The 72089-nt window shown below is 43.0% G+C and overlaps 3 protein-coding genes across 7 annotated transcripts; all 3 read right to left on the reverse strand.

Annotated features, from left to right (window-relative positions):
• Window positions 1-2649: 2649 nt before the first annotated feature.
• LOC306788380 (protocadherin alpha-C2-like) lies at window positions 2650-21872 on the reverse strand. Its single transcript, XM_079283893.1, has 4 exons — window positions 19148-21872; window positions 15436-15494; window positions 12676-12761; window positions 2650-6682 (listed from the first exon to the last, which is right to left on the reverse strand). Exons 1-4 carry the CDS (start codon window positions 21686-21688, stop codon window positions 6375-6377), a joined length of 2994 nt encoding a protein of 997 aa, XP_079140019.1. The 5' UTR covers window positions 21689-21872; the 3' UTR covers window positions 2650-6374.
• Window positions 21873-34238: 12366 nt separating this feature from the next.
• On the reverse strand, window positions 34239-40119 carry LOC306788382 (protocadherin alpha-C2-like). Of its 5 annotated transcripts, XR_013772599.1 has the most exons (4): window positions 37593-40119; window positions 35842-35878; window positions 34941-34968; window positions 34239-34824 (listed from the first exon to the last, which is right to left on the reverse strand). XR_013772599.1 is itself a non-coding variant. In XM_079283898.1 (3 exons), exons 1-2 carry the CDS (start codon window positions 40023-40025, stop codon window positions 35867-35869), a joined length of 2445 nt encoding a protein of 814 aa, XP_079140024.1. In that variant the 5' UTR covers window positions 40026-40119; the 3' UTR covers window positions 34239-34965; window positions 35842-35866. The 5 variants fall into 5 exon arrangements, 4 of the variants coding, with proteins under 4 accessions (XP_079140024.1, XP_079140023.1, XP_079140022.1 ...); XM_079283898.1 differs by having other exon boundaries at window positions 34239-34965; XM_079283897.1 differs by having other exon boundaries at window positions 34239-34968.
• A 4822-nt stretch (window positions 40120-44941) lies between these two features.
• On the reverse strand, window positions 44942-52059 carry LOC306788381 (protocadherin-10-like; the record flags this gene model as incomplete). Its single annotated transcript, XM_079283894.1, has 5 exons — window positions 44942-45216; window positions 45552-45664; window positions 45779-45840; window positions 46563-48374; window positions 51331-52059. The coding sequence occupies 5 exons, from the start codon at window positions 52057-52059 to the stop codon at window positions 44942-44944; spliced, it is 2991 nt and encodes a 996-aa protein (XP_079140020.1).
• Window positions 52060-72089: the final 20030 nt, after the last annotated feature.

Consider the following 72089-nt stretch of genomic DNA (forward strand, 5'->3'; position numbering starts at 1 on the left):
AGGGATCTGCAGTGAAAGTGCAGCCGACCAAACTGTCCCACGGTGAGCTCTGTCACATTGGATTCTTCTTCTGTGCGTTAACAGCAAATACAAGTGGAGTTTGTTTGAGAACTTTTGTAAATATCACATTCAGAACTGAATAACGCAACATCAGTGATGACCAAAATGATCAAAAGCCCTATTTTTTACTCAGTTATGTTTTGAAATCCCCCACAACGCCACGTATAGAGCCACCTTTATGAATGAATGTTTGCCTCAAACTACAGGGACTAGAAAACACTTTTTTTTGCCAGTGATTACTTCATTGTGAAATTATTTTATACATTTTTTTTACCAAGACCTCTATTGACTTAGCTGCAGACCGTATACAGACGAGAAAGATATGTGTATGTTCTTGTGGTTTACTGTAATAGACAATATCAATGTTTATGACCTTTTCACATCATTCGTCACAAGATGGAATCTTCTGGAACACAATTTGACAACAGTAATTAACAAAAGGTATTGTTCATACTTTCGGATGCCTGAGTGTGCAGAGTTCAGTGGATTGCACTGATATTCCATCACTGCAGCCCTGGGGAACATGAGGCTTAGAAAATTGTTCCACAGCCTCAGGGGGATTACACAATATTGTATCAGTGAAAGTGTCTACTGTGCTTTAATAACATGGCACAACAGTTTCACTGTCACTGTGAGAGTCTTGTGTATTTTGCATTTATTCATCCTAATAGTCTTTTCTTATTTATAGGAGTTTATAAATGTTAATCATTTTTCCTTTATTTCTCACTTTTTCACCAGACCCCAGTCAAGGAGGATTGGTGATATGTACCAAGGAAATACATTTTCATTACATTTTTGGAGTAACCGTCTTGATTTCCGGAAAGAAACATTAATGTTGACTTTTTCACATGTATTTTCTTGTCGCTTTGAGCACCACATGCTGCGTGCAATATTGTTCCATTATTTTGGAGAGAAGGAACTCTACGGCTGATATCTAACTCCCAAAACAAAATCGAGATTGATGTGTAGCACCTTAGATGAAAGATATGCATTTTTAATTTCGGGGGTGAACTTTCTCTTAAGTGAAGCCACGTTTCAAATGTGCTCTTTATTGAGTCCATGTTGAAACACTTCAAATGTTCTTTTTGCAATGGCAGGACATATATTTCAGTCAAAGCTAGTATATGCTTGCAAGATAACATCAGGTTTAATAAATGTAAGTAGTAGTAAATAGGGAACTAAGCAGTGCGTTTTCACATAGTGGCTAACATTTTCATTGTTCAGTTGAATACATGTTTTCAATGTTGCTGAGATGTAAGAGCTGAATTAAGGAACAGGATTTACATTTATTTAAAGCTGCATTTGAAAAAGTTAAAGGCCACAAAGGCCACAGATAAAGTTAACAAAGCTTTTTAATACGTTTGGAGTTTGAATTATTTTTGGCAAATACAATCTAGTGAAAAGTGGATAACAGCTTTTTAATTAAAAAAAGGTTCATTTGTTACTAATTACTAATGTATTCAGTTTTCAACAATGCATGAACAATATAGGATGTGAAATTATAAAAGGTTGTTTTGCCCCAACTAACACAAAAGCAAATAAAAGGTCTGCTCATTATTCTGTGTGTCATCGTTGCCCTTTATTCTTTATTCTCGCACACACACAAAATAATGAGTCCTGCTACTTTCATGTTGTAGAATATGAACGATGTGGGTCAGCTGCCAGTCTCGTCTTTCATCAGTAGGTGTCAGTGCTGCTCGAGAGATGGACTCCTGGAGGAGGAAGGGAGGTTGCGCTCCAGTCCACAGACAGATGGAGCTCGTGGCACAGACACCAGCAGAGCCCTTCTTCCAAGACAATAAATACATGAGAACACTGTTGGAGACAAAGATTGAGTTATGCACGTTACCCAGTACCTTTTGAATCCCTGCCAGCTTTAAATGTGCTGATATGTTGCTGACCCCTTCACCTTGAGCTCGATGGAGAATTCAAGTCAGATTGTTGTATTCGCTGTTTGTTCCATGGATTTTTCTCAGTCACGTCAGCGGGTCGGATGACCATCCCTTTCCATCAAGTTGATCTCACGCTGTTTTTCATCTGGTAATTGGTTTTAAATGTGCTCCGACTGTGTTCGCTCCTGCCAATAAACACAGATGTTTAGGACTTGGCTGAGTTGAAGTTGTTAGGGGTTTGATCGAGTAGCATTGTCAGTGATTGAGCAACATTCTCAACAGTCCAAGGACAAGATGTTTCAGTTTATGGCCCAAGATTTCCAGGAACAATATAATTGAATGGGAAAGATTAAAAAAAATTCAACAGTCGCTGTAGGGTTACTCATGTGTTATATTCTAAAATATTTAATCCTACAATGTGGTGAGAATAAATGTAACATTCTGTCATCCACATATGTTTCATTAGTAGTCTGTAGCCGCGAAAGGCTGTTTTCCAAATTCTGCCTTTCATTTATTGCAATTAATTGTTCCAAATAACTGTCCAATAAAATCTAAAGAGTGAAACACATGGAATTATAGAAAGCTGCAAGCAGGAAGCCGAAAACAAAGAAGAAGAAGAAGAAGAAGCTCCTCTCTCGTCAGTATTAACACCACTGTTCATTGAAATCAAGTCCAAACACAGCTCGGATATGAAGATATTTAAGAAAAACTTTATTTGTGACATATTAACAAAGCACATTACCAGATTGAGGAAATCATAAGAATCACTATTATCACCTTTACAATGATGAGCAGGTGTACAAAAAAAGTTATTAACAGATCTGCACTGTCACAGTCGACTGGTGTGTGTGTGCCACTGGCTGCCACGCCCAGCCACTGAGGAACATTCACTATACACAAGCAGAGAATACATCAACTTCATTTTTTTCATATATCGTTTTATCTATTCAGAATTTTTTTCCACTTTTTTATTTTTTTTCCCCCACGGGATAGATATGGAGGGTGAGTAAATTATTTGATTTCACAATAGTGTTTGTTTGATCATCATTTCAAAGATTAACACAAGTTTAAGGATCGATGTTCTTATCTATGAAAATCACAAGGGTCAAAACTGAAAAAAGCATCTCATCGCATAACACAATAGCATTATGTATATATAGATTACATTTATTTTCAATGGGATAGAAAATGTGATTCTTTTGGGTTTTTCCACAAATTACTGTTCGCAATATAGCGTATATGTGTGTATGTATGAGTGTGGAACTTTCAATGTGTGTGTATCGTCTTTGACAGCGTGCATCAGATGTATATGTAATCCGATACGCATTTCTCAGTGGAAAAACATATCTACGTACATATAGTATCCGTTTCCTTTGCTTTCAACATGCAAACAGCCACTTGGTGATCTGACAGCACAGAAGTACACCTGAAGGACGGGCCAGGGGGAAAGACACGTGTGCATTGGATGGATTGAGCCTGATAGCAGTACCTACATAACCCTACTGTGGCTGGTAAGACAATGTTCTGACAAAGAAAACGAAAAAAGGAACACTGAGGTGACAGTTTATGACACTTTTCATCATGTTGATGCCGTTCCAATGTCTGCTGCTCCAGATACTCTTTCTCTATCCGTGCTATGCCTGGGCTTCACAATGCCAAGGCCAAATACAGCCAATCATTTCACAGAGTTCACGCTTGGGTCGCTGCGACATGTAAAATTCTCCCGTACAGTGCACCCCATGTATTTCTGATGTTCGTGTGCAGCAATTAGGCCCAAAAAAAAGTCAAATTTTAAGCTGTTGCAAGCTGTGATTGTTGACTTGTGTTGATCTTTGCTAGTTGCTATCATCACCTTCATTAATCCCCCCCCCCACCCCCACCCAAGTCGACCTCCTTTCGCTGCTGCTTAATGACCCTGCACTTATTTTGTAAGTGGTTTGAGCCGACCCAAGTTGATCAGTTGCCACTAATGGCTGACACAGGACGAACTGCAATGCCTCCGCTCAGGCAAAAAGACTGATGACCCGCTCAACTCTGTTCTTCATCTTCTACGTTGGAGCTGCACAATACACTACGACTCTTCTTTTGCCTCTCCATCTTGTCTCGTTTTCTCCACTACAGCATGATCTCAGATTTTGCTAACCTGTCAGAGGTCCTTACAATACAACACACGAGAGACGGGAGAGCTGTCGACAATGACCAATCAGAGGAGACACGCTCGGCCGAAGCGCCTCGGCTCGGCTGAAGTTGAACACGAACAAAAGATGCGTGTGTGTGTGTAGGATGTGCGTGTTGGTGCCTGTGTGTATTCTCCGTGTCAATATGCAAACGCACAAATGTCACCGTGTTAGCACGGCGAAGCTCATTGCAGGAGAGTGACTCGAAAGATGTTGTCCGACCATGTTGATCTGAAGAAACGGGAGGAAAACAGGCAGCGGGCAAGCAAATTTTACAAGCACTGAAGCAGTGGAGGCGGTGGTGCGGGGCTTGAAGAACAACTATACTTAACATTCAAAGACAGAGGGATCAGGCTTGAACAGAAATGAAGCAACAAGCAACGTTCCTGCTTCCCAGCCATATAATACACTCATTAAGGACGGCACTGGCCTACAGTTTCCAGAAAGGGGCGTGTATTTGTTTCGTATATCTTTGTGTGTTGGTATGTTCTGTACGTCTGTGTGTGTGTGTGTGTGTGGGAATAAGAGGCAGAGAGAGAGTCAGTGTGTGTGTGTACAATAATGCGTGTGTCAGACTGGGTGTGCTGATACACAGTGGGATTAAGACCCGTTGACCTGTGCCATATTCCAAGAGAAGAGGCAAGGCCAGAGGCCGGTTGTATCAGCTGCATGTAGGTTCCCTAGTTACTGATCCCTTTTCACGCATTGCTAAAACACAAGCGGTAGCACCACAAACATCTGTTACAACGTAACCTTAAGTAACAACTAAATACTTAAGCAAGCGATAAAGCAGGTGCAAATGATACAAAGTCACACAGTTGCACTCACTAACAGTAAAGCAGGAATGTTTTTTTTTTCTTCTTTCTTTTTTAACACATTAGAGTGTTTTTTTTCTTTTCTTTAGTAATTCCATTCCATTTTGCAACTTAAAGGACTATATCGCTCTTTTGGGATGTTTCTGCCCATTTTCTACAAATTACACATTTTCCAGTTTGTGTCTTCCTTCAATCAGAGTCTGGTTCATATTCAATACAACGTTGAAATCCACATTCTGAGACTTGGTTGGCCGACATAATTTATCACGTCTGCGTCTTTTTGCGCGAACAACAGCTGCTTCCCAAGACACAATGATCGGCTTTGGAAAATATTAGCAGTGACGTAAAGCGGCCTTTGTAGATTTGTAGAGAATGAATTTAAACATGCAAAAAACAGTTTTGTCCTTTAAGAGTGAAATATGGATTCTATTTACCAATCGCAATTTTTATGCCTATCTGGTCAACTACCAATCCATGTGGTAGATACCCATCAGCGAGATAATGCTTTTACTAACTGGCTACTCATCTGAAACCTTAATGTTATAACTAGTTACAGCCGTAGAACTCCCCCCTTGGCACCCATGGCACGGTCAAATTTAGTAACTTGCTAATTGCAAATTAACCAGCAGTTATGAAGCCACTACTTTGTACACTAACCTGGGAACAAACTTGCGCATAGTTGGTGCAACCCAGTCCAGGTCCTCCGCCTGAGCAATGTGCTATGTTACACTGAAACGGAGCTCTTTATTTGTGTGTGGTCCTGTCTCAGCCACCTCTTTCTCAGTGTTAATTTCATGGTACATATACTGTATGCTGTTACTTTTTCATTTTTTATAAATTTCTTTTCTTACAAAAGACCACATTTTCTGAATTTCTACAAGGCCTCCTCAATACTAAAGACAAAAGCCTCTGTTTCATTTGACCGAGTTTGGCTTCCACTTCACCTGCGACTAGGTGAGTCAAAAAGGACGGGTGGGCTGCATGAAGACAGAGATACCAACACAGGCAGCCGCAGCTGACAATGGTCAGATACAAATATGACACCCTCTCAGGTGCTTTTGTTTGTTATAATACAAACTGGGGGGGGAGGGGTGTCAGCAAATCACAGAAAGGCTAATCATATCCAATAAAACCCTTTCTGTTTTAAGTTGGACCAATGTTTAGATGAAGTCTGTCTACTAGGAACATTTGTTTACCTTTCATGGGCTGGGAAGTTATGGGCCAAATGAGCCAAGAAAGAGAGAAACATTTGTTCAGCAAGCTCGCCGGCCTCGTCTAACGAGGGTTTGGCCACTGTACAATGTCGATGTAAATATGGTGAAAGGAGGCGCCCTCGGTTCTACAATATGCATTTGGCTTTTGTTTTTTCTGGCTCTGTAATTGGGATGGTAGTTTGTTGGTAGCTCTGTTTGCAAGGCACCCATTCTCTTCTAATCATCCTCATCCTTTCCTTTATCCTTCTTGTCCTTCTTGTCCTTCTTCTTCTTTTTCTTCTTCTTGGCGTCCTCCTTCTTGCCAAAGCTTATGAAGTCACCTTTGTCGTCCACGGGGCCGGCGTCATGGCGAATAGAAATGATGGCTGGGGATCCGGGGATGATGAAGGCTTCGGGGGGAATCTCTCCGGGCTTCAGTTGCTGAGGAGGGCAGTAGCCCTGTCCGGAGGCGCCGTACCTGAAGTGCCAGCTGTTGCTGTCGACTCCAGCGCCCACCGGGGGTGAAAGTTCACCACCATCTCCGTCTACACAGGTATGATGAAAAAAAATCATGTCAAATGCCTTCATTCAATCTGCTTTGATAGACGTCGAGGGGAGTAGGCTTATTCACTTTCTTGAGGAATTGATCAATGCTTTTTGGACAAATCAAACAAACACGATATATAACATGTTATTTGTTCCGCTAGTTTGTTTTTTTTAGCTCATCAGCTGCTTACATATTTACCATCCACATACGAGAGCGGTACTGATCTTCTCTGCAAGAAAGCAAATAAGCGTATTTCCCAAAATAATGAACAATCCCTATAAGTATCGATTCCATCGTAGGTATTGACACAATCTTGATTGATGGCAAGTGGTAGAAGCAGCACAGTCCATTCTGACATGGATTTCCCAGAGTTAAACCCCCCTTTGCTATTACCCAACTCGTCGTGAATCATTTTCAGGAACAGAATCGGCTAGAATGGCTTACTTTAACACTAAGTGTGTACACACCCAAGGAATTTGACCCCAGTATCATTTTTTAAATTGTTTTGACAGCGTTCGCTCCTGCCAATAAACACACATGTTTATGTGAGAAGTGCTTTGGGGATTGATTCATTAGCGTTACGTAAGTTGTTTTCCAAATTTCTCAACAGTGCAAGGACAAAATGTGCAAAATTGAACAGTATTTAAACTCTGTATTTCGTTGCTCTTAATATAAATGCACAGGAATAGACATACGACTAAAAACAGGGACAACAAAGCTGAACAAAGCATTTTACTCCTACAAATATTTACCTTTTTTTTTCAACAACTGTCACGCATTGTACCCTATCTAGACTTTATTATTTGGTCTTTGAGACGTTCATAAAATCTGACATGTAAGGAATAATCACAATCAAGCAATAGCGTGCAGAGCAATAGCCTGACGATGAAGCGATGGCCACAGGGAGAGGATATTTACAGGACGGCAACTCAGCCGAGACCACTGGAGGGGGCCAACCTTTAAAGCGGGAGATGTTTAACTTGGCAGTGTGATTTGTATTTGTGTTTGGATGATGGCAGTTGCTTAATCCTTCTCTCATAGGAGGCCAGAGACAGGGATTCAACCTTTACTGATCAAGCATGGATGTGACAGAAAAATGAAAGAGAGCAAGTCGGACAAAATATGTTGGAATAAAACCCTGTCTGTATGTAGAACAATTATTATGTAAATTAAAAATAAGACATAGCTGTTAAGGTCAAAAGGGTAACGAGAAGGAAAGAGGATGAGATAAGAGGAGAGAGAGAGAGTGAGAGAGAGAGAGTGAGATACAGAGAGAGAGAGAGAGAGAGAGAGAGTGTGAGAGACAGAGAGAGAGAGAGAGAGAGAGTGAGAGGCAGAGAGAGTGAGAGAGAGAGAGAGAGAGTGAGAGAGAGAGTGAGAGAGAGAGAGAGGCAGAGAGGCAGTTAGAAAGATGGGGGTGGGCGTGTTTTGCACACACGGGGCTCTCAGGCCCACACCAGTTCCCTCTGCACTGACCTACTTTCCATCTGGATTTTATTTAGATCAAACACAGGCCCTTACAAAAATATTCGGTGCGATTTTTTCTTTGTAGGCTATTTATGACTTTGCTGGAGCACTGAAATGGTTTCAAACCACTGTCCCATTGGGAAGTACACTATGCTGAAAACGCACGCTGTCCATGCACACAGTGTGTACCACTGGGTCCCTACAAATGAGCTCATCGAGCATGAGAATAAATTATGAGTGCAGACTGTAATAAGAGCAGATGTAACGGACACTACCACACTGCTCAATAGTCAGCTCGGCTGCTCAACGAAGAGCATACAAAGAGCGCCGGACACCTTTTTACAGCGAGCCACTACATGTTATTGAGCTGCGACTCATTTAAATGTTATTGTACACTAACTCTGTAAATCATTGAGGTTTGGCATATTGCAGGCGAGGTCAGATATTGTGTCTTTTGGTGACGAAGCAGCAGCGTACCATTGCGACTGGAACACAGACACACATGAATAATTTGTTTTCTATACTTATAAATAGAAGTATCCATTTTTAAATTACATCAAATAACTAGCATGTGAAGGACCTGGATGACTGTTTCAACTCATGTCTGCTGAGGAAAATCCAGATTTAGCTTCGCGGTGTTGTTTTTTGTTCTCTTTTTTACAATTTTGTCTCACGTTACACACTTTTTAAAAACAAAGCCAATTGCTACTAATTGACCGACGTAACTTAGCTTATTTAATGATTAATCAGTGTCAGATGTTATGAGTTTATCTTACCATTAGTGGAGTTAATGCTGTAATACCAGTCTGTTTCTGAGGATTATGACATTTGATGGTACGGTCTGTCGGTCTGTATTTTAATCTGGGTATTAAAACCCAGGAAGAGGATCAAGCATTTTAAATAATTCCCATTCAATGGCTATCAATGGTTAGGTAACGGAAGATGGCTTCCCGTGTGGAGGAGGACAAACGTGCTTGAAATAAACTGAAGAGACAGCCGGTGAGTTCAAAGAAATGTGCAGAATACTGTGAGGCAGAATATGGATGATCTTATTGAGCCAGTAATGCAGTGCATAGCATTGCTGTAAACAATGCACCTCCAATTTATGTAACTGACACACCATTTCCTGTTGCCTGATGCTACTATTTACAGGAAGTTGAGTTTGGGAACACTTCATTTTCTTGTCCTGTAATGATGGATGACAAAACAAACGCTTCCTTATTTTACAGTTCATGATTACAGGTTATTGAATGCAATCCTTTATTTTAAAACCACAGCATTGAGCCTAATCCAGAGCAGGCATTAGTACCTGCAGACTCCTTTTCACCGTAACTCAGATAACTTTAAAATGAAAAAAAAGTCAAAAAAAAGTCAGATATAATTAAACCTGTACTGATTACTGTACTGGTAGCAAAGCTGCAAGCCTGCACTATAATTACGGTGGGGAAAATTGTACAGTGTTTGGCTTATGGACGTACACCTGGTCGGGCTAGAGCAGTGCATGTCCCCACACATGACCAACTGAGCTACAATGTCAAGTGGCTGTGTCGCGTCTAATCAAGTGAATATTGTCCCTGCGTCTTGGGACATCCCAGGGCTCTCTGCACTGGCTGTGACAAATCCAAAACCCTGGCATTGTTAATTAGAATTTAATCTCATACATTCCTGTGTGTGTGTGTGCGTGCGGAAAAAAAATAAAAGCGCAACGAGCAGGTCACGTCACAGCTCGGAGGAGTCGGTGCAACTATGAAGGGCTTTGCTCCCCCCCCCCCCTGTGCTGCTGTTTCTCTAACATGGAGGATTATTTGTAACTTTGCCATTGCTTCATATTAGCCGATATTTCACAAACGGATTATGGTGTAACTGCTGGTAAGCAGGCCAGTATACAGCTCCTCAAGAGGAGGCTGCCGTGACACCTGGTGTAGATATGTGGGTGTTTGAAGCCTCGTCTCACCTGATGTCCTACATTTTAAAATAGGCTGTTATATCCTGTCTGCTTCCATCTAAAATAAATCCCTAATGCGGTTTGTGGCACATGCGCAACATCTGACAGTCGTGTAGTGCTCGTGTAATTTCATGCGGTGCATCGCGTGTATTCTGCACGAGACAACCGAAACCGAAACCATTCTTTCCGACTATTATTTCCTCTAAATTACTGCGTGCCCTCTTTTTCTCCTTCTTAATACCTGCCCTTGCAGAGTCCCTGTCCCTTTTTCCGCTCCCTACTCCTTCCTTCCTATTCTTTTTTTCCCTTGGTCTCCAAATCCTCCATTCAGAGATATGACCGGTTGCCATGGGAACTGCCCTCGCCCACTCCCTGCTGATGGAGGGTGCGGCTGCTGCAGCAATCTCTCAGTTAGACAGTGTTGCCAGGCAACAGGTCACATGGCGTTCCCTAGCAACAACACTACTGCAGGAACCTGCCAATCCTCTTAACCTTTCTCTTTCTCCATCCCCCCACACACACCGCTTTTTTTTTTTTCTTCAATCCCCCTGTACGTGTCCTCTGCTCTTCCTCTCCAAAATTGCTTTTAATGTCACTGGATCTCTCTTTTTTTCCATCTTTTAGTCCTGATAATAGCCTCTCTCCCCCTCTGGCATTAGACAAATATCTCCTCATCTGTGCCACGGGTCACTTATGTAAACACCGTTTTGAGGGTGTGCCGCATTTAGATGCAGCGCAGCATATCAGACAACTTCATCGGGGTGACAATAACTGCAGACATGAAAATGTGTCACAAAAATGGGCTCCACCTCTTGATGCACACTAAAGAGGATCAACCTGCGAACCGTCACATGTCTATGCCTGACAAATGATTTCCTTTTGGAACAATGCACCCCTGAAAGGTCTGCAGTACGCGGTGCATTCTGCTTAAAGACAATACGATATTTCATCCTTTACTTAGAGACAGCTTCTCATCTGCTCTGCAAACAACACACATTTCTCTGCAGCAAACAGAGATACTGGGAACCGCTGCAGCTTGTATCTCGAAACATTCCCCAGCTCTCTTTTCCACTGAGAAAAAAAACCTCACAGACAGTGAAGACATACTCTGTAACTGACTCTCGGAGTGATTGGCAATGATGCTACCCTTCACCCTCTAGTCTCTACCTGTGTTCTAATTCCTGCAGCAAGACGGGAAATCAATGAATGGAAGCTTGGCTGAAGGAAGGAAGGAGGGAACAGCTCACAATGTTCCAGAGACTTTTCGAAATCGGAGTTTCAAAGGTTTCCCAATAAAACCGACAAAAGCCGTTAGTCATGCGCTCCGAGCCAGTGTTTCTGTGAAGCGCAGTTCCTTTCTGAGGCCAGTTCTATTTACACTTATGTTGTGCTAGATGCCACACATTTTCAATGTTGCCACCCACTCAGGACAACTCATTTCTTATTAAAAAACAGTTTCCCTTTTCAGTCTGTAGCTCTCCGTGCTGCCAGCCGCTTTCATGGGATATACATATATATATATATACATATATATATATATATACATATATATATACATATACATATACATATACATGTATATATATATATATATATATATATATATATATATATATATATATATATATATATATATATATATATATATCGGCCTACTAGCACCTAGGAGGCAGATCATCTTTTTTTTTTTTAAATCTCTGCACAGAACAAGGCTAGCTGTTTCCCCCGTTTCCAGTCTTTATGCTAAGCTAAGCTAACTGTCTCCTGTCTATAGCTTCATATTTGGCATATGGACACGAGAGCTGAATCGATCTTCTCATCCGACTCATTGGCAAGAAAACTTACAAGCGCATTCCCAAATTGTCAAACTATTCTGTAGTTACCAGAATGGCTGAGAGACAAATCCATGAAAATGATGTTCTGTTCTGAAAACTCTGAGTTTCGATTTACCTGAATTACTGTCGTCATATTCGTTTTCTTCAAGGCAAGACAATTTGTCAAATTATCTCTCTACCTTAATTATAATTAGTATAGTAGGGTAGTACAGAGTACACATCATCTAAAAAACATTGGTCAACTCATTCACTTTTGCCATATATGCTGATGTAGCGAACAAGGTAGTCCTTAATATGCCCTGGGAAGTGATAGGTTATGCCCATCTGTCTAATAATGTAATTATTAGTTTTTTTCGATATGCAAATAGCTTCCAGATTCTACTTTTTAATGAACCCAGGGTTGATTGTCTTCACCTGCCAGCGGTTAGCTTCATTGAATGGGAGTAACACGAGTCACAAGTGCAGCGACAAGGACGAAAACACTTCCCACCGATTATGTTTTTGGCACACACAACCAGGGTACAAATCCCAGGTGCCTACTTTAACAAGCCTTTCAACAAATAGCCTGGAGTTAAAGCCTACATATTACATGAAGACATTTCACATCCTCTCCTTTTTTATACATTTTAAAGCAAGATCAATGAAAACTTGCCCAGTCTCCCTCCGATCGCATGCCGTCAGTGTTCGACAGTGACAGTGCTCAGTGCTTTTTCACTCTATCCTGACTGATAGACTTCGACTCACCTGCGGCGCTGGACACAGTGGGCCAGTTCTGGACCAACATCCCCTGGGCTCCTTGCATCACAGAGGACTCCTCCATGTGGACCGAACTAAGAGGCAGAACACATCCAGCAAACTCAGTGAGACACAGCCCATCTAATATTAATTCAGCCTTTGAAGCAAACATCGAGTCTTTATTCAGGGACATGACGTCTAGCTGTTAATCAGTAGTGTCGATATTTCCGAAACCCTCAACTGAAACGGTAATCCAACAGAAAAAAAATGCTTAAAATGTCAAAAATGTATCGATACATATTGTTGTAAAGAGACTAGGTCTGGACATTTGACTGCGGAGAGGAAGACATTTTTATAAGTGTTTCAAGATGACATCTGTTTACATATTCAATTGGGATACACAGCATATTTAATGTATTTAAGTATTTCCAGCTGATCTTGTTACATATTTATATTTTAATAATTATGTGTATAAAAAGTAGGACACAACTAACACCCAAATGAAAAATATTAAAATGTCACACCACAACCACAACACAGACTCTCAGGATGGCACAAAAATGAAGTTTGAGATGTTTTCTTTTTTTATCTAAAGTTTTTTCACGAGATGTGGAAACCCTGAGGGTGTACTTTTTATTTTATTCGACTTAGCAGGGGGTCCTGCAGCACACTGCGCGATGGCAACATCGAAAATATTCCTTCTACTTTTACTGTTAAGGTCAACTGACTATGTTTACAGGCAATGTCATGTTCCACTTTCATTCTGAATATGACAATATTCAGCATAACTTGTATGCTTTGGAGGCTGTTCTCGTGCATAGCATTGAAAAGAATAAAACACAGTTTTGCCTCATGGGGACCTTTTAGGTTAATCAGAGTAATGTAATGGGAAATATTAGTGCAAGATACATTTTCAGTAGCTATGTCATCAGCTTAGTAGGAATATTGGAACTCATGCAAGAAGCATTAACAAGATGAATGCCACCTGTGCATAAATGAGCGCATGTTCATGATAATTGTAAATTAGTCAAATTAACGCCCCAATAATATCTCATAAGGCTATGCGTCTTTCCCCATATCATTTAGCTAAGCTAAGACAACTGGCTTCATATTTAAAAAAATAGGAGAATAAATTAGCCGATTATTCCTTTAAAAACAATGCTGTAATAAACACACAAAGCCAAGTGCATGGGTGCAGTTTTCCTACGAGATATTTCCCCCCCCATACATTTATAATGAAGATAGAGCTCATACTGTACAGGAGGACCTACCCTGACTGGGGCCTCTGCAATGCAGCACAGCCAGCATCTAACCTCAAACTGCAAAACACTGATGCGTTATGTTGAATAGGGATTTGCCATGAATATAAAACAGCCGAGTACAGACTCAGCAGCGTGGGTTTCAAGCTTCTCCAGAAGCAAAAGGTGCTGCTCTAATGTGTGAGAACACGACACAGATACTGGAGTTTTCTACACTGATTGACTTCAGTAGGAATGTGGGTCCGTGAAGTTGTTGCTAGACGGCGTGTATGGTGTGATAGATTGCAACACGCGTGTGTCGGGGGTTACATGTTGATACGAGCCTCTCGGTGTCTGCGCGTGTTACAGGCACTGCCTGTTTGGAGATGGCAGCGGCAAATTGCGATGATGATTTATGTTAATCCATGTCATGTTACAGTGACTTGATGACATGATGCACATTATGATACCGTCCACGCCATAGAAATTAACACCAATATCCAATTAAATCAAACTTGCACAGAGCGGAAGAGTGCACAACTGAGCGCTGAGCATTGTTGGCATAAAATTATGAAAATTCAGACACGTGGAGGTAAAAGTCATTAGTCCCTGACGTTCCAGCTGTCCCCATGTCAAATTGGCAAAACACTTCATTCATTCATGTATTTCAAGAGAACTTTTGTGTCCTCATCACAAGATGTAAGTGACAGACGTAGAAACAAAAAGCTACTAGTTTATTCCAATCATCAGATCCTCTTCATTTCAGTATTCTCTGATGTGCAGCAGGTAGCTAATGAGAATGCGATCTTTAAATCATTCTATAATTAGGATTTGGTCAAGCAATAAGGCGTATGAATCCATATCTGGAAAATCAGAGCGCATGCTGCTGAATTAACAAGTAGGACTGGAGTCCAAAATGTCCTCTGCTGTCTGGACTCATGGACAAAAATATAGAGATACACACAGGAAGGCACACATGTGTGGGGCAGTTGCACATGCAGACACTGATGCATGTGTGCATCTGATAATCTGAGAAAGGTCATAGTCAGCTCATTTGTCCTTCACGCTTCCTGCTTAAAGACTGTCACTGGGGGGAAGCGACGCTCAGAATGTAGATGACCTCCATTATATTACACTGCAGAGGAGGAGAGCTAGGCATCCACTGATGGGAGCTGTAGATGGCCTCTTGCAAAGGAAGAGGGTGGAGGTTGAGGTCCAAACTGATGCTGAGGGGCGACTAATCGTCCATTTCTGATCATAGCACACACTGAGCTGCAGTATTTGGTCTTTGTTGTCATTTTTTAATAGGGTTATTAATAAGGTCTTTTTGAGGTGCAGGTATCTGTAAGAAATCTGATGCGTCATTACTTAGAGCTCCCATACATAGCAGCGGTGGGAAAGGGCATAATGAAGGGGTCACTGTAGCGGCAGCAGAGACTGGGTGTAGACAGTGTGAGTCGGAGTGAAAAAAGGTGTAACTTTGTCTAGATGATCACAAGTTGCAAAAGAGTTCAAGATGGAAAGTGCTTACCTCTGCATCCCTGCCCTCAAAGATGCAGAATATCGCCAGTCAGCATTCGGGGCTTTCGGCTGAGCGAGCAAGAGGTAGAGAGAGAGACGGAGAGACAGGATGGGGTGGGGGGAGAGAAGAGGGAGAGAGAGAGACAGCAGGGAAGAGGGAGAGAGAGAGAGAGAATTTAGTTTGATCTCATACAGTGCAGAGCACAGGCTGGGCCATGGCCTCATCAATTAATCATCATACACATCCCAGCTCCGGACGTGATAGGAACACTGCAGTCGTGTCCCCCATTGCAAGCACACACTCACACACACACGCACACACACACCTACTCACACACGCATACATATTGATATCCACACAGCCACAGAAGGACTTTAAAAAGGCCAGTGACTGAGAATCATATTGACCAGTTTTGGACACTCTCACTCTATGGCTCTATGAATGTGAGAGCTGGGGGAGTTATGCTCTCTCCCTGAGTGCCGGGGTGTTTGAACAGACCGATGTGTCCATGTTTGTGTGTGGAACTGTCAGCATCTGTGTGCTCCAGATGAACCCGGGCTGAGTGCTTGCAACTCCCAGCAGTCCTCTTGTGAATTATTGCCTTTGAAAACCAATAAGCCATCATCGCCAGAGCAACTGCATCCTACAGGTCTGGTCCATATTAGGGCAGCTGTATACAAATGTGGTAACGCAAATGTGTAGGATTTAGTACAAGCCAATGGAGCAAAATTGTCACCACTATCTTGGACAAACTGGTTTGATCTTATTCCATCTTTCTTGTTTTGGAGATTTACTTGAGTCTAATGAATATTTTTTGGACAATTGGAATGGACTCCCATTCATTCGCTTTGATGATGGCCTAATTCTGCTGATGATTCTGCCTTTAAATTCAAAGAACTACATAAGTCTGGTTGGGGGGGAAACATATTTTAATGAGCTCATCTTTCATGGCCTTTTATTATGCCCGATTATGCCTACTCGATACTTTCCTCATGACTAGGTGCTGCGCACACTGACTGTATGAAATGATTAGGAACATCTGCATGAGCGCTAAAGTCTGTCAGCATCACATGGGTTTGTAGCCTTGGACCTCAAGAACACTGAATAAGAAAAGCTGTGTTTAAGACAGAGACCTGCTCAGGCAGTAACAAGTGTCCGAGATAAAGATGGCACATTATGTTGCAGTTCGATTCAGAGAGAAGTGTTTTCTGCTGGTAGACCCAGCCTCTTTGAGTAAATATAATTTGCAGGGCTGAGGAACACAGGCTGGAGGTTCATATCATTTACACCGCTACACTTGTCTTGGTCAGAGATTTCCGTAGAACTGATGTACTGGTGGCTGTTACTTGATAATTTAGATGCTGCACCCAGAGATGAACTCTTAACCTAAGGAGCATTTAAATTAAATTAAAATTATATTATTACAATATTTAAACCACTAATCTCTTTAACCTAAGCGGCATGAAAGCATAACATATCTACCCAAAATCTGGAGTCAAACCTGTGCTCATTAAATATACAACTGATAGACTTTACACTTTAGAGTTACACGATTGATGAACGATAGGAATGCAGGTACGCAGGACCTTTTGGCTGGTATGTCAATCAAGCAGCAAACAGTAATGTTTTTTCAATGTTACCTCGATGTAAATAGTATTTTAGGTGTGATGCTAGGTATGGCCTAGCAGGTAGAGGCATTCACTGTTTCACTCATTTTAAATAGAGAACATTGCATTGAAGTAGGGCTGGGCGATAAATCGATTTAATCGATTAATTCGAATGTGTGCTTTAAGGCGATGTGTTTTATTGAAAATCGAGAAAATCGCCCCCACCCCTCCCCCCCGTTGGGTTCCCGTAGTAGAGTGCGCGCGCATTGTTTACAAACTAAAACAATGGCGGCCAGCAGCTTCACTGCTGGCCGCCGCCGCCGCCACCTCACAACAACAACCCAGCATTTTGGAGACATTCACCAACTGTACTCCGCATGAGAAGAAGAGTGCCCGGTGGAAAGCCATCACGGATGCAGTCGCGATGTATATCGCAAAAGATATGGTGCCCATATACACCGTGGAAAAGCCGGGGTTTATTCACCGTCTCAAAGCTTTGGACCCCAGGTACGTGCTACCAAGCCGTAAACATTTTTCTGACGTTGCCTTGCCTCGGCTGTACAATAGTACACGCCAAAGGATCTCTGCGGAGCTGGAGGGGATGTCATTCTACTCCGCAACAACTGACCTGTGGTCCAGCAGGTTGACCCAGACACCGATCCACTTGACTGGTGGAAGCGTCACCAACTTAACTTTCCAAGGCTAAGTACTTTAGCAAAGAAATACCTCTCTGTGCCAGCTACAAGTGCCCCCTCTGAGAGGCTTTTCAGTGTGTGGGGGGGGCATTGTTACATGCCACCGTGCATGCCTGAAGCCAGAGGTAGTAGACAGGCTTGTCTTCCTGGCAAAAAATATTTAGAAAAAACATGCACTACTGTTTAATACTGTTGGTTATGTTGTGAATGCACTTGATTTTGTTTACATGCACTTATTTACTGTGCAAAATATGTTATGTTGATGTTAGATCAGATGTTGCACTTTTGAAAATGTGAATGTTAAAGGGTCATATACATTTTATTTCATGCTGTGTTTGTATCAGTGTATTCAGTTAGAAAAGCTTACTGTAAAAAGTTACATTTGCACAGTTGTTTACAATGGAAGGCTACTATTTAATGCCATTTAATGTTATGTTTAATTTAATTTTATATTTAAATGATTCAGGCAAACAAAAGAGTGACCAAATACTTTTTGTATACTACAGGCACCTTTCTACAATGTTCAGGTTTTGTTTGCACTTTATTTTTATCAACCTACTTGGGAAAATCATCACAAAATAAAAGAAAAAATTGTTTTCAACAGCTTCTGTCATCTGCAAAAAATTTTGGGGGAAAAAAATCGATTTAAATCGTGAATCGGATTTTTTGTAAAAAAATCGGAGATTTTTTTTTTAGGCCATATCGCCCAGCCCTACATTGAAGTAACGCAGCCTTTAAGATCAAGAATATAAAATGGCAGAAGGTAAATGCATATCGCTCCCGTAATCAGAGCCAACAACAACTCGTCCGACAGGGCCTGTGATTGAGTCAATTAACCCCAGCGGACCCAGTGTAACAGTTTTACTCACACATACATACCCAACCACACACACACAGACACACACACACAGACACACACACACACACAGGAGTCAAACCCTCTTGCACAGAGAATGAGCCAGTAGCGAAGACTACATGACCTGTTCTTAGAGTAGATGTGATGTCAACCTCGAACTGAAACACAAATCTCTGAATCATCAGAAAATAGCACAGGACCCTGAAAAGCATCAGGCCTGACACTAATGCAGTGTGAGTGCTGGGCCGGGCTGAGCGACAGCACAGTACGAGTGGGACCTGAACAAAGAGAATGAGGCTTGCAAGGATTCGATTCATTTGCAGGAGGGGATCAAACTTGACATGCAGGAATATCGTCACCCTGCAGCAACACAGTAACACTGACACAAATGACGACGATGCACGCTATTCTGTAACCTTAATGAAAAGTCATGTTTAAACAGGGTCTTACATTGTTTGAAGCTAAATCAAATGTAATTAAAGCCTCTAATTTGTAAACATCATGATTCATGACCTTCCAGTTATGTGGCCATAAGGTAGGCGTAAATAAAATGAATGACACACCTCTGGGCAGAGTTGCATGGAGGCATCGGGCATGCTCAGTCTGCGTACAAATCCACTCCCACTCGTGAAGAAGCGGTCGGCACCGCTGCCCCAGGTGCCACTGATGGGACGTCCTGTGTTGTAGAACATGAACGTGTCACTGCCAGAGGTGGCTGTCAGGCAGGTCTTGTAGCAGTACGTCTTCGTTAGGGAGCCGTTCCCACGCACTTCGATGTAGTGAGGCTCCACTTTAAGGTCCCTCCGAAGCATCACGTTGTTATTAGGCTGTGCCCCGGGTGGGCCGCCGCCTCCCCCGCCGGCGCTCACGCTGCTGCTCCCACCATCTAGAGGGGGCTTCTGTGACACGCAGCACGGGGAGCAGGACCCAGGTTGGGTGCAGTAGGCATGGCAGCGGACGATGGCCAGCACCACCACAGTGACCAGGAAAACAAAGGTGGTGGCACTCAAAGCCACGATCAAGTACAGGGTCACGTTGGAGAAAAGCAGCGCGCTGTGAGGTCGGATGATCCGCTTGGGGTCAGGAGCCACTTTGGGGGGCACCTCCATGACAGCCACGTTGATGGTGGCGGTGGAGGAGAGACTAGGCTGCCCATGGTCCTTCACTAAAACGGTGAGAGCAAAAGAGGTGGAGTTGTCCTCCAGGATCCTCCGAGTGGTCCTGATCTCACCGGTGTGCTCGTGCACCTTGAACAAGTCCAGGTCAGTGGCCGTCTCCAGCACGTACACCAGCCAGGCATTCGGACCAGCGTCTGCGTCGTAAGCCACCACTTTGGTCACCATGGTGCCAGGCTCTGCGTTCTTCTGTACCGTTTCCAAGGAGCGCGTGCCGTTGCCAGGAGGTTTGACGATCAGTGGCGCGTGGTCATTCTGATCCATGATGTAGATGTAGACAGTGGCAACGCGGCTGAGTGGAGGAATGCCCCCATCTTGGGCTTTGACCTGGAAGTGGAACTCTCTCAGTGACTCATAGTCGAAGGCTCGCAGGGCATAAGCCTCGCCTGTGTCGGCCTTCACAGACACATACGAGGTGACAGGGATGCCATGGTTGTTGTCGTTGAGCACTGTGTAGCTGATGCGTGCGTTCTCTTTGATATCGGCATCTTGAGCTTTCACAGTACACAAAGAGGCCCCGGGGGCATTGTTCTCAGCCACGTAGACGGTATAGGAAGTCTGTTCAAATCGCGGCGGGTTGTCATTAACATCAGCCACGTCCACCTGTATGGTCTTCTGGGAGGAGAGGGGAGGGTTTCCTCCGTCGGTGGCACTCAGAGTGACGTTGTAGGCATTGGTGGTCTCGCGGTCCAGGAAGGCTGAGGTAACCAGAGTGTAGTAATTTCTAAATGACTTGATCCTGAAAGGAAGGCCTGCTGGGATCTCCAAGCTCACCTGCTTGTTCGCGCCCGAGTCTCGATCAGTGACACTAATGAGGGCCACTACTGTGTCTGCGCGGGCGTCCTCCCTCACGGGGCTGGACAGAGATGAGAGCACTATCTGAGGGACGTTGTCGTTCACATCCACCACCTCCACCACTACCTTGCAGTGTGCCGCCACGGCCCCGGGGCCCTTGTCCATCGCCTGGATGTACATCTCGTAGGAGTTGGTCTCTTCATAGTCAACATTGCTCTTCACTCTTATTTCTCCGGTGTTAGTGTCCATGCTGAACATCTGCCTCACTCTCTCGGGAGTGTAGCTGCTGAAAGAGTAATAAACCTCTCCATTTGTGCCCTCATCCAGATCAGTCGCATTCAGTTTTATCACCAGGGTGTTTTGGGGCGAGTTCTCTAACAGTTTCACCTTGTACACTGAACTGTCGAACATGGGGACATTGTCATTCGAGTCCAGGACCCGGATATTGATTTTGGCCATGCCTGTTTTCTCTGGCATCCCACCATCCACAGCACTTAGAATTAATTGGTGGTAAGGCGTCTGTTCACGATCAACGGGCTTTTTGAGCACGAGCTCGATGTGCTTTGTGTTGAGGGAGGGTTTGTTAGATACCAGCGCAAAATGGTCGTTTGTGCTAAGCTGATACATACGAACTGAATTGGACCCAATGTCCGGATCTTGCGCGTTTTCAATTGGGTACCGAGACCCCGGTAAAGCAGATTCCGTGATTTCCACTTGATACTCTTCACTGGGGAACTGCGGCGCATTGTCATTAGCGTCCACGATCTCCACCTCGACATGGTGCACCTCACTGGGGTTTTCCACCATCAACTCCAGGTTGATGAGGCAGGTGTTGGATACATCGCACAGTGCCTCCCTGTCGATCCTTTCATTGACAAGTAGTTTCCCGGTTTTGGGGTTGACAATCACGTAGCGTTTACCGCTGTTGGACGTTACCTTAATTTTCCGAGCGGCGAGCCTTCGAATATCCAGCCCCAAGTCATGCGCCAGATCGCCGACCAGTGCCCCATTTTCTAGTTCTTCCGTAATCGAATATCGCAATTGTCCAAACGAAAGGCCACAAAATAAGGAAAATATCACAAAATAAAAAGGCACATTATTTCCTATCCACTTGCATGTCCCCGCCACAGCCATTGCAAGCTCATAGGATCCGCGGACGGATTACACGCAGCCTTCCGCCTTTTTAGCTTGCAGTATCTTGCATCCCAACACCTCATTAAGGTGGACTAATTCGTCTCCCGGTAAAAGAAACACACGCGGCTCATCCATTGTGTTAACCGGCTGAAGTGAATCCTCTCCAGCGCACCCATATTTCCTTTGTCCGTCATGCGCTTTTTTGTCTCCAATGCGCGCTGCTGACGGGTGTGTTTCCCTGTCGCCGGAGCTGTGAGATCCGTCAAGACTGTTGAAATTTGCCCCATTAAAACCGGAAAATATGTGTGTTTCTTTCAAAGTAAAATTATTAAAACTATTATCATTATTTTCTTCTTTCTCAATCGGCTCTATTAGAGTGAAGAAAATGAGAATCGCCTCCAGGAAGCATGAACAAGCTCTTCCATTTGTTTTAGTTAGATGCTGTAATAAAGGGCTGGGTGACAGCTTGTCAAGTGTTTCATCAACTCATAGATTCTTGAAATGTTTAGGCATACCGACCAAACACTTACTTTTACCGCATTTAGTTGCGTTTATATTGGCCATGCACCACGTGCCACAGCTCCATGTGTGTGAAAGATCAGCAGCATGGTATGACTGTTTATTTATATGGGATTTATTCTGAAAACGCTAACCGGAAGTATGTAATTGAATGTCGCTGGCTTGACCTTAGAGGGGCGGTTTCCCACCCTAGCGCGCTCCCAGGCTCCTGCTCTTCCCTCTCCACTGTGGCGCAGCTCCCCTCCTCCATCCACACCATTTTCCTCCTCTCATCCCTCCATTGCGATGTCGGTGTCGGGTCTGGGAGCTGATAGATGACCAGCACATTAGCACCTCCAGAATTAAGAATGGCGGCCACACATAACGCATAACTGCATATAGGCTGTGTATACACCGGCACCAGTCATTCATTCCATATATCTGAGTCGCTGTTCAGCACATGGTTGAAAAAAAACTATGGTGAAAATGGACACTATAACCGTGAGATGTAGCTAAATTGTTTAATTTACCGGTTTTAAATTAGTCTGGACTCACTGTTGATCATAAAGGCAAGGTCAGGGGCAGGCTAATCTGCAGAATGTTCAACACCACCACCCTCCCCAAAATGGAAGATATACATCGCAAAATCATGGTCGCGTGCATGGACACATGCGCGGGGACCGGCTTATGTTTGTCTTCCATTGTCTGTCCTCGGAGTGATGGTTAATTTTGCCGGTAGCGATTCTGCAGCCCAGCCTTATACCGCATGGCGAGCATTTGGGCACTGCGCAGAGGAAAGAAAGCATTGCACTGACAATCACAACCTTCCCTCCACATGGATCACTGTCAGCAGACCTCAGACTGTCAGGTCACATAATCGTATTTCGTATTTGATGCCCGTGGAGGTCCCCATAAAGCTGGGGGGATATGATAGTGTGTGGAATATAATAAATACTGAGGCTGTATTAATCAGCATGCATGATGCAGGACTGCAGGATATGTCACAAGACCCAGGCTGCAATGACAAGAGTTCTCTGTTTGCACTTGTTGTATATCTTCACTTTTCAACAAATACAACAATTCCCCTTTTTTTCCTTTATTCTGTGAACTGAATTTCTAGGAATTCACTTCACAACCCAGTTGGTGGTCAAACCTCAAGGAAACACATGACAAAATAATGGTATACACAAGCAAGTGTCTGCATTGATGTTGTACCAGAGATTCTCCCAGGTGAATGTTTTTCCCCCCCTCAAGGTTTCACGAGTGTATATTTACAATCTTTTTAATGTGTCTTCTCTCTTTGTAGACCGGAGTTTAAACCAGCGAGTTGATATTGTGTCTGCTCTAGCCGGGGTCTTCATTTTTTTTGTAATTTCACAATTTTTTTCCTTGGCATTGAGGGGGTCGTCCCCTAAATGTATCCCGGTCCAGTAGTACATTTTCTCTTTATTTTACCATTAGCACTGCCAGTTTTTTTTGACATACTTATTGTTACCTATAAATAGATTGTTTTAGATCTTTCTTTAAGCAACTTTTGTCGTTTAGTCTTAGCGGTCTAGTAGAGGTGTATTGACGGAAAAGTGGGTTTACTTGTTGAATACAAACATATATTGGTGTTAACTAAACATCAATGGGAAAAGTTTAGATACAGCTCACATGCAACAATCTGCTCTGTTGTTGTCCAGGGTACCATTTTAAACATTTGTAAATGTCCAGTTAGCCCTGTGTAGAGAGAAGGTAGACACCATTCAATACAAAGCAGTTCTGAGGCATATCTTCATGCGGCAATATATAGCTTCATGCTTCGTCGGAGTGAACTTCTCAAAGACGGTGTCATCCACACGCTCTAAGTGGACAACAACCAGGAATGATCAGCCACAGAATCACTTCAGCACCATGGACAGCTCCCCAGGCTCCGGCTGGGTGAGCTGACAGAATGAAAGCATTATGTAGCCACATCAATCCACTTTGCATCTGGATAAATCTAACCACAGTTGTATGATCACTGGCTATATGTGCATTTGACCTGGTTTGGATATTTTTGATGTAAAATAGTAATCCAATTAAACATACTCTAATTAATATGGATCTCGTGAATTTGTAGCCTTGGCCAACTCCAAAGTGAATATAATTTGTTATTTACTTATGTCAAAGCCAGAGGTTGTTGCTATTTGGAGCACAATCCCTATTTACTTAGATTAAAATATAATCTATATCTGGTTGTATTAGTGAGATGACGATAATCTCATGTTAATGCAGTTATACATACACACAACAAGCAAGTGACAGAAGCTCCCACAAAGAGGTGGGAAATCCGCGGTAACACTGTCTGTGACACCCATGTCTATAATGCATTATAAACATAACTAGAAAATGCATTTCCTGATTGGCCGAGCTGCAACACGTAACAGCTGCAACAAATCATGTGTGTGCGGCTTTTATTTTAAAATGGGGTGGGTGTGTGTGTCTGGGGGGGTCCTCTAAAAGTCTCCAAGACCTGAAATGACTGTGTGTGTGTGTGTGTGTGTGTGTAGGTGTGTGTGTGTGTGTGTGTGTGTGTGTGAGTGAGTGAGTGAGTGAGAGAGAGGAGTGCATGTGTGTCTGTGTGTTTAGCAACATCACTAATTGGTGCACTCTAAGCTGCGCAATACAAACACATTATAAAGTCAGAAAAGGGCTGAAAAATCATAAAAGTTAAATTGCTGCAGTTCAAAAAGTTTAAAAGATATCAGAAATGATGAATTATGCGGCAATAGTTCAGGGTTTTCTCAACATTTGAAAGTTGAAATGGTGTATGTAGCTGAAAGTATGAGGAAGTTGAAGGATTTGAAAGTTGAAGAAGTTTAAGAGGATTTGAAAATCTTCTCCATAGAAACCCATTCAAAAACAAGTTGCTAAAAGCTTAATTCAAAAAGTTTAAAGGTTAGAAATATGAAGAGATATAGCACCCCTCTGCTGAAAGAGCTGAACATGTTGATAGTTGAATAGTTTCTGTAGCTTAAAATATGAAGGAGAAGAAGAGTTTCAAAAAAAGGGGGACGGAAGAAATAGTGGAACTAGAAAATGCATTTCCTGCTGAAAATGCGTTGGAATGCTGGAAGCTGAAATTAATTGTGAAAAAATTGCTGAAAATTAAGAAATGGGAGACTATCTGTCTGAAAAATGTTGAAGCCCGAAAGCATTTAAACTGCACTGCTGAAAAACCTTCTAGTTGAAATGTCTAACTATGGTGTCTGTAGCTGAAATTATGAGGAAGAAGAAGGCTTTGAAAGTTGAAGGAGTATAACAGGATTTGAAGATTTTCTCCATAGAGATCCCATTCAAAAGAAAATTGAAAAAAGCTTAATTCAAAAAGTTTAAAGATTACAAATATGAAAAGTCAAAGCACCCCTCTCTTGAAAGAGCTGAACATTTTGATATTTGAACAATTTCTGTAGCTTAAACAAATTTTGGAAGTAGTGATATTTGTAGTTATAGTGGTAGAAGTTGTAGTTGAAGTAGAAGTATCATTAGTAGTAGAAGTATTAGTAGCATTAGAATAAGTAGTAGTAGTAGCAGTAGTAATATTTGTAATAGTAGTAGTAGAAATCGTAGTTGTAGTAGAAGTATCATTAGTAGTAGAAGTATTAGTATTTAGAAGAAGTAGTAGCCTAGTATCAGTAGTAGTAGTAATAACTGTAGTAGTGGTCGTAGTATTTAATATAACAGTAGTAGTAGTAGTAGTCGTAAAAGTAATGGCAGTATTTGAAGTAGCAGTAGTAGTAGTACTAGTAGCAGTCATACTAATAGCTGTAGTAGTATTAGTACTGGTAGTAGCATGAAAAGCAGTAGTAGCAGTTGTAGTATAAGTAATAGTAGTACTAGTAGTGGTAGTAATAGCAGTAGTGGTAGTCATAATATTGATGGTAGCAGTAATAGCACTAGTAATAGTAGCAACAGCAAAAGTTGTAGTAGAAGTAGTAGCAGCAGTAGTCGTAGTAATACTAGAAATATTAGCATCAGTAGTAGTTGTCGCAGTATTAGTAGTCGTAGTATTAGTAGGCTTTTTTGTTGAAATAATGAATGCTCTAGACTCTAGAGCATTCATTATTTCAACCAAAAAGCCTAATTTTGAGCTTAATGTTTACATACAGTTAATCCATGGGGCTTTTATTTTGAAAGGGTGGGGCTGGGTGGGGGAGGGAGGGGGAGAGGAGACATAATCATAATGTTTGACACACATAAACAGAGGTTATTAAATGACAGGCTTTATCACAAGCAGTTCAGTTAGAATTCACTCTCTGGGGCTTTTATTTTGAAATGGGGTGTGGGGTGTGGGGGAGAAGGGGAGAGGAGACAGAATCATAATGTTAGATAAACACAAACCGGTTATTAAATGACATGCTCATCACAAGCATTTCAGTTAGGATTCATTCTGTGGGGCTTTTATTTAAAAATGGCGTTTGAGTCTGTGTGTTTATCAACATCACTAATTGGCTCAAACACCTGTGTGCCTGAAGCCATTTGAAAATATTCTCCATAGAGATCCCATTGAAAATAAAAAGCTTAATAATTCAAAAAGTTTAAAGGTTAGAAATATGAAAAGTCATAGCACCCCTCTGGTGAAAGAGCTGAACATTTTAATAGTTGAACGGTTTCTGTAGCTTAAAATATGAAGGAGAAGAAGAGGTGCGACGGAAGAAATAGAAGTTGAATAAAGATTCGAAGAACAATAGTTGGAATGCTTAACAGCATTCCAACAATTATAATGATAAATATAATATAATGGACTCGTACTTGTATGACGCTTTTCTAGTCTTCACTCAAAGCGCTTTTACACAACATGTCATTCACCCATTCACCATGCAAGGTGTCACCTGCCCATCAGAAGTAACTAACATTCATATTACATTACATTACATTACAGTCATTTAGCAGACGCTTTTATCCAAAGCGACTTACAATAAGTGTATTCAACATCGGTTTTCGAGAGAACAACTAGTCACCAGAAGTCATAAGTGCATCTCCTTTCCTTTCATACACATCCGTACACCGCAGGTACGGCCTTGAAGAGCAATTAGGGGTTCAGGACACATCGACATGGAGCTGGGGATCGACCCGCCGATTCTCTGATTGAAGGACGACTCCGCTCGACCACTAAGCCACAGTCGCTTGTTTATTTCTTTGTATAGATGTACTTTTAAGCATTCACACATATCCATAATGCTTTATAACAACAATCACAACATATTATAAAGCATTTTATAATGACTTATAAGTCAATTATCATAATACTTCATAATTGCTTGTCACTCACTGACACATTTATTTTGCAAGGATCCTAGTGTATTATAATTCCCATTGTTGTAACACATCTAATCTTTTGAATGCATTATAGTCACGGTAATAATACATTATAATGTGTTTATAATTGGTGATTCATTGCTCTAAATAAAGTTTAAAAAAAAATCATTCATTCTATGGAAGAACAACACACAACACTGTTAACATCATAAATGTATTTTTAATATTTATTTTGTCTTAAGGTAAAGCAAACAGTAACAGCCTTTCAAGGGTGATGTACAACACTGAACAATACATAAAGATGAGTCATTGCCAGTTCTATTTCATTCTTTACCATTCAATACCCAGGTTGCTTCATACGATTTTTTGGGAAAATATCTGTTTGTGTATTCTATTTATCTCCAAAACAGGGATTGTTATGGAAACATTGAAGGAGCAAGTGAGTCGTACAAAATGAGACTAAACATGGATTACTAGGTCAGTCACCCCGTGTGTCAAATTTGGGATGGAGATAGAGATAATGACGATCAGGCAGTGGCTTAATTAGCAGCTATTGCTTCATGTACCAAAAAAAGGAAACTGGAAGGATACCACTGAATACGGGAGTCATAGCTTTTTAGCTGAGTGACAAGGAACAGTAGCCGTAAACTGTGTCTTGGTATGAGCAACAAAACCACTGAAGATTAAGGATCATTACCACCATTTCACTGTGAGAGTGGAGCCACAGTATGTTTGGCTGAAGCAAAGGGAGTCTGGGAAATCTGTCCAAAACAGACGAGCAAAGTCGGTCACAACAGCTGGCAGGGCAAGGCTGTCCTGATAGCCCTGAGCAGGATAGATCACCGGGTGAATAACTCGAATGGAGGAGGGCCATGATGGCTGCTTTGACAAATCTATGCAGAGTCAGCTGGACCACTGTTAGATGTTATAATTAAACAATTGGTTTTATAAAATATTTGAACCAAAAAACATTTATTAATACATGCAAATAAATTAAAAAAATAAAACATCTATTATATCTATAAACAGGATTTGCATTGGCACAATGTGCATTCCCATTCAAATAAGTATTTCTGATTGTTCACCTGCCTGGTTGTAGGAACCATTTTGGATCTGTTGCATAAGATGAAATTCTGTTTCCATAGCAACAACAATTTAATGTTTCTGTGCCAGCGGTGATCAACATTTTAAATTTGATGTACAAAACAGAAAACGATGCTTTATTTAGACAGCGACATGACGTAAAGTCAATGGAAGCCACGTTAGGCATGCCAAAGAAGAAAACACTGTGATATTCCTTCTTAATTCAAATTTGAAATTGGATAAGAGTTAAGTTATTGGGCGACAGGACGGCGTTGTGATTCTGGAGGCAGCTGTGGTGTCCTTGAGCAAGTCTGTGTCTGCCTGCCTGTCTGTCCATCTGTCCATCGCACGTGATAGTGATTGTCTAAAAGATTCAAGCTCACAAATATGGCTCTTGCAGTGTGGATGTTAAGCAAGTTTTTGTTGGGGCATTTCGACAAAACATACAGCATCTGTGCTGGATTCCAGCTTTCATGCAGTCATCTGAAACAACAAACACAGAATGGCCAACGCAAACTCGTGCAGCAGTGACCCTTTTGGCAAGGGCAGCCACACATAAAATAAACCTGCCACCGGCATCACTCAAGATGGAGCCTAAATCGCACTGCACTTAACTCCATCAGCAGGCTACTCCATCAGACGGGGCCACCGGATCAGCATGGACTGTTTTTCCCCAGTGAATATGAAGCCAGTTTCTTATTCATGTACACACTTCCATATATAAATATTACAATTATGTAAGACATAAATTCCCTCTAATCTACAGCAGCCTTTGCCTCATCAGAACAAAATGTAACTGGTGTAAGATGAAGGCGACAAGACAGACGTTGTCTGTGGAGATCTGGTGCATAAAATCTGACTTTACAGATGCAGTAATAGATTTGCATTCCTGTCTTGTCTTCGGCGCCCGTTTCCAAATCAGAACGACAACCTGTTCATGTCCATTTCTGCTGCGATGCGATAACTGCTTTATCTTTTCACGCAGCCCAGTCACAATAATTATAAAAATCACACATCAGTTGTCCCTCTGGCTTCTGCTCATGCAGCGCAGCGCTGGACACTTGCTTAAGACCTCTTCATCTTTATCCTTCCAGCTGTGGTGGGAACCGAGGCTCTCTGTGTTAAAACTCATGACCCCATTGTGCGTGGGCCCCAGTCAGGGTAACTTCTCCGTTGATCTGACTCACTCATACACAAATGGGTCAGGCATCCACAGCCTGTCTCACGCTGACTGGTATTGTTGCATGTTGTACTTGCAACACCGTTTCAACAAACAAAATAGCACATGTGATTAGCAAAAGTGAAGATTTATGGATTTACCCCAAAAATCATCAAGGCATCTAGAAGAAGCTTGTGATGTAATAGCGGCTGCTCTTTGTTTTATTCTGTAACTGCAGCGGTTTCGAGTGTAAAAGGACTTCTGCATTTGCAGACAGTTGCACTGATGCACTTGTCTAGTTGGCAAAGTTGCGCTGACATGGCCTAATTATGTCAGTGCTTTGGAATCTGTTCCTAAAAATCCAAATGACATGTGCAATAATAGCTGGTCGGCACTTATTATGATCGTCCCCAAGGCCTAAAAGCACAGAGGGCACTAGAGAACACTGCTGCATGCCAAAGCTTGAACTGACTGTTGCCATCTACAGCTTTAAGCAAGGAATGGGCCTCCAAATACTGCTATTTGGGACTAAACCAACAGTACATTGTTGAATCAATATAAAAGGAGAGAAGTTTTAAGTTCAAGATCAATGTTGGAAAGTGCGTTAGTGCAAATGCATACATTGAAACTGAGTTGAAACAAAATTGACTTTTATATCTAGACAGGATTCAACAAATCCACATAATCTGGTTGAAATATGCTTAAACAGCTTTAACTCCTTTCTGAAAACTGTTTTTAATATTCTAATCCCGTACCCAATCGTGAAGCACACTTACCGGATCAATACGCTGCTCTCTGCGAGTACGGCTCTATGCAAACAAAAGCAGCTCTCTAATTGTGAAGGACGGCAATTTTTAGAGTGATTTATGATGAGGCCCAAAGACTAGAAATGAAAGCAGTGCAGCACTGCATTAAGAAGTCCCGATGATGTATAATGGTTTGTCTGTTTGCATGTGTTGAAGAAAATCATCATATAACTGTGAATTGAACTCGAATTGAACTGAACACAAGTTACATAACGTGTTATTCTGGTTCTCAGCAGCGTTTTTGGGAAATGATTCGCAGGGCCAGATAGAGCGTGATTAATCTCTCAAGAGCACCAAAACAACCCCTTACATGGAGTTGTGTTTTGTGTGCCCAGAACAGAATAGGAACCTGGCCAGATTAGGAGTCCAGATGTGTCCTGTTTTGATTGAACAGACAGGTTTGATTGATGCAACACAGCAGAAGGGGCGTGAATTTTGACTATAAGAGTGATCTGTGAAGAGCAGTACATTGGGAGTCGTTTTCAATATACTGAACTTGTTGATGTTGGCTTGTTCTTATTAAAACACTTCCCGCTGGTTTGCAACTCCAGTTCGTCGCCTCTCCTCATCATTTTCGCTACGACACTTCCCTTTTCCAGACCACAAATCATCATCTGATAAAGCTGGTACTTCTTTCCAGTGCAGAGGAGAAGGTTATCTAGCTCTTCTGTGATTGATGCACATTGCATTGATTCGCCAGCCCATCATAGGGCCGGCACATGGAGGTTTTCAGTACACCTGACCTGCATACCTCCGGACTGTGAAAGGACACCTTAGCCCGCGTTGCCGTTTAATGTCACACCATTTATACGATTAGACGTGCTGAACAAATCAGAGATGTGGGTAGTTATTCTCAGCAGACAAAACAAAAATGACAGGGCACCCTGTAAACACACACTCTTCTACCCCAGTGTCCTGGTTTTCTTTTTTGCAGCTGGGTTGCACAATACTTTCAGCGCCATGGACAGCACTAGTTCTGAAAACGTAGCCCCCTGGGGAGGTACAATTGATGGAAAGCACACATGAATGTAGCCACGGGTGCACTGCTTTATTTCCTCCTAACCTACTTCCAATTCTTTCAAAGCACAAGTAACCAGCAGACCTGAAGGCCTTTAATATAACCGCGCCAGCGTTGCAAAGTGCTGGCAAAGTGGCATCCATTGGGTCACCACCCATCCAACACACCGTATGATACAACTGTCTTGAATTTCAAGCTCCAAATTTAGCTAATGATCGATTAATCTATAGATTTCTCATTTAACTTGTTATTTTATTGCATTTCTCGCAATAACTGGTAATAATACCCAAAATCCTTTTCAAACAAACAGAGATATTACTAAAGTAGACAGACTTGGTGCTATTGATTGTAGTGAGATTTGCCTCAAATCATACAAATTGATATGGCCCTCACTCACCAGTCTCCTGCAGGACTGCAGACTGACAGCCCTGTGTGGTCAGAGCAGGCTCTACAGTTTGGCTCTAGGCTTTCACTAATCCTGACAAAGCTATTATGTGTCTGCTTCTGCGATTTGAACTGGAGGCACATCGCCTTTATTTAGTTTTCAATTTCCAAGAATTAGTACAGCGCGTTATACAGAGAAACTGGGTCAAAATGTGTGTATGCAAGGGAAATTTTAGAGAGGGAGAGAGAGAGAGAGAGAGAGAGCGAGAGAGAGCGAGAGTGTGTCACATTCCAGAAGTCACTTTTGATAACTCCTTTTCATATTTCATCACAGACAGAACAGAAAGAGATTAAAAAGCTTTATTCAAACTAGCATGATCAGGCAGAACATTTAAGCCAAATAAGCAACATCAAAAGTTTTGACAATTAACTGGACTTGAAAATAAAGCAAGACCATTCTCTCCCATACTGTCTTTGATCCACTCAGTGGGATGGAACTGGATTGGGTTTGATGCAATTCCCGAAGCGTACTGTACAATCTGACAAATTAGCAGAGGAAAAAAAACAAAAAACTGAGCGGTGTTACACAAATGAGAAGTAACGCAGTTTTACTCTACCAAGCACAAGCACCCCCTGTGCCATTTGATCACAGTGAATACAGATACTGTAGATATCAAAAACGTCTACTGTATAAAAAACACAAAGTATAAAGCAGTTCAATTTACAGTTAAATGCATTTACCGGTTCTCAGTAGAGCATGAAACCAAAAGGCTGAGCCCCTAACCAGCGACGTCTTAGCAATTCAAGGTATTTCATCACTGGGGTACTGTCATTTTTGTAATTTCTAATATTGTATGACATGCCTTCATTTCATTCATCAACAGTGACATATATATATATAGATATATATATATATCTATATATATATATATCTTTTACAATGCAGAAGGCACGCAAGGAGCTCATCATATGTGCAATTGGTTAATTCTATAAACACTGTTGGATTCAACCGGCTCAGGCGTTGATTGCACACATAACATGTACTCCACAGCACGAGATCCCTCATTACGTGACATCTTTAGCCTGACAGACAGCTGTGTTTATGTCTGGGAAGCCTGGTGCACCACCAGCGCCAGGCAACAGTGGGAGAGGATGAGAGAGAGAGAGAGGTTAGATTTCACTGACTCAGAATATGTAGCTCGATACATCTCGAAATATTCTCTCTCCGCTGCATTACCGAGTGAGTGCTGCGATCACATTTAGATCTGGTGCATATTTCAAAGTGCTGTCATCTTTTTTTTTACTTGCAGAGTCAGCTCTAAAATACTGCGACTATAATTAGCACTTTGCTTCCCCTTCTCACTTCCCCTTCTCCCAATCCCATCTCCCTACCTCACCCAATTAGGCTCGATCATTTAGCACCCTAATAAGTGGTCCTAACGAGCTCCTTGTTTCTGAGAAATGAAAGTCCTGGGCTTCACAGTAGTGCAACAGCGCTACCTTTGAGGTCAAGAAAAGTACTCTAGTTTCAATTTATAACTTATGTACGCTATTAAAACAACATCATATGCACTAAACTACGGATATGCAACACAAAAATGCCCTTGAAGAAGCTCACAGAAGCAGCATTAAAAGTTAAATACATAAAATATCTATAAAAACATGAATATTCATAACACAATACCTTGCTTGGACCTTATAACCCCCTTGTACCATGGCAAAGATCAATACATTGCAATATTCTTAGTCTTTTCAATAAACAGAGTATTTAGCATTAGAAAATATTTTTTTGTTAAATTTCCGCTGTCGTGTTTTCTTTTCAATTGAATATGATTTTCACCGTGTGCAATAAATGACTGCAGTTCATATTTGTATGGCCAGATTTATCGGTTGGAATTAGACTGGGACGATAACAGCTTATAATTGTGAAGAGAAAAATCTTGTGTACAGAAAAAGTGGATTTGACATTTGACCCTGTTTTTGAAAAATACTGTTGGTCATGTTTGAACGTTTTACATGCTGCCCGCTCTGGCCCCATTGTGATGTCATAGAGCCTCTGAATGAATATTTGATGAGGACACACCTCCCCCCCATTCAACCTCGCACACTGTAATTCGTGACTCCCCATTACAGCTATAACGTGTCCAATCAGATATAACAGCACAGATGTCGATAAGGTATGAACTGTACACCTGATGTTGGTGAGGCCGTCAAAAGTCCTTTTGCTTCTCTGACCTCATTATAATTGCAATAGAACTACAGCATCTACAATCAAATAAAATGAGAAACAATGGATCTCCTATGGGGTTAGGGTTAGGGTTCTTTCATTCTTTTTTTTGTCATTTTCACACATTCATCACTGTTGAGTAGAACAAACATTGTAGAAAAAAATCAGATCATTGATTATTTCATCGGCAAGTTACTAGTTGACAGTGTGACCCTTACTGAACAGCAATACTCATAATACGGTAGAAACACTGAGTGAAAAGCCTGAATCAGTGACGTAACCAGCTATAGTTCAGCATTCATCAGCTTTTTACGGAAGAATCATAGTCACCCTGATCCATACGTGTGTTTGTGAACAGGCGTGTTTTGAGCTCTTGCTTAGAAAAGGTTGCATGATTGCGACTTACAGATGTGTTGAGCTATATGGTTCCTAGAACTACAGCACACAGAGCAAACCCTGGAATAGAAGGCAAATATGTCCACTGAGGAGTTTCAAAGCGTTAAGGAGGGAATGATTGACTACATGAGGCAACGTCCGAAGGCAATGTCCAAATGTCCCGCCGTGAATGATTTCAATATGTCCAAATATTGTTGAATGTTGGAGAATCATGCAGATCCATGCTTAAGAGAGACAAGAAGGTGGAAAGCTGAGGTGGTTCGTGGTCGATGTTTCTAGTCGCTAGAGAGAAAGAACAAGTTGGAGCAGAGGGGCTGAGGGAGGACAGATGTTTTAAATCTTCTTTGTGAGTCACAGGGAAGAATTCCAGCCAGAGACTCTCATGAGGAGATGATTACATCATGGCAGTTCTCTTCTGGGCGCCTGCTGAGAGACAGAATATAGAATTAGCCCACACAGAAAGTCAACCTGCATATAAACTTCTAGAAAGTCCTCACTCATGCAACAGTGGATCGTGACTGGTTACTGCCACCGTCATTGATTTCAATTTAGGGTTAAATAAACAGCTTGCTTCTGTAGTTTTTCTGTCAAATCATACTTGTTGAGGATTCAATTTCTTTACCATGGAAATCAGACTGACATCATACACAGCTAAAATAAAACAGGACAAACGCATTAACTTATAATAGGGAAGCAAAGGGTGTAACTAAAGCATGCACACGCATGCATCAAAATGTGCTATTTGGTATTTGGCGGGCCAATATTACAACTACAGAAGGGAAATAGGCGTATTATTACAGGCCATACATTTGAGCTCATGTGCAAGGATAGTTGACACGGTCTGTGCTCTCAGGTATGTTACATGCCGAGATCCTATTTGGGACAAATCATTCTTTGAGCCCCTTTTTTTTTCTATCTCTGCCATCCCTTTAACCCGAATCTCCGCCAAGCCAGCCAGATGTGCACAACACCAGCAGGTCTGACCAGCAGCCAGTTTTATTCTAATCTCAGCTCTCAGTAAGCTCTCTGCTTTTTTTCGCACTTGAGAGACTGGTCAATTTAAATTGTACTGCCCCACAATGACTGTTGGTTTTGTGAGGGACAGAGTCTGACCTGGGACAAATGGAAACGTTTGATTCTGCTCTGTGTAATCAGGACACTGTGTTGACCAAAGGTCTGCACCAGGAACTGCGACAGTTTATCAAACCGGCTCATTGAGCCAAACCAAGAGTGGATACCAAATAGGGAAAGATAGAAAATGATAGTGGCTCTACAGGATGTAGTTAGCAACCAGCATACCTCCAGTTGTAGAATGGACTTCCTGTCATTTTGAGTACTTAAGAACAGAAGAAAGAGACAAGTTCAGTGGTACGTGTGAAACTCAGACACTCACGCTTACAATACATACACATCATCTCTCTCTCGCTCTCTCTCTCTTTACACGCGTGCATCTGTGCATTTATGCATATTCATGTTGTTGAGTCTTTCAGTGGACCACTTGTTTCAGTTTCGTCTGCCGGTCCAGCTGGACAAAAGCAAACAACATCTGGATCGGTTTCTGGAGACCCCAGAGACCAGCCTGGTGCGCCTCGGTACAGCGGTATCTCTTGTCCTTCAAGAGAACTCCTCCATGCCTGGGTGTCTTTGAAGCGCTCGCCCTCTTACACAGCCAATAGTTAGGCTCTGATTGTGTGTTATGCATCCGCATTAAATGACCTACGGTACATACTCCATAAGATATCGAACAGTGGCACAGTTTTCAGTTGTTTGTTTGCGCTAGAAATACACTGATATTAATCAGCCTGCCTATGTTCTTGTAATTTATTTTACTTCTGTTGCCTTTGGAAATAGGTACATTATAGTCAATTGTATATTTCTATAAATGTAAATATAACAGTGCAGTAGAATGTTTGGGAATAATTTTGGACCTAATGCAGTATTTTCACACCATCAAATATTTTCCCGTTTCTGTTTTCATTTGCAGCATGTTTCATTTGTACTTAGACTACACAGAAAACACACTTGAATCACAGAAGACATATAAAGTTCTTAAAATGAGTTCCACCTTCACCAGCAGCAGCATTAAAGTGATGAACATATTAATGCATCAATAATCATAATCCAATGACATATTCTTATTCTGAAATGGGCCATTGTGCATGATGAGTACTTTAACTTTTTTAGTAATTTTGGATGCTCATACTTTTGTACTTTTATTTAAGTAAACATTTAAATGTAGGACTTTTACTTTAAACTGAGTATTTCTTTATTGTGGTTTCACTACTTTTACTTAAGTAGCATATCTGCGTACTTCTTCCACTACTGTAGTTTTTCAGTCGTTGGTGTTAGCCTAAATGCATTTCAAAGTACGTGTGATGATGGGAGAAGTACTCAGACCCTTGACTTCAGTAAAAGTACTGTAAAAAATACTTCAGTACAAATAAAGTCCTGCATTCAAATCTCAGCACAGGACAGAAGCATTATCTCTAACGTGCACTTAAAAGTAAACACAACAAAAGTACTTGGTCTGCAGACAACCTGGCCCCTGTAACTGATACTATTATACTGTATATGACATGATTATATTCTTAATACTGATGCACCAATGTGCAGTAGCATTTTAATGTTGTGGCTGATTGAGGTGGAGCGAGTTCACCAGCTTGATATTATAGACTGTATATGAAAAGCTTCATGTCTCTATGTTTAAAATAAGTATTAACGTCTGCATGAAATAAATTAACCGGAAACATAAAGGATTTACACGAAGAAAATGTTCTCCAATTTGGCACGGGAGCTCTTTCAAATGTATATTTATTTATGTATGTATATAACTACAAAATAATGGAACTGCGGTACTATAGCAAAGGCACTTCTTTGAACCTGCTATTATATACGACAAAACATCCGTCGGCCTTCCAGGGAGAAAAGAAAAATCATGACATGTAAGAACTGTTTACACTACAGTTGGGACCCTGAACACACCAATTAGTTGTCTCATCAACACTTTTTTTCTGCTTTCCTCTGTGTTGTCTGCAAGCACTCATACATACCTCCAGTGTGGATGCTCTGGAGTCTGTGGTCTCACTTGGCCCTATGCTCCTGGGTATACTGGACACGAAATAGCCAGCTCCTTTGGGAATTATCGGCTGCCTCATGACCACTTTGCCTTTCCTGGTCTCAGCGAGGAACAAGCTGTACCAGTAGGCATCGCTGGAGATCAGGGTGGAATCTGCGATGGTGGAGCTCCTCTGGCTGATCATGCTGTTCCTGCTGATCACGCTGTTTCTGTTGGGAGGGGGGATCTTGAAGGCCTTTGGCTTTGGTTTTTGACACTTCAGCACAATAATAACCAAGATGGTTATCAGGAGCAGAAATGACACAGCCCCTAAACCGATTACTAAGTACAGGTTTAGGTCTGTGAAGACGTCGTACTCCAGCGGCAGCTCTGTGGTCGCCGAAAAGGACAGGACGTGTTCCACCGTCGATATCTTGATAGTGACGGTGGCGGAGCGAGACGGCTGGCCGTTGTCTTTGGCGATGATCACCAGCCGCTGCTGTCTCGGGTCTCTGTAGCTGAACATCCGCGTTGTCCGGATCTCGCCGTTGTACTGGTCCAGGCTGAACAGGGTCATGTCGGTGACCTGCAGCAGCTGATATGTGACCCTGGCGTTCTGCTCGGAGTCGGCGTCAATGGCGATCACTTTGGCGATCAGGTGCCCCTTGTCCGTGGACCTCGGTATCACCTCCTCTACCACGGAGCCCTTGGCTCGCCAAGGTGACACTATGAGAGGGGTGTTGTCATTTTGGTCCAGGATGATGATGTGAACTGTCACATTGCTGCTCCGCGGTGGAACGCCAGAGTCCCGGGCCTCGATGTGGAAGAGGAAATCCCTCTCTCTCTCATAGTCAAAGGTCTTCAGGGCATAAAGATCACCATTCTCAGGGTTGATGGAGAACAGCATTGACATTGACGTGTTAACAATCTCCTTCTCCATTATGAAATAGACCAAGTACTGGTTCTCGTTGAGATCGGGGTCAAACGCACTAAGGGATGTCAATAACGCCCCTGGTACATTGTTCTCCACAACATGGATTGTGTAGAAGGACTGGGAGAATGCGGGTGCGTTGTCATTGACGTCCAGAATCTCCAGAGTGATGGTTTCGGTCTCAGCTAAGGGCGGCGAGCCCTTGTCCGTCACCCTCAGCGTGACGTCGTATTTGCTTATCACCTCTCTGTCCAGTGGCTTCGAAACCAGCAGCTCAAAGTAACCCTGCGAGGATTTGTTCAGGAGGAATGGCAAGGATTCCTGCCGATGCAAGGTGAGCTCCACCTGCCCGTTGGCTCCCGAATCCCTGTCGTTGACGCTGACCACCGCTATCAGTGTGCCCACGGAGACGTCCTCCGTCAGTGAACTTTTCACAGACTTTATGGTCACCTCGGGGTAGTTGTCGTTCAGGTCTGTGACGAACACCATGACTTTACACTGTCCCGCCTTGGGGTTCACCCCTCTGTCCTGAGCCTGGATGTGCATCTCGAAGCTCTGGCCCTCCTCGTAGTCGATCACCCCCTTCACCTTGATCTCACCAGTGTTTGGGTCAAGCGAGAAGAGCTCTTGAGTCTTCTCCGAGGTGTACAGTGTGTACGAATATACCAGCTGAGCGTTTGTGCCTTCATCCAAGTCTGTCGCGTTTAAGGTCATGACCACCGTCCCCGCAGCCGTGTTCTCCAAGACATTGACCGCAAACTCCGGCTGACTGAACTGGGGGGCGTTGTCATTGATATCCAAGACGTTGATAACGATGCTGGCTGTGCCGGAGCGGGGAGGCACCCCTCCATCCACAGCGGTTAAAATCAAATTGTGCACTGTTTGCTCCTCTCGGTCCAAATGACCGTTCAGCACCAAGTCCACGTATTTGGAGCCATCGCTGCCAGTTTGTATGTCGATGTTGAAGTAATTGCTTTCGCTGAGATAGTAGGTCTTGATGGAGTTCGCCCCCACATCCGCATCCACGGCGTTTGTCAATGAAAAGCGCTCACCGGGAGGGGTTGCCTCTGATATGTCCAAGTGCATTGTCCTTCTGCGGAACACGGGCGCGTTGTCGTTGATGTCCATGATTTCCAACTCGATGTTAAAAATGCGAATGGGGTTCTCCAGTATGACATCCATTTTCAGAAAGCACGAGGTGGCTTTAGTCATGCATATGCTCTCCCGGTCTATCTTCTCGCGGATCACCAGCTCCCCGGTGTCTTTGTTGATGTCGAGGTAATTTTTGCTGTGAATGACATCGAGCTTTGCTCTGCGCTGCACCAAACTGCGAACATCCAGACCCAAATCCGTGGCCAGGTTGGCAACAAAGGAGCCCTCTTCCATCTCCTCCGGAATCGAGTACCGGCTGATCGAGAGCGCACATCCCCACAGTGCAACGAACGTAAAAACTGCCGCGATCAAATGTCTCCGTACGGGTGCAAAGACACGCGCCATCGTCGCTGCGGTGTTTTTGTTGTTTTTTATTATCTCGAAGTGAAACAGATCCGTCCTTAGCGATCAGGTCGTCTGGATGCAGGGGAGCGCCGGTGTCATTCTTGCCTCCACCAGTTGTAGCTGAGTTGTAGCTGTAGCTGCAGCAGGCCACGCACGGTACCGCTGGAGGAGCGGAGCGCTCACGGCAAATGCTCTGCAGGGGCGGAGGCAGCATCTGTGTGGGCTGCTGGGGGCGGCATCACTGAGGAGCCGGGGTGGACATAAGGGCATTAGGTGGTAGCCTAAGTTTAAAGTGAATATTATTAAATAAAATATTGTCCAAATATACAAAGGCTAGTTGTGACGCAGCCTGAGATTATTATTTTTATTATTTCAATTTTTTATTTATTTTTTAAATCTCCCTCATGATTACAAAATATTATTCCCATGAATTTCCTTGGACATGTTTCATGTATCTCGCCTGATAGACTCACACTATGATGGATACAGATATGTGGTTCAAAGGAGAAATCGGTTCTATTCATTTCTTGAATTCAAATCTATTTTATTTCCGATGTATTTTTTCAAATATATTTCAAAGACCTTCCATGGACATTATCCAGATGTTTTGTGAAGATATGTCAAAGAATATTCTCGGAGAGACCAGGATATTCCCAGAGCCTTCAATACTTTGAAGGTTACAGTCAAAATATTACCAAAAGTGGATCACAGGGAAACGTTGGTATGTTGCGTCATTCATATCTGTCTCTGTCCCTATGGTGGTTACTGTTCGTATTAAGATGCAATATATTCATACTCTCAAAGGCTATATCGCTGACAGTGACTGGAAATTGTTGGAAAAATAATAGTCCATTGTATCCCATTTGAGATTTAGAATATGATAATAATTATAATATAATATATCAAAATATATTAAGAGTAAAGTTGTATTTGTTTCCCTTCTGTCTAGCAGACCGCTCCTCACTCAATCTAACCTCATCAAACAAACAGATAATAGGCATGAAGTTGTAATACTTCTAAAAGACACTGAAATGTTTTCACAGCAAACGTATTACATTTTTCTTCTCAGCGACCTACTGCACAGTAAAGCTTTGCACTGACCATTTTGCATGGGTAGCGCCATGGCCCAAACAACTTTTACTTCCCATTATTATTTGTGCTTGCTGCTATATTTTAATAGGTCTGGATTCCCAAACGAATGGGAGTGTACACTGATATGATAGGCAGTAAGATGTGGATGGTCCTCAGCATTCTTGTCCTTTAGCTCCATCTGGTGACAATATGAAGAATTACAGGAGGATCTGGACCTGACACATCACACACGCTATATTATTTGTTACTTGAATGCATTTAAAGAGTTATTTTTTTTAAATAATTCAGTGTTTCATAGTATCCATTTTGCCTATGTCTGTATAAAAAGGACATATCTGTGTTGCACAATGGTATATTTAATAGGGCTTTAGGACCCTGAAATTGTGTCCCTGATCAAAAACAACACCAGAAATGTTTTAACATGATGTCAGGCCCAAAGTTTAACTTGCTTTTGACAACAGTGGTCAAAGTGGACAAAATATTTGGGATGCCACGACAAACCTGTAGTTGAAATAACTTAATAATGACTTGCCAGAGAGCTTTGTCCGAATTAAATCTCAAATTTAAAGGTTTCTCTTTTTGAGTAAAGACCCAGTGACCCTTTTCACATAGTTCCCATAGTATGACAGCAAGGCAAAGGGGCTATCCATTTTAAAATCAACATTTTGTTGTGTTGATTAAAGTGAAAACATATTGAGGAGAAAGAGACATGCAGTAATAACAGACTGTAACAATTAGAGACAAGTAACCCCGATGCCCTCATCATGTTCCTGATCCATCCCAGCAAGACGCCTACAGCATCTTAAAGCTCACATGTAAAACATGTAACCTGATGAAGGATCAGCAATGAGCGAAATGCTATTATACATCTTGTTAGTATTGCCACTGCATCTTTGGAGTTGAAATAGCCAATAATCATCCATTTGCAGATACAACCGTACACTAATAAGTCATTTTATTTCTTGTTTGTTTTGTGCACATAATGTTTGGAATAAGGAAGCACTGCAGTGGGTGTGTTTTGGGGTGCTGTGATTTTTCTACATATATTGATTGCTTTGTAGTTTATTTTATCATGATTGTCTGTCAATCTCCACGTAATGCATTGCTTTTCTCCGTCAAAGTCATATATTCCCAGGCGCCATTCTCACCCAGTTGCTAATTGAACGAGGGATATAGGAGTCATGGTCATGCTAGGTGTTACGTGCATACTGTTTATAGAAGCAGTGGCCCCTGCCCAACACCCAGCAGTGTATACAGCAGGGGTGAGGGCTTACGTTAGAGCTCCTGGCAAACATGGGGCATGAAAATAGCATTTTAATACAGTACGGATTTACTGTGCTGCCATATATATCAATGTATGTAGCAATTTTGACATATTAAATGATATACAAGACATATTCCGTTCCTTTTTTACAAACTCATTTAAATGTATTTTTTTAAATATACAAATGCACTAATATGCCGTCGTAATGCACATTTAGTTGTCAGATGAGGCTGATAAAAGAGTAAAATATTATTCAAGACCGTTATTGAAATGAAATGGTGAATGCCAACCAGCATACCATGCACAGACATATTGTAGGTATTGTTGTTTTCTTTCAAAGAGGTGTCTGTGAGGGACAGGAACCCTCTAGTGGAGAAACAGGGGAGACTCTTCTGCTCAACCCCATGGTGAAGCTATGGATTGTTGGGTGAGAAAAGGGGGAGATGGAAGGAAATAAAACAACACAGATTGGTCTCTGAACAGATTTTACATGGCACCGAAACAAGACATATGCTATGTGACTCTGCTTATTGCGCATGGGACATATTATGACTGCTAAGCCTGGCTGATTTTGGTACTGGTACTGATACAGTCAAATATAAATCTTGGCTTGAGTATCTGTAATTATTGGCAGGATGTCGTTGTGGGCCTATCTGGATTTGTATTTCAAATCCTATAGTCTCTAACTGACGGGGATATATATACAGTTTTTTCCTCAAAGGGTTTATCCTTCTGACTCGATGAACAGAGAGTTCGAAATACATCTGAAACGGACCCTTTGGCACTCAGCTTTTTGAAGTTAACACAGTTCACTGAGGCAGTCATGCCCAAGCCCAAGATGAACCCGTTGGTCTGCAATGGCTCAGTTAGAGGCGACAGATCTTGAGGATTACCTCCAGAGTTGTAGTTAAAACCCTGGTTTTCATTGACCGAAATGTCAAGAGAAAAGGTTAAATCACACAAGGCCATAAGTCACAACAGCTTCCTCTTCCATAGGCTTCATACGCTGCATGGTGTCCATGTCGTAAAGGGAGGATGCTCCTGACTAAGCCTGGGTTCTTGCCTTCAACTTTGAGAAGATTTAGAGGAGTTGCCTTAAATGATTACGCCTGATTGTATCTCTGCAGGGACCTGGGGGAAAAGAATTGTGCAGTGGTCTTGACAGTTGACGTCCGAAAAATACGAGTCCGTGGATCACACCGCCTCACCCCTCTGGAGATAAATCTCAATGTCAGCATCTGGGCACAGACTGAATTCACTGTTATTGTAATTTACACCGTTTAATCTGATAAATCTCATCGTCAGCTTTTGACGACTTTGACTTCACATCCACAAGTTTACTTTTACAGCTTCATTGTTTTTGGTGCATTTATTTATTCACGGTGAAATGAATGCTACGTTACTCTAGACGTTATTTCAGAGCAAGAGAAACACATTGGCTTATTAAATGACAGGAGTGAAATATGTCGGTCAATAAACAACAACTGCAGCGTTCAGGGACAGATTTATTGATATTGATCTATACAGTACATAAAGTATATATATAGAGTGATTCACATTCGGTGATGAATACAAATCTAGAATGCATATAACCAGTGACTGAATTATACTAGCAGTTGCTTGCGATCAAACAATCTGAGTGGTAAAAGAGGTGTGTGCGTGTCTAATTTGCAGTCGCACCTGTGTTGTTGCCCTCCTGAGTCACAACTGTCAGCGTGACGGTCCACTGCACAGGCCCAGTGAGTACCAGCACAGCGGTGATGCTGTGGCTTGTAAAACAATCCCTCACTGACCACTGTTCGGTGGACACGTTCCAGCGTTTCACTCATCATTTCAATGTCATCTTTGTGAAAGCAGATGCCTGTGGCATTCAATGTCTTTTCTGTTGTATAACCTTTAATGACACAAACACATGACCTGTCTCTTAATGCACCAGATATGATCGGATGAAAGATGTTGAACTGTGGCACAGCTGCATTATTTAACCAAGATTTACAGCAATTTGTGAAGAACAATGCCCACAAAGACTGTAGTTATATATATATATATATATAAATAACATATCTTAAATGTGTTAGCTTGAGGAATACACTGCTACTTCAAAGGCTATAAAGTATAAAGTTTCTGGCTGTCAGTTCACTTTTGACACAGAGCACGTGTCCCTGTGTCTGTATGAAAAAGCGAGTGGTACATGGACGAGCCTTGTGTAATAGATTGTAAGCTGCTGAAATTGTGATTTTTTTTTCACAATAGACATTCACTCCGAGAACCAGCAGCCTCCAAACAGACCAAATCACATTTACCTGAGCTCACCGCTGCTGGAAAAGAAAAACCTTCTCCGCTAGAGCTCCAGTTTACAGCCTTCGCAACCATGAACCCACCATGACTCAAAATAGACTTTATTTATACTTTATTTCAGTATTTACACAAATAAAAAATATACTTAAGGAGTATTGAATTCCACTGAAAAAAAGGGGAAACATAGTTGGTCAGCCTCCAAGAAGCAATTTATAGTTCGGACGGTAACTATTACATATCATATACAAAAACAGTATCGCTATCATTTGAAGATGTCATGACTTACGATGAGACCATCATCGTTGTCAAACGATTGTTCATAGTTTGAGATGAATCTCTTTTTCTTTCCAAAAGTGGAGAACGTGTTGTACACATCCAGTTCCCCTCTGGGAGCCAGCTTCAGAGTGCTGTGGTCAGCCGTGTTGCCAGGTATGTACACGTTGTGCTGGTAGTCTGGTGGTTCAGAGTGAGGCTGAGTGTACTTGGGAGTCCACGGGTAGTGAGGGACTGCTCCCTCTTGAAGAGATATCTTGCAGTCTGTAAAAATGCGCATAAATTACAGTTTGTATCGGAAGATTATTTTTTGCAAACAGCTCTTATTTACATACAGTATACTTGATCTGAATACGGTGGTATTAAAGGCATTAAACACATCTTCCAGGGACTTTAGTAATCCTCATGTTGATGCATTTAAATGCCCCCCACTCCCCCAGTGTTGGGGCCTGGTATTATCTGCTTTTCAGTTTACCATTTTATATTTCAGACCAAATCCTCAGGCACAGATGCGGAGAGAGCCCCCCTCCCCCCCCCCCAACCCACCACCCTCTTTTATGCAAACCACAATGAGCCCAAATTGCACAGTTGCCGCCTACCATTCGTGTGGTTTCCCCAGGTCCAGTACTGTGGTGCCACAGAGCAGGAAAACCCGTGGGCATCAGACTTTTGTTGGCGAGTAAGAGTGCCCTCCATATTTGCTGAACTATACCTGAGGAGATAAGGAGACAGCTTCAGTATAACTTTAAGCATATGTGTGCACATGTGTGTGTGTGTGTGTGTGTGCACGTGTGTGTATTGTAACTGACGCAACTAATGTACTCACCTCTTGTATGCTGAGTTGCGTTGGTTCTTGGTCCAGGTCCAGCCTTTGTTTGAATACGTAAGCTGCACAAAAACATTTAAAAAAAAACTGAGCGGCCACCTCAAGTCGAACAATGGCACTGCATTTATGTCTATGCACTCATGTACATATAATGGCAAGGCTAAATACATCACATGATACGGCTTCGTCAAAGTCAGAGTGACTGGCATTCCTTTCTGTCTGTTGTTCATGTTAATTGTATGTTTACTAGACTCAAATAAACTGGACTACACTGGCTTATGCATTTATTACTTTAACAAATTACATAAAAGGCTCTCTGATGCAGCTTTATAATGACTAAGAAGATGTCACATCTCCTAAAAAGGACTCAATTAGTTTGTAACTCATCTGCTTTGATGTGAGGTTTAGTATTGGTGGATATGCAGATGCTGTTTGTTGACGAGAGAGCGAATACAGCCGCTGAGTTAAGATCAGATGCAGCTCCAAGTCTGTGATTAAAACAAAAGCGTGCATCTATTTTATCCCTGCAACACCTGTCACGCCCCTGTCACACACCTTGACACATTGTGGTAATTTGCCCAGACACCACAACATGTGGGTTAGTTGAAGATGTAAAGTTGTAAAATGCATTGTGACATTTGCCCTTCAGTCCACCTTGCTGTCATTTGTAATTGAAGTGAGACAGCAGGACGAGAGAGACATGGATACGTGTAAAACTGATACAGTGTGACAGACATGCTGACCTTTATGTCATGACTTCTATCTGCACATTTCAATATGTTACCTCGTTTGGAGTTGCTGCTCTGTTGTTGACCAGTTCATTACGCTCCAGCGTACTCCAGCCAGAAGTGAGGTAATCTGTGCTCTTGGCGTTGTTCTGCTGAACTGACATCACAGGACTGCAGGGCTTCAGAAACATGAAGTCGCTTTTGGACGATTCCGGTGTCAGACACATTTTGTAACAATAGACCTGAGGCAGAGCGCCGTTGCTGTTTGCCTCCGCGCAGCCGGACGCGCCTGTGGACATCCAGACGTTAAAGTTGGACTTTTTGAACACGTCTGTGGTGGTGGTGGTGGAGGAGGTTTCCGAGCGCGAGCAGCAGCAGCAGCAACTCCAGCTGATCGAGGGGAAGTCGGACTCTCTGCTGGACGGTCTGCCCTTCAGTTTCCGCACCGCAACCAGGACAATGATAGCCACCAGAAATGTCAAGGAGATTGCGCCCAGAGACACGATTAAGTACAGGGTGAAGTTGGAGCTGTGATGTGGGCTTAGTGACAGGTCACCCAAATCGGGCTGCGAATCTGGCAGGCTGTCAACCACTGACAGGATGATGGAAACAGTGGCCGAGAGGGGCGGCTGACCATTGTCCTTCACGAGAATGACCAATCTATGCCTCGTGGCGTCTTTCTCCACGAACTGGCGCATCGTCCTGATCTCGCCCGTGTACAAGGCGATGCTGAACAAGCTCGGGTCTGTCGCTTGCAGCAGATGATACAACAGACGCGAGTTTTGACCCTCGTCCGCGTCCGCTGCGCTGATCTTGGCGACGAGGTAACCGGCGTCCACCGATCGGGGCACCGCTCCGCTGGGCGCGCTGCCGTTTTGCGCGACAGGGGACACGATGACGGGCGCGTTGTCGTTTTGGTCCAAAATAAATACGTTCACGGAGACGTTGCTGCTCAGAGGCGGGAACCCGGCGTCTTGAGCTTGAACGGTGATCTGGAAGTTTTTAAGTTGTTCGTGGTCGAAGGATCGCAGCGCGTAAATGTTCCCGTTGTCTGAGTTTATGGAGACGTACGTGGACACGGGCATGCCCTGTATGTCCCCCTCCAGTGTAGAATAGGAGAGGTATGCGTTTTGACCAGAATCCGGGTCCAGCGCAGTCACCGAGCAGATGGATGCTCCGGGAGCATTGTTCTCAGTCAAATACACCGTGTAGGAGGGCTGCTTGAAGCGGGGCGCGTTATCGTTCACATCGGACACTTGGACAAAAATAGTCTTCCTCGTGAATAAAGGTGGGGAGCCCATATCTCGCGCTGTGAGGGTGATGTTGTACTCCGTGACCGCCTCTCTGTCCAGAAAGTCAGAAGTTACTAATGTGTAGTAGTTCTTAAAGGATGAGTGGAGATGGAATGGGACCTGGTGGGGGATCTCGCAGTCCACGTTCCCGTTTTCACTCGAGTCCTTGTCCATCACGCTGATAACGGCTATGACTGTTCCCGGGGGCGCGTCCTCCTGCACAGGTGTGGACACCGACGTCAGGATCACCTCCGGGAGGTTGTCGTTTGTATCCAAAACGTTCACCAGCACTTTACAGTGAACCGCCACAGCCGAGGGCCCTTTGTCTTTTGCCTGAACGTAAATTTCATGCATCCTGGCCTTTTCGTAATCTATCACTCCTTTGACTTTGATTTCTCCCGTGCGCGAGTCCACGCTGAAAAGCTGGCGCACTTTGATGGGAGCGTGGCCGCTGAATGAATAGGTGATGTCCGCATTGGGACCCTCATCTAAATCGGACGCATTGAGCTTTATGACAACTGTGCCTTTGGGTGCGTTTTCAGCGAGCCTCACTCTGTAAAACGACTGGTCGAACACGGAGAGACAGCGAGATCCTTCTTGTGGCACTGGCACCTCTGCGTCACTCAGCGTCAGTCTGTGGCACGCAGCGTCACACAGCGTCCCTCTCTGTCTCTCAGCGTCCCTCTCTGTCACTCAGCGTCCCTCTCTGTCACTCAGCGTCCCTCTCTGTCAGTTCAGCGGAAAGATTCAGCTGTGGCACGCGAGCATAGTTCGGCAATTGTCAAGAAGCTGCGGAGCTGAGGGGGCGGAGCCACATTTCCTGAGACATTTCCTGAGAACACCCGTTGTTGTTACGACAGATCAGCTTCCATAAATCATTTTTATGATTTTAGTTGAGTCACAGGAGCCCCCTGTTCTCTGTATGCATCCTTAGAGTAAGTACGTTGTACTTTTTTGTTTCTCATTCATTTTATTTCAGTATGATTTAGCTGGTTTTGCAACAAAATGGAACATAATACACTTTCTAAATTATTACTTTTATAGTCACTTACAACAATCGGCTACAATAATGAAAATAAATCATCCGTTTTAGAATCATTTAAAAGTATATATTAAAATTAAGACATAAAATGTCCAATCCAAAAATACAGGTTTGAAAATATCTTCACTCTTCCTCTGCTTATATGTATATGTATGTCAGTAGGACATATGTTAACTGTTAACAGTTTACAGCATACTTAAATAAATATAAATAAATACAAAACACACGCACACTTTGTACACACACTGCAGCAATTCTTTTGCAGGAATATGAGCATATTTTCCCCCTCTGGCGAAATACAACACGTCTCATGCCTTATTTTATTTTACCAGTTGGTGGCGGTAATGCGCCAATTCGTTTGCCAACCGCCAGTACACCAAAAGGGAGGAGAAGAAGAAGCAATACGTGTTTTATTGATCCATTTCCTTCGTACAAGTCAGTCAATCAACTTCCTTTCTCCTAAAAGTATGCTGATTACTTCGACCTACTATACGTATCCACAGGTTATCCACGTAGATCGTTCCCTTTAACACGTTTTATAACACGATCCCAAACACGTATTGCTTTTCATCTACGAGCGGCGTGATTCAGTTCCGAGAAAGAAAAGAAAATTACGTTCAATATAGGATCACAAAATATTAAAAACGTGGCAGGAAATTGCTGATATTATGAATGTATAACACGTTAATCTCATCACTGCACTCTATTATTAAACAGCCTCCAGTAGACCTTGCTTCAGTTACCATAGTAACACAATCAGTGATACATTTTCAAAATAGTAAGACTTCTGACAGTCTGCCTCCACCTACAGCTCCAGAGATCAATCTTAGCAGTCACAAGACAGTTAACATGACAGCAACGAAGAAAGGAGAACACATTCATCTTGTTTTTGCTCTTGTCTTGTGAGATTCGGAATTGTTTGAATATTCTAGAGTCAAACTTTCTATATCTCAATGCCAATACAACTGAATAAATTGAATTTGGACCACAGTATTTGACCAACATTATATCTTCTCATCTTGGCCTTTAACTTCTTCTGTTTCACCAGTCAATTCAGGATTTAAGTGTGACAATTAAATCAATGACTCAGGTAAATTAGGCTTAGTGTTTGAAAAGAATGAACCAAACATCTCTCTATATTTTTCAATTGTCATTATTTATTGCTTCATGAAGTACACATGCTCACTTTTCTATTACATACAAATAACAAGTAAATACATGATGTATACAACTTGGTTGCAAATTAACCATCAACATCAAATATCTGTCACCCTGAGTCACGCTCGGTCACCCTGCGTCCCGCTCGGTCACCCTGCGTCCCGCTCGGTCACCCTGCGTCCCGCTCGGTCACCCTGCGTCCCGCTCGGTCACCCTGCGTCCCGCTCGGTCACCCAGCGTCCCGCTCGGTCACCCAGCGTCCCGCTCCGTCACCTTGCTTCAAGCTCCGTCACACTGCTTCACGCTCTGTTACTCTGCGTAACCCTCTGTCTTCCTGTGCAGATTGAAATACTTTTTTTACACTACCCTGATGACTCCGTCCTGGCAGCAGGACTGGGTCCTCCGCTCCTCACTCATAGTATTATTACAACGGGGTACGTAGCGCTGTCGCTCATGAGCACAACAACACAGGCACGGAAAGCTTCTTCTTCTCCTCCCTTTTGGTGTACTGGCGGTTGGCAAACGAATTGGCGCATTACCGCCACCAACTGGTAAAATAAAATAAGGCATGAGACGTGTTGTATTTCGCCAGAGGGGGAAAATATGCTCATATTCCTGCAAAAGAATTGCTGCAGTGTGTGTACAAAGTGTGCGTGTGTTTTGTATTTATTTATATTTATTTAAGTATGCTGTAAACTGTTAACAGTTAACATATGTCCTACTGACATACATATACATATAAGCAGAGGAAGAGTGAAGATATTTTCAAACCTGTATTTTTGGATTGGACATTTTATGTCTTAATTTTAATATATACTTTTAAATGATTCTAAAACGGATGATTTATTTTCATTATTGTAGCCGATTGTTGTAAGTGACTATAAAAGTAATAATTTAGAAAGTGTATTATGTTCCATTTTGTTGCAAAACCAGCTAAATCATACTGAAATAAAATGAATGAGAAACAAAAAAGTACAACGTACTTACTCTAAGGATGCATACAGAGAACAGGGGGCTCCTGTGACTCAACTAAAATCATAAAAATGATTTATGGAAGCTGATCTGTCGTAACAACAACGGGTGTTCTCAGGAAATGTCTCAGGAAATGTGGCTCCGCCCCCTCAGCTCCGCAGCTTCTTGACAATTGCCGAACTATGCTCGCGTGCCACAGCTGAATCTTTCCGCTGAACTGACAGAGAGGGACGCTGAGTGACAGAGAGGGACGCTGAGTGACAGAGAGGGACGCTGAGAGACAGAGAGGGACGCTGTGTGACGCTGCGTGCCACAGACTGACGCGTGCCACAAGAAGGATCTCGGCCCTGCTGCGAACACGGGCGCGTTGTCGTTCGCATCCAAAACGGTGATATCGATTTGCGCAGTGCCGGATCTCTCCGGCGCGCCTCCGTCCACCGCCGTTAGGACCATTTGATGCGCACCTTGCTGCTCTCTGTCCAGCGGGTTTTGTAGGACTAGTTCTGCGAATTTACTGCCATCGCTGCGCGTCTGTATGTCCAAAAGGAAATGCTCGTTCACACTCAGCAAGTAGGTTCGGAGCGAGTTGGATCCGACGTCTAAGTCCTGTGCGCTCTCAAGTGGGAAGCGGGACCCTGGCGCAGCGGACTCCGATATGTCCAGATTGAACTCGGTCCACGGGAAACTGGGAGAGTTGTCATTCACGTCCAAAATTTCCATCTCTACCCTGTACAGCTCCAGAGGGTTTTCGATGACTACTTGCAAGTGAAAAGAGCAGGACAAACTCTGCTCGCAGAGTTCCTCGCGATCAATTCTCTCGTTGACGAATACAACTCCATTTTCTAAATTCACCTCCACGTATTGCTTCTTGGCACCTGAGACTATTCGGAATCTGCGCGCAGAGAGCTTGTCCAAATCCAAGCCCAGGTCCTCTGCAATGTTGCCAACAAAAGCCCCATGCTCCAGTTCCTCCGGGATAGAGTACCGAATCTGTCCCCGGACTGCGTCCAAGAAACAAGTGAACAACGCAAAACGGCAAACTGCATGCCATTTCCCAAACAGTCTTTTCTTCGCCCCTTGTTTGTCCATCTGTACAGCTGAAACAGTGCGCAACTCACACTACTGACTCTGTCTCCGGTGTGCGCATGCAAGATGATTAATTAAGGCAGAACTGTGCAAAACACGGTCTGGAAAAAACTTGACATTAGGACTGGAACCAGCGAGATGTCTGCTTGAGAGAAAAGAGAGGAGAGAGAAAGGGATGTGAGGGCTACGAGCCTATCTCATATTAGTGTGCGCAGTGTGTGTGTGTGTCCATGTGTTTATTATTGGCCCTACTGTTCCAATAGGAGGGGAACGACATCTGCTCGGATAATCTTTCCTGCCTACTAGCCCGATCAAAACCATGTCCCATCAGTCTTTGACTGCAGGTCAAACGTACTTGATTCAATTTCTTATCAGAGTTATCTGATGGAGTTCAGCCTAATTGGATCCAAACAAACCTTACTGCAACATATTCACTCGCAAAACTGCGCAAAAAAACTTACAGTTGTGGCTTTTAATTATTTCTTAAAAGCTTGACTTTTTGAAGCGGTTAGTGCAGGATATATGGATTTGGAATGCGGATTCTATTAGAAACTTTTCAACAAAGTAATTTTCTCAACAAGAACTGTGAAAATAAATCAACGTGAGAATCCTTTATTTTTGTTTATGTTGTTACAGTAAGTGAGAATTTTGGTTGAGCTTTTATCAAACCAGGTTTAAAGACATTATCCAAGCGCAAAAAAAAAGAATGATATTCATATCGAAGAATACAGGGAGAGCGTTCATATTTTAAAAAAGGAAAGCACTTCCATCCATTTTAGAAACGCCATAAACGTACTATAAATTGATAATGAAGTCTCCAAGGTGACCGTAGTATGGGTTTGAAGTGTGCAAATTGTCAAATTGCCCTCAGGCAGCTCAAATCCCCAGACATCATCACAGTAGCCTGGGAAGGATTGCTCATATTTAAAACAGATTTCCAGCATATTCATATTCCAAACAGAGCAGTTGTATCTGTTTACCATCCACCTCCATGCATCCGCCCGTTTGCTCTGGCAAACCCAGTTCCCCCTGGTTGATGGCTGAACACACAATCTGTCTGCAGGAATGAAACTGCAGCAGATGGTGAGGTTTTCCACGGGCTCATGCTCTTTTTAATTAATGGAATGGAGATTAGAGGGCATTTTCCCTGGATCATTAGTGAACAGAGGAATTAAGACATTTTGTGAGGAATAATCCCAAGGCGATCCATGCGATGCACATGTGGTTTTCTCTCAGTGGTCATACTGACCTGCTTTTCACAGCCTAAGTGCATGGCATCACTTACGCACTGCAGAAACTAAGTAGCTGGGATAAGGGGACACCGCCACATTTAGGGATCAAAAAATACAAAAGAGATTATCTCTCTGTCACTCCCCCCTCTCTCTCTGGCGCGCACACACACACACACACACACAATCTCTCCCACTCGCTCTCTCACTCAAGGGCAAAAGTAGAATATCAATCCCTTTGTCTTTAACTACATCCCACTTTTTAAACGGTGGGATTAGGATAGGTTAGCCTATATTCTGCAGCTTTTAACACTTAAGCGGTTTTAGTTGGAAACCGTGTCGTGCATTCTGCTCTAATGGTTCGAGTGTCTGCCATCTGAACATGTTCTGATGCAACTAATTCTTTTGAGTTTTATTCAACCTCTTGCAAAACATTACAGATGCCCTGCACCACCTGGTAAGAAGAGCCAGCAGCAGACTGACAGCGATGACTTCTCACACGATCGACTGCGGCGGTAATGAGGGAACATTCAGCATCTCCTGTTTGTCTTGCCACATAGTACACAAACAACTTGTATGACATATTGATGACAGACACGCTGAAACAATATGGGAGTTGTTACACGTTGCATGGATTTTCACAGTCTGCGAAGAGGGAAAGATTGCGAATAAGATCACGAGAGCGTGTGCATACATTCACATGTGGGTCGGTCAGAGAGGAATTGATGGTTTGAGTTTATCAAACCCACTCAACAGAACAAATAACACCAACAGGAGCAACAACAACAAAAAAAGGATTTTGGTTCCAATTTGGGTATTCCATCTGTAAACATAGATTTTCATTAATAAATTAAACAATTCAATCGTCTGCAAAAAATCCATTTGGATATTACCTCATGCGCATGGTTGACTGTGTTTATTATTAAAGTCTTTGTTGCACCACAAAAAAAAAAAAAAAAATGGTGATGTGTTTTCCCTCAGAGCGCAGAGAAATCACTGAGTGAAAGGAATTAGAGGAGATGAGAGGATCTAAAGTCCTGTGTCCTCATTTGCTTTTTACAGAAATTCTTACAGAGCCATTTGATTTATCATCATAGCTTGCGCACAGGTATGACAACCAACATTAAACTCAGATTGTGTCTATGCTGTAAAGTAGTTTCCCAGTTGTATGTGAATCCCCCCCCCCCCCCCCCCCCCTTTGATGGAGCAGGATGTGGAGCAACAATTTTTCTGACCTCAGATTATAGACTTTTTAGTTATTGCCAGCAGAAGGTCACTGTTTTGGTACTCCAGTTATTGCATAAGGATTTTGTTTGTTTTTTGTTTACATGGAATAAAACTACTTTTAACTACGAGCTATACGAGACTCATCATTGGACAGCTGACAAGAAAAGTTTAGCCTGTAAGAGCACATGGCAATCTACGCGAGTCGGAACCCTTTACATCCTGCAAGAAGTGGCCAAGAAGGACGGTAAGATAAGCTGCCACTACAGTTGTTGTTGGGGGTCGTCACACGGGAACCTCCTGACAGTGATAGTTGGCTCGGAAAGGCCTTTGGAATCATCGGGGCTACACACAGCCACAGGAAAGTGAAAGGCAGAGCCAGAGAAAACAAATCACCTGCTCCTCTCTGTTTTTTCTTATTGCAAATTGATGCACCAAACAGTGATACAGCTCTATCTTATTATTTCAGATTTCCCCCTTTCTAAGTGATGGCATATAGCCAAGGGCACACTTCATAAATGTCATCCTAAATTAATGTTGGTAACTGCAGATGGTACCCTTTGTTCAAAAAAAATGTATGGGGCTTCATGTCTGCAGTTCTGCACACTTCTTACTCCCACTATTACTTCCAAATAGTAGTTTCTGCCCGGAATAAATGCATATATGTACACATCAACAGCAGACAATGAGGACAATTTAGCATGATATGGGGAAGAAAGTGGCTCTTAATGCAGACTCAAAGATTAAGATTACGGAGCAATTCAGGTCACCGCCGGATATGGAGAGACTAAACAATTACCCCACCAACAAAGCAGATGTCTCTGCACTATATATACACAGCACACCAACACCGGGCATCAAGAGCGAGACCGCTCGGCCTGTACGGCGCGGCCTTCTCTCCCAAGAGGACAGACTGTTAGACAGCCAATTTGAGAAGCTTCTCCTCTGTTGCTATGATCATTACTTCTCCAGGAAAGGAGAGGCAGACTGCACACAGGAGTGGAGACTGCTTTAGCCCTGCTGCGTTCAGCCATCATAAAGGCTTGGGTTTTCATCAACGGCAGAACAGATGTCTTTAAAAATATTACATATCAAAAATATTATGATCATTTGACTGTTTTCGTGGCATTATTATTTTCATCATTCCAGAAATATGACATGGAAAGTTATTTGGAAAATTTTAGCATAAAGTCTGAGATTACAAATAGAGTCTACACTTGCAAGTGAAGTTATATACCACATTTGTTTTAGCATTCTGCTCGATACAGAGGCTGCTATTCAAATGCTGGCCATGTGCACACTACTGGGATGTGACGGTTGAGCCTTTAATTCAGAGTTGACGATGTACAATATCTATGCAACGGTCATTCAGGCCACTGATTGAAGCTTTAATTTAATCTTTGGACAGCTTGCAAAGACTGAAGGAAACTTGTTTTTTTTGGGGGGGGGGGGGTTCAGTTTCAGCTGCAACTATTACTTTCAGGATCTTAATGTTTTGATTGTTTGATTAGTCAGTGTTAGGTGTAAAATAATAGTGAAAATGCCCATCACACTTTCTCAGAGCTTAACGTGATGTCTTATTTCTGTTGTGTTCAACGGTCCTACACCCAAGGACAGCTATTCCATTCACAATCATATAAAACAGCAAATCTTCACTTTCTAAAGGCTCTAAAAACAACAACAATGTTTGGAACTATTTGCTTGACAAATGACTTACTCGCCTTTTGATGAAAACAATTGTTGGCAATTCATTTTCTTTCACACAACTAATTGTTTCAGTACTAGATCCACGAATGGCGGAAGTATTCAGATCCTCCACTTAATTGCCCTGCACACACTTTGCAAACCCACACAGGAGATTTTAATGATTTGTGCTGATTAGACAATTTATCAGCACTGCGCCTGTACAGACAGTACACTTGATTCACCTCTCCCTCACTCTCCTGTTAGTATTGTGGCACCTGGACAAATTACACCCACTCTCAGTACACCCACTCCTGACCTCAAGTAATTCCTCCCACGTTCAACCTGAGCAGGGTTTTTGAAAAGACCTGTGTTGGTCCGCAAAACCTTGAAGTAAAATAATGGATCTATTTTTCCACGGAATACATTTTGACATGTCACGGTGTCACAAGCACAGGTGTTAGCTAAATAATGAAATTAACGACTGCTGTATTCCACTTAGCTGCTCCTGAGTTAGGGTGCTGGCTGGTGTTTGGCATGCCGGCTCCCTGTCACACTGACATGGCTTAGAGAGCTGTCGTTAAAGTTATTAGTAACACCTGTGCTTTTCCCCCACAATGACAATTAAGGCCTATACTCGGTGCAAGTAATTCAAAAGTATTGCACCATTAAGATGTAAGTCAAAAAGGACTCATTATGCAGGACCATATGATTCGGTTTTATGATGAACTATCACATCATATTCCTGTTGCATTTATGTGCAAGTGGTATTTTACATTTTCAGTTTGTCAATAGAAAGCTAATTTTAACCCCTTCATGTGTTGTTGCCTTGCTACCTTATGAATGCAGTGAAAATATGTAGGCTAATAAGCACAATATTTGGCTAGAAATGTAAAGTCAAACTCAAGTACAGTTGTTTCGGTGACATTCTACGACTGGTATACACTTTAAATCACATCGCCGCAGTTTGCCACGCTGCACACAAACGCCCTCTACTCTGTGTGAGTGACAGTGATCGAAACCGCGCCTCACTCTGTGCTTCTGTTTTACGTTATATTTGTTGCCACAGCGCGAGCGAAACGTATCCTGCCAATATCACAGAGAAACAAAGAGTTCACCTTTGACACAAGTTCACCTGCATTGTGGAGGCGAGATGCAGCAACAGCAGCACCCGAAGACCCGGTGTGGACTGAGGCGAATGTGAGGAAAAACCAACCGAGTTCAAGGTTCAACAATGCCAGCGAAGTTAAATGTCTCAGCGGCTGATTGCATAAACCAGGTCAATTTTTTGAGTGTGTGGTGTGAGGAAGGTCCTGCATGAAGATATTCATCTCGCTGTTTTCATTTATACTCTGCTCGAGCAGCAAACTTATTCAAACGTGCTCTGACTTTTAGTTTTTTTCATGCGTTGGCGCGTGTGAATGTTTCTTTTCCGATACTTTCCCCTCCCACATCTTTGTTGAACCCAGGCGAGCCATGCTTCACACATGGACTCTCATTTTGTGCTGCTGAAACTCAAGATAAACTTTTCCCCCAGGTGCACTAAAGACTGGACAGGATATAAAGATGTTACCCTGAGACGGCACACAGCGACACAGCCCCCACCATCAGCTATTTTAATGGTGAGTACAGTGTTTATATATTTGTATGCCCAACGGTACAGTAGAAGAACAATAAGTTCTTCTTCTTTGTATTGATCCTCTGATGTGCTGTTGAGCCCTAAACGTTGTCGCTGTCCATGGTGTTGAAACATGACTGTAATAAGACAGCCAGTGGTGTGTCGGGTATCCAAAGTGTGTTTGTGCTCTATTAGGTTGTTTATTCTAGTCTGGTCACAATGCCCTTGGTAGGAAAAGCAGTCTGGTAAGTCCTTCTTGTTCAACAGCCCCTAAGCTTGCCTATACATCTTTTTGAAACCTGTTATGTGTGACCCTCTTTGGAATTAAATTAATTTGCCAGTTAATTCGGCACACCTCGCTAAAAGCATTGCAGTCTTATGCAATAGCAATTAAAACACCTACTATACAGCTCTGAGACGTGTTTATTCTACCCTCATTGATAGAGAGGCGTTGGGAAAAATATCAGAAAACACACAACAGTATAACACACTATGACTCAGCAGCATGAACAGTTTGAACAAAAACATTATAACTTCATGATAACTTTGATGAAGGTGAGCTGTATTGCTGGGTCAGTGTTTTAGACTGCATTAGTTTTAGCTATGGTATTTAGGTAGGTTTAGTTATCAGATTTTTAGTGTGAATCTGAGGCCTGCCATCACATTTGTCCTGGCTCAGACAATGTTAAGGGTGCCCCTTAGTGTAAGTCTTGAAAATATGTTTTAAACTTGGTTGCGGAATGTTTCATCCTTAGGCCCAGTGCATTTGAAAATATGTCTACCATCTTCATGTTTTAGTGACCTTTAATCTACTTATGGACAAAATGTCTGTGTTTTAGCCCATGAATGCAACCATTCACACGGGTTCTGCTTTGCTTCATTAGTCTCTGCACCTTCCTGGTTCTTCTAACACGCGGATTCGTCTCGGCATTGAAATTTCACTTGCATTTCAACATTTCATTCACATTTTCTGTGAAGTCTGCTTTTTTTCCAATGTTGGCTCGTTCGATCTCTCCTCTCAGTCTCTATCAAGCCTATCTTTATGTCTGCACTCGGCACAGTGCACTCCTCTTATGTCAGGCAATCAATAACTGGTAATTATTAACCAAGCTGCACAGTCTTTGGTTCTGCTGATCGTTATCGTCCTCTCAGCGACATCGCTTTAATTTCATGTCTCTGAAGTGTGACTTACCACTTTGACTTATTCATGTTCGTGCTTCAAAGTAAACAAACAAAGACCTTGGTAGTTGACACAGGGTATGGTTAGCTTGGACCGGTAACACACACACAAAGGCTTCTACTCAAAGTTATGACACAAATGACTTTTTCTGCACTGAGCGAGGACTGTAATAGTGGTGATGAATTGAATTGGATTGGATTGGCATAATGGTTGACTTTAAAGCAATTGGTAACAGATTATAACAAAAGGGATTTTCTGGATTTTTTATTGAGGCATCACACAGTCAATTTAGCACTTGATAACTAAAGCACTAAGTCAACCATATCTTCACAAATAAACAAAGAAATCCCTGTATTGCATTCCGTGCTGGTCTTTATATGATCAGCAATGACTTTGATAGCCAATCTAAAATGACAACAAAAACAATGTGTTTTTGCCCCTTGCGTTCATCAATGAATCAGTTAGCACTTGTGATAAGAGGGAACACATCTGTGGGGCTTTGAAGAATATTGCATTCTGTAAAATGACCGGGCTGTGATAAAAAAATGCTTTATTCATAAAGCTCAGAACAACAAGCAGATAAACCCTATCTTCAAACATCACACGGAGAACAGGTCATGTTCCAGTTTGCGAACAAGCGTTGCTGTAAAAATGCAACATTTTCTGTAAATACACTGAATAAACAGACACACAGTAAATCAAACACAAAATAAATGTATTGAAATGTACAACATAGCAGCACAACGAATAAAAACAAAACCCATAACATACGGTTCAATATAAAAAAAGGAGAAAATCGATAGCTGGAAAGACTACGATAATAGGTTTTTACTGTACTTTGATACCTGTGCTCTGTTTCTTTTTCTCAAATTTTAAGTCAGAGAAAAAGAGAGCAGTGTGTACCTCACTGCATGGAACTAATTGGCATCATTTTTATGAAAGGTATCATGAGGCCAGGGCTGTATTAGCTCTAAAAACGAAGGGCCCTCTATTCGTGGTGGCACAGCGACCAATGCAAGCTGCACATCCCCCACAAATCTAATCTGATTCTGTGCGGAATCACTGGATATGTTGAGAATTCTCTGATCTGACACCTGGCTGCTACAAAAATAAACCAACTCACCTCTACACACATCAGAAAAGCCTTTTATAACCCCGCAAACAATCTGTTAAAGGATTGGGCCAGTGTAACATTTTTAATAGCTGGTCCTAGGTCAGGTTAGGTGCCATGTGCCGAAGTTGTAGCAAACTTCGTAGCTAACTCCCTTCACTTTAATCAGCAGGTGGCAAGCAGGATACAGGAACTTGGCTTGGGAATAGTACATTAAACTAATAACATCAAGAACTATAACCAGTAATCAAACAACTCATAAAAGGAAATGTATACAAAATAAAAATAAACCTGTTCCATAGCATTAAGAAGTAAGTTGGGAACTCTGAAATCATACCAGTGTGGGTTCGTGGTTAGTTACAGGTAGCACACATATATAATTTACTATATTATTAATCAGTATGACATTTACTTGCATATGAAATATGGTACAATTCTTTCAAACTATAGCATAATGTTAGTTCAATCAGGAGAGACTTGTTTCATAAGTTAACAATGATTTATTATACAAGCGTCAAATATGAAAAGTGCAAAGTCTTTGGCGATTGGACTCCATCCTGAAGTACTATCACCGAGGGTAGGGATACAGAGGTCCAACAGGCCGAATCCCCCCTGGAGTCCAGACACTGGTGGTGAAAGGAGTTGTTGCAATCTGATGATGAATCAGGAGCACGACTGTGCTGCTGACTGGAGGTGACCGGGGTGGAGGCGGGTCGCAGCTGCTTAACGCTGAAATGACAACTGACAGCAGCAGAGAGGAGAACACTTTAAAGTTTGACAGCAACGAGCTGATTGGCTTAAGGAAACTGTGTGCCGAATCTGGTTGGTTGCTTAACAGTGCACGCCCCCAATCAGCTGATCGAGTAATTACAAGGAGAGGAGAGACAGAGATCACAAGCGAATGTCTTCCTGACTGAACTTGCACTTGAGCTACATTACTTTGGTTGATGTTTTTTGCTGAAGCCTGTTTTACTCTTGCAGTATAGTACAGCTAATGGATCATTATTATAACATCTAGTCCAGTGGTGTTCATATCACAGATAATATTCAATCAATAAAAACTATTATCCTTTGGTTTGGCCAAAAACTAAAGTGATTTCCACATATCCTACACTGTGGGACAATGTCAGACCTAATTCTTGAGCATAACTTTAAAAAATACTTCATCAAGTTTACACTATAAGAGGTGCAAAATGTGCAGTTGTCGAATTAGAAACCAGAAGGGCAGTAGGAGAGCGCAAACCTCCGCCAAAGCCACGGCCTATCACGCAATGTAGGAAAATGAAAAGTAAAGAGTGTATCCGCCCCAAACTTCAATGGGTTCCTCTTTCCTTACCTGGCTCTGTCTAACTTGCTTCGTAGTACACTCCTCAGGTGTGCATAGAGACTTCCCTTTGCTATATTGTGCCCAGTACCTACCACCTTGTGCTTGTTGTTGTGCTGACGTGATTCCAATAAAACCCACAGTCAGCAACCTGCCTTAGCTGAGTGAAAGTTACTGCTACACATTGAATTTCATACCAGTGCTGCAGAACAAACTGTAATTAATCATGAATCAGTCACATCTGGTTGACGCCTGATGTAGTCCAGCGTATGAAACCAGTGCAACCTTTCATATTGCATATATGTCGGCAAGAGTGTCATGTTTGTAATGTGTCTCCGTAAAAACATGATTAATACTGTATATTAACGAATGTTTGTTGTCTTTCCTGTCAAATGTAGTCTCACTCTTGCTTCCCTATTTTTTTTTTAGTACAGTAGATGATATATCACTGTATGTGCGTTTTCTGCTGAACTGTAAGGGGCGAGTGCTCTTTTTACTCAGAAAATCCTCCACCGTTGGAAGTCAACTTGATTTATTGTCTTATTTCCCATAGTTTTGGGAAATCTGTAACCATTTGTATTTATAAAGTCAAGTCAGTGTGGCAGGTTGGTCATTTCTGTGATCATTTGTGAACTGGCCGGGGACCCATTTGTCCTCCAATATGAGGTCACGCACTCTGTAAGTGGTTCTCTTCGAAAAACGAAACTTGGTGAGTGGTAGCGCACAGACAGAATGCCGAATACAAAGAAAGTCCCTCAGTATGACTGAATGATATTGGAAAATAATCAAATTAAATTTTTTATACCAATATTGCAATTGCGATTCAGTACGCAATTTATAACAAAAAAGTTCCTTATCTTCTGTGTTATTCACCACATATACAATAAATAAAAGACACCATTTGATACAGTCAGCACGTAAACAGCTCTTTCATGTTGGCCAGGCCCACATGTTGTGATGAAATGATGAATTGATGCAGTGGCATCTAGCTGTGAGGTTGCAGATTTCAACCAACTGAATACCCCTCCACTCACCCCCTCCCTAGTGTTTGGTTTGTACATTCTGGGCTACTGTAGAAGCATGGTGATGCAACAAAGCAGACAATGTGAAGAGGAATCCCTCTCTGTATAGATTTCATGGGCTCATTCGAAGCTTACGAAAATACAATGATTCTTAATTTCGGGTGATTAAACACGATTATCAATATTATATTCCATTGCTGCCAATAAATCCCCTTGAATCCTACACACTGGTCCTGTAAATACAACCGAAAACATTTGAATAAAATGTGAAAAAGCACTGCAGAACAACAGGCTCAGTGTGAACATCAACACACAAACAATAAATCTGAATCTTACTAATTTCCAGTGTTGGGATCTAAAGGAGCGTGTTTGGGTTATCAGCATTTAAGAAACTGAATTCTTGACATCAATAGAATTATTGATGTATGTAACAATTATTAATGATTATTAATATAAACGGGGCACCACCCTGCGAACAGGGACCAATAACCAAACGATAAAACTAAGTCTCATAATTAGTAGTCACTCATAATGTCAATAGTCTGCGTATGACTATACATTCAGTGACAGTGAAGGGTTTTAAGTTCGAGCACAGGCCACTACATACAGTCTTATCAAATACATATGCACAAGTAATCACAGACGACTGCTCCTGAAAGTATAACAGAGTTTATTGAATCAAAATAATAAATGATCAAATCAATTAATATTGCAACCAACAAACGTTATCATACAATTTTATATGCCTAAACTAAAGAATGAATAAAGTGGATGAGGGTGTATGTCTGTGTGTGTATGTGTATGTGTGTGTGTGGGTCTGTGGGTGAACAGGAAGGAGTCTTACAGCTACGCTAAAGACTACAAAAATGGCGGCGTCGAGTGACGCTGGCCAAAGGGGAGGGGCCTTAAGAACTACAGCTAAAAACTACAAAGATGGCGGAGTCGAGGGACCCGGACAAAATGGCAGTTAGGCTGCTGTATGTACTCACGTGTGCCTGGGCAGCACGTGATGTGAGGCGCTCGTTTGAACGAGGTTCCCCAGGAGTAGAACTAGGAGCTATGTGTATGTGCGTGTTTCGTGAAAGGAGGAACGAGAAAAAAGGAGCGAGAACTCGAAGAGAATCACGCTTCGGCGTGCGATGTGGTAGGGAGCCTGATTGCTGGCTCTATCATGCATAAATATACCGCTGTCGTCTTGGAACTGCCGGTAACTTATGCCGTGATAAACCACGCACCTCAGCTCACTCACCGAGTCGAGTTAATGAAAAGAGAACTTCCACCCGGAGTGGAAGACAATGAATGAAAAGAAATCAAATAAATCCAAGCAAACAGTCACAGTTAATACACGAATACAGCGGAGCTTCTCTCGTCCGCGAGGAGTTCCGTAATGATTGCGTAATACCTCAATATCACGCGACAGTCTTAAACACACAAAAACACGGGAATATCAACATATAAATGAATGGCCTGAATTAAACTTAAGTTAATTTAAGCTAAGCTATGCCCAAATGCCAAGAATCTTACTTGTAGATGCTTCGTTGCAACGTTGAAGGGTTCGTGAGCAAAGTTGTCCTTTTTCTTCGAGAGAAAGGGGGGGGGGTGCTTCTCAGCGCGGCGTTGAGCTGGCGCTGTTTCGGTCTGTCGTGGCGTGGCTCGGCTGGAGCAAACGCAGACGTGATCTGTCCTCGCGGTAGGGAGGGTGATCTAATTTCGGCTGACGGCGTGGTCCGTGCGTCTTACCGGGAATCGTCGGTGAAGGAGGGAGGCGTTGTCGTCTTTCCTTCGCCGGAATGTGTGCACCAAAAGAAAAAGAAACAAAAAGCGCTGAACTGATCGCTGAAGCAGATTCGTTATCGCGGGCTGTTTCATCCAGCGAAACGGCTTGTCAGGGTTTGAGTAGGGTTGAAGGGCCGTTGCTTCCTCGTGGCCTCGTGCGCGCTGGAGGGGGGAGGAGAGGCCGATGTGTCTTCATGCGTCCAGGACGAAGGTCCGGGCGAAGAGAGCGGTTGTGTGCCTCCTAACTCAACCGAGGTCGAAGGGGGAAAGGCTATGAGGTGGGGGCAGCAGAGAGTTTTATAGAACAGTGGCCGAACCACAGGGGTCCTCGGGTCTCTTGGCTCTCGGCCAATGAGATTGCCGCGGTTACCATGGTTATTTGGGGGGGGGGGAATTCACACCTGAGTGTGAAATCCCTTTGCTCTCCTCAAACTACAAGTCAGGATGAGACCTTTGCTTGAAAAAGCGAAGGCCTGATTGTCTTTGTCCACAGCACATGTTTAAGCCATATGCCAGAGCCCAACATCCCCCCTTTGTTCTGAAGAGCGAGGTGTTGGCTTCGGTCGTTAGAGCAAACCAAGGGCTGGCATGTGCATCCATGTGGTGGGGAAACCTGAAGAGGTGAGACAGTCCAAGTGTTCCTGAGACCAAAAGCAGTGGTTAAAACAGGCAGTGTTCATTGTTCATAGAGTTCAAGGCATAGTGGTCAAGTTCATGGTGTTCAAGTTCAGAGTTCATTGGCATCTGGGCAGATGACTAAGGTGGCATCTGGGCAGATGACTTTAACTACTTCTACCTACATCTACTATCATACACAATTCAAATCATAGGTGAGCAAAACATTATTCCCAAATAATTCAATCGCTATTATGATGTTGTGATATTCTAGCATTGTGGCACAGTGTCAAAGAAAGTAACAACCCAAATAAACAAAGCAAACACAAAAGAGAGAGAAGGAAAGAATAGAAAGACAAGAAGCAGGTGAGGGGCAAACAGTGGTTACTGGTTCAACTCCTAGACAGGACTGGAGTCCGTCGGCGGAGCAGTCGTAGGTTGGCTACGTGGTGTTATGAATAGGAGGGAATCCAGTTAGTCTGTCGCTTCTGGATCTATTGGTACATGATATGTGCGTCTATCTCTCTCTGATCGGTAGATTTAGAGCGAGTCCTGTGTCTAAGTTTTGGAGTCTATCGATATTGGAGTTGCGTTGCCAAGACTATAGGCCAGAGGTACCTGTGAGGGTTGCATAACAGTAGTGGTAGCAGATTTACAGATTTCTTAGCACGGCTAGTGTGACTAGCTAGGCTGGTCTCTCGCTGCTCCAGCTGTTGACAGCTGAGCCTTCTCGGATGAGGTCCTGGGTTAAATCTGACTGCTACGGCAGAGGTTATGTCTTCTTTGGTTACTTCTGGTAGAGTCTATAAAGCATGCAAAGGGTTCTCTATGAGAGTGGAGCATCAGTTTACAGTCGCAATGAACGTTTCAGGTCATGCAACTGTTCTGGTTGAAGTTGGCTGTGTTAGCGGTTAGTGCATGTCTACAGGGTGAGTTGGAGCATGCAGTTAAACGTTAGTAGTCAATAGTAAGCTGCCATTCTGCCGGTTGGTTTCGGCACTGGCGAGATTAGAGTGTACTTCCTGTGAAGTGCATCTCTCTAAGTTTCTGTTGTCAGAGAGCCCACCCCCCTCGCGCTGTTCAAGTGGCGAGGGCAGATATCCCACGTTACCGCCAGCACTCAGGGAAACGTCGCGAACAGTTTCACTCTGGAGTGTGTCATGGCGGGCTGGTGATATCTCCCTCCCCCCACCCTCCTAATTAGAGATGGAGACAGGTCCGGCGCACAGGTCAAGTTCAGTTACCTACGGCACTGGCGACTTGACAGGCCCGGGCGATGACTCGGCTGAAAGAAGGCGGTGGCTTCGTTGAACAAGCTGGAGGTGGCTCATGCTGACAGAGCAGGAGAAGAAGGCTTAGTTGACGAAAGATTTTACGAGCTAGGGTGCTCGAAGGGGCCTCTAAGGTTGTGGCACCCTAGAGGTGTATGCGAAAAGGTGGGGGAACACATGAGGCTCGTTTCTGACCCGGAGTCGGGTAGAGCAAGAGTGTTATGACCCCCCAGTAAGACTGAAGAATATGTATAGATATATACATAACGGGCATTGCCTTTGCGAACAAGGTCGCCCAAGAAGGTTGAAGAACGAGGTGCGAAATGGGAGTGGTCGTTTCCGGAAGTGTGCTGAGTTCTCTTCCCCCCCCCTACCACGTCGACTTGGCAGCAGGGGGAAAGGTCACTTGGCTGAGTCAGGTGGGCTGCGAGTCAGCGTTACCTGATGTGTTGCCCTTGAGGGCGTCTTTCACCCCCCTGGTTCCGTTGGTCTTTCGACCGCCAGGGTTGTTTGTTCCTCGGGGGTGACCAGGGCTCGCTAGGCCAAGTCCTCTCGTCGTCTTCCAACGCTAGGTCGGAGTCGCTCGACTGTTGGATGCCTAAGACTATGGCGGTGTCTTCGTACCGATTTGTCGGCCGTCCGCGTGTCTCCCATGCAAGTTGCGCGTATTTCCTAATCTCTGGCATGGTGAGGTTACTCGTTCTGCAGTGCATAGTAACATCGTATCTCACGTTGTCGTGGAGATTGTGCAAGAAAAGCGACTTGAAGGCATGGTCTTCTTCTAGACCTGGGGCGTTACGTCCTTGGAAGTACGCAGATCTCAAGCGCCTGAAGTAGTCTCTCGGAGACTCTAGCCTTTCCTGGGAAATGGCAAAGGCGCCGAGGGTGGCAGAAGCTGGGTTGGTGTACAGGGAGTACTCCTCCCTAAGGGCGTGACAAAGGGATGAATAGCAGTCGCGGATGCTCGGCTGGAGCGTTTCCACGAAAGCGTGGACGCTTCGCGCAGTGGTTTTCCACACTAGCTTTAGCTTTTCGCGCGATGAGGGGCGCGATAGGTCGAGCAGGCAGCGATCGATCTCCCTTAGGTAGTCATCGATGCTCGAGTCGTGATTATCGGGGTTGAAGCGCTCTACGGCTTTCACCAGAGACTCAATCTGTCGAGTACGCAGGCCTCCAAGGTTGATGGGGCCTGAGCCGTCCGAGTCGTCTGAGTCTCCATACTCGCGATGGTGGTAACGACTATCATCCTCCCTCCCTGAGGGGGATGGGGTCAGTTCTTGTCGCGCGCGTGAACTGCGTGGAGGATTGCGTTCGCCTGAGGTGGTTTTGAAGCCACCTGGGCCGACTAGGACCTGGTGTTGGTCCTCTCTCCTCCTGGTAGGGGATGTCGCCTTCAAGAAATGCAAGGTGGTTCGGGTCTCGGGGAATGAGGGAGCCGAGACCAAGAAATGACTGGGCTGAAAGGCTCGGTAGGGGGTAGCAGTACCTACCGGGGTTGCTGGAACACCTTGAAGCGCTTTCAGTTTGTCATCACTCTCTGATGCTTTAGAGAGTTTTAGGTTGACCTCTCTGAGGTCACTGCGCAGGCTACTATTTTCTGACTGTAGGGCTCTACAGTCACGTGACAACTCCTGAACCTCTGTTCGGAGTGTCCAGATCTCGCGTTGCTGCTCGTCGCTCTGTGCCCGGGTTCGGGCAGCTTGCAGCTGCATTTTCTGATGGTAGATGAGCAGTATTTCGCCGATTACGTTCTGAATCAGGCGCTCTCTGTTACCTGCTGGGTTATTTACATAAGCCACCAGCTGCTCTAATTGCTCGTCGCATAGGACAGCAGTGTATTTTTCAAAGTACTCTCTTTCCTTTGCTGTGAGTCCGAGGACATCAGCCACCGCATCTCGTAATGTGGTGTCTTCTGGAGCCACAGCTCCAGGAATGGGGGATTTCTCGTCACTCATTCTCTCTAATGAGTGCGACTCCCAATGGTTGTTAATTCCCTAGTGTTAGAACGGAAACTGTTAGTGTTTACGGTTCTCAGTGAAATGTCTAGTTCTGTAACTTAGGATTTCTACTGTTAGATGTTAATTACTGTTAGTGTTACGGTTCATGCAGGCGCACAGTGAAATGTCTAGCTCTGTGACTTACGTTTCTACTGTTGCTGCTCTGAGGTATCACTACTGCTTTGCAGCCAGAGGTGCGAAAATGCTAATGTGGTTTAGCACTTTGGGCCTGTGACAGCTGTGTGTAACTTCTTTGGAGGGATTTAAGAAAACAAGCAAGGTATTACAAATAAAACGATCAAATCTACTACACAGCTGGCTGTTAGTTTAAGAAATGAAACGAATAATTAAACCTGGAAACGAAATAAAATTTCGAGAAGGGAATTAAAGATTAAGATTAAAAATCTGGATTTAAAATCAAAAATTTAATTACAATAAGACAAGATTTTGAAGATCAAAGCCTACCTATTTTGGGAAATAAGTTTCAGGAATTTGGATCATTCAAAAGAAGAAAAAAAATAATTTTTCGAAAAAAATATTTTTTGGAAAATTAATTATTCAAAAATAATTATGGATTAATGTGCATATATACTGTAACAAAACTGGAATAACGTACCCTCACACGGGGCACCATTATGTTGGGATCTAAAGGAGCGTGTTTGGGTTATCAGCATTTAAGAAACTGAATTCTTGACATCAATAGAATTATTGATGTATGTAACAATTATTAATGATTATTAATATAAACGGGGCACCACCCTGCGAACAGGGACCAATAACCAAACGATAAAACTAAGTCTCATAATTAGTAGTCACTCATAATGTCAATAGTCTGCGTATGACTATACATTCAGTGACAGTGAAGGGTTTTAAGTTCGAGCACAGGCCACTACATACAGTCTTATCAAATACATATGCACAAGTAATCACAGACGACTGCTCCTGAAAGTATAACAGAGTTTATTGAATCAAAATAATAAATGATCAAATCAATTAATATTGCAACCAACAAACGTTATCATACAATTTTATATGCCTAAACTAAAGAATGAATAAAGTGGATGAGGGTGTATGTCTGTGTGTGTATGTGTATGTGTGTGTGTGGGTCTGTGGGTGAACAGGAAGGAGTCTTACAGCTACGCTAAAGACTACAAAAATGGCGGCGTCGAGTGACGCTGGCCAAAGGGGAGGGGCCTTAAGAACTACAGCTAAAAACTACAAAGATGGCGGAGTCGAGGGACCCGGACAAAATGGCAGTTAGGCTGCTGTATGTACTCACGTGTGCCTGGGCAGCACGTGATGTGAGGCGCTCGTTTGAACGAGGTTCCCCAGGAGTAGAACTAGGAGCTATGTGTATGTGCGTGTTTCGTGAAAGGAGGAACGAGAAAAAAGGAGCGAGAACTCGAAGAGAATCACGCTTCGGCGTGCGATGTGGTAGGGAGCCTGATTGCTGGCTCTATCATGCATAAATATACCGCTGTCGTCTTGGAACTGCCGGTAACTTATGCCGTGATAAACCACGCACCTCAGCTCACTCACCGAGTCGAGTTAATGAAAAGAGAACTTCCACCCGGAGTGGAAGACAATGAATGAAAAGAAATCAAATAAATCCAAGCAAACAGTCACAGTTAATACACGAATACAGCGGAGCTTCTCTCGTCCGCGAGGAGTTCCGTAATGATTGCGTAATACCTCAATATCACGCGACAGTCTTAAACACACAAAAACACGGGAATATCAACATATAAATGAATGGCCTGAATTAAACTTAAGTTAATTTAAGCTAAGCTATGCCCAAATGCCAAGAATCTTACTTGTAGATGCTTCGTTGCAACGTTGAAGGGTTCGTGAGCAAAGTTGTCCTTTTTCTTCGAGAGAAAGGGGGGGGGGTGCTTCTCAGCGCGGCGTTGAGCTGGCGCTGTTTCGGTCTGTCGTGGCGTGGCTCGGCTGGAGCAAACGCAGACGTGATCTGTCCTCGCGGTAGGGAGGGTGATCTAATTTCGGCTGACGGCGTGGTCCGTGCGTCTTACCGGGAATCGTCGGTGAAGGAGGGAGGCGTTGTCGTCTTTCCTTCGCCGGAATGTGTGCACCAAAAGAAAAAGAAACAAAAAGCGCTGAACTGATCGCTGAAGCAGATTCGTTATCGCGGGCTGTTTCATCCAGCGAAACGGCTTGTCAGGGTTTGAGTAGGGTTGAAGGGCCGTTGCTTCCTCGTGGCCTCGTGCGCGCTGGAGGGGGGAGGAGAGGCCGATGTGTCTTCATGCGTCCAGGACGAAGGTCCGGGCGAAGAGAGCGGTTGTGTGCCTCCTAACTCAACCGAGGTCGAAGGGGGAAAGGCTATGAGGTGGGGGCAGCAGAGAGTTTTATAGAACAGTGGCCGAACCACAGGGGTCCTCGGGTCTCTTGGCTCTCGGCCAATGAGATTGCCGCGGTTACCATGTTATTTGGGGGGGGGGGAATTCACACCTGAGTGTGAAATCCCTTTGCTCTCCTCAAACTACAAGTCAGGATGAGACCTTTGCTTGAAAAAGCGAAGGCCTGATTGTCTTTGTCCACAGCACATGTTTAAGCCATATGCCAGAGCCCAACACCAGTCAGTTGATATATGTTTGAATTTGTATAAAACCCTCAGCAATCACTGTAATACATCAAATATTTTCCATATTAATGCTACTTTGGATTTGAATTGTGTACCGTTGTGCAGGATTTCCTTGACTGAGGTATGCAACCCAAACTGCTCCCGTGGACCATGTTGTAGAGTTATGGTTTGGCAGCATAGTGAAGAAGTGTACAAAAAAAAACTCTGTCGACTTTTTAAAAATCTATGCAGTGAAACATCATTATGCACTGCTCAGTTGACCAGACAGTTGCAGCCTGAGAGGACCCAGCGAATGAGACCCCTGTGCCTGTCTTTAGCTCATGTGCCAGTCACCATTAATGCTCGCTGCAGCATGGCTTTCCCCTCTGCCTGACACTCACTTGTACTCTGTCTACCCTCAATTGCTGTCACTAGTGTCCTAAAAGCTGTCATCTCCACTTTGTGCTCCATTGCCACCATGTCGTCTTCTCCACTGCTCTATTTCCCCCAGTTCAGTCAGGCTTGTGGCTGTTTGTCAGTAGAGGCTGATAGCCCAGTTATTTGGTTTAGCTGTCTGCCTCCCTGTTGCTCTGCCACTAGATTTTGGCTCCAGTGAGACATTTTATTATCCATCAGTGCCTCAGCAAGACCACATTCCTTACAGCTCATCGTTTTGCTCAATTTAATGAACTGGTGTCAGCCAATCTTAAAACATTTATACAGTGCATACAGGCATGCATGGCCACAAACATTGCTTAGTAAGATGTACTTGTGTGTGTGAGTTGTAAATTATTTGAAGTTCATTTCAGTGTTTGATTTTAATAAAAGCCCCTTAATGTCTTCCATAATTTGAAGTGATATCTGTCAGGAATGCAAGGCAAAATCATACCTGTAGAGGTCAGCATCTGTCTAATCTTTTTCTAATGGAATATGGATTTTATGTGAGCCTTCCTCTTCAATAGCTGAAACAGTATGTGTAGAAAACATTTCTGAACCGTAAATATGGCACGTACAAAAATAACAACCTGTCTACGGATGCATAACAATTCCTGCTTCTTTGGTTACTGAATTCCTACATATTGCTCATCTCAATGCTAGATTGTTGATTCCACTTGCAATGCATGGTTTTAAAAATGATTGTGGTAGAAAAAGAAAATTGCAATTATCTGATCCAGCTTTCAACAGAACTATACTCCACTGCTTTCCCATTAGGATTTGATACATACTACTCAGTTCAGGGAACAATACTGTTTCAGCAAATCAAATATTTGTGCTTATGATTCAACACATTGGTTTTGAGTTACTGCTTGGAACAAATAATAATAATTCTCTCTTTGGCACAAAATAATAATGCTGACTTATGAGTATTGTCATTGGTTAACATACTTGGTGTAATAAGGAACAA

This window comes from Melanostigma gelatinosum (assembly GCF_949748355.1).
Source record: "Melanostigma gelatinosum genome assembly, chromosome: 14".
Lineage (NCBI taxonomy): Eukaryota > Metazoa > Chordata > Actinopteri > Perciformes > Zoarcidae > Melanostigma > Melanostigma gelatinosum.

Bases quoted from the DNA above. Each gene is read 5' to 3' on its own strand.
- LOC306788380 (XM_079283893.1), bottom strand. From the start codon at position 21,688: ATGGCTGTGGCGGGGACATGCAAGTGGATAGGAAATAATGTGCCTTTT. The intron at 12,762-15,435 runs GTAAGCACTTTC...TCTGCCTCTTAG, and splicing joins TTGAGGGCAGGGATGCAGAG to TTCGGTCCACATGGAGGAGT. The intron at 6,683-12,675 runs GTGAGTCGAAGT...ATACCTGTGTAG, and splicing joins CACTGTGTCCAGCGCCGCAG to ACGGAGATGGTGGTGAACTT.
- LOC306788382 (XM_079283895.1), bottom strand. From the start codon at position 40,025: ATGGCGCGTGTCTTTGCACCCGTACGGAGACATTTGATCGCGGCAGTT. The intron at 34,969-37,592 runs GTATGTATGAGT...TCTGTCTCTCAG, and splicing joins CCAGAGCATCCACACTGGAG to CAGGCGCCCAGAAGAGAACT.